Source organism: Plasmodium coatneyi, chromosome 5 (genome assembly GCF_001680005.1).
Source record: "Plasmodium coatneyi strain Hackeri chromosome 5, complete sequence".
NCBI classification, from domain to species: domain Eukaryota; phylum Apicomplexa; class Aconoidasida; order Haemosporida; family Plasmodiidae; genus Plasmodium; species Plasmodium coatneyi.
Window position 1 is genome coordinate 465,798 of NC_033560.1, and position 70,242 is coordinate 536,039.

General features: G+C 40.6%; 11 protein-coding genes across 11 annotated transcripts; 3 read left to right on the forward strand and 8 right to left on the reverse strand.

Moving 5' to 3' along the window:
- Positions 1-272: 272 nt before the first annotated feature.
- On the reverse strand, positions 273-1,224 carry PCOAH_00010860 (Uncharacterized protein; the record flags this gene model as incomplete). Its single annotated transcript, XM_020057895.1, has 2 exons — positions 273-557; positions 1,147-1,224. The coding sequence occupies 2 exons, from the start codon at positions 1,222-1,224 to the stop codon at positions 273-275; spliced, it is 363 nt and encodes a 120-aa protein (XP_019913508.1).
- Positions 1,225-5,337: 4,113 nt separating this feature from the next.
- On the forward strand, positions 5,338-8,124 carry PCOAH_00010870 (ATP-dependent RNA helicase prh1; the record flags this gene model as incomplete). The annotated part of the gene is made up of 3 exons (XM_020057896.1): positions 5,338-6,513; positions 6,774-7,067; positions 7,177-8,124. 3 exons carry the CDS (start codon positions 5,338-5,340, stop codon positions 8,122-8,124), a joined length of 2,418 nt encoding a protein of 805 aa, XP_019913472.1.
- A 225-nt stretch (positions 8,125-8,349) lies between these two features.
- PCOAH_00010880 (Uncharacterized protein) lies at positions 8,350-8,991 on the reverse strand (the record flags this gene model as incomplete). Its single annotated transcript, XM_020057897.1, has 1 exon — positions 8,350-8,991. One exon carries the CDS (start codon positions 8,989-8,991, stop codon positions 8,350-8,352), a length of 642 nt encoding a protein of 213 aa, XP_019913485.1.
- Positions 8,992-10,375: 1,384 nt separating this feature from the next.
- PCOAH_00010890 (CMGC/GSK protein kinase) lies at positions 10,376-12,944 on the reverse strand (the record flags this gene model as incomplete). The annotated part of the gene is made up of 2 exons (XM_020057898.1): positions 10,376-10,914; positions 11,105-12,944. 2 exons carry the CDS (start codon positions 12,942-12,944, stop codon positions 10,376-10,378), a joined length of 2,379 nt encoding a protein of 792 aa, XP_019913450.1.
- A 2,376-nt stretch (positions 12,945-15,320) lies between these two features.
- On the reverse strand, positions 15,321-17,409 carry PCOAH_00010900 (Uncharacterized protein; the record flags this gene model as incomplete). The annotated part of the gene is made up of 5 exons (XM_020057899.1): positions 15,321-15,401; positions 15,568-15,692; positions 15,820-15,890; positions 16,006-16,108; positions 16,248-17,409. 5 exons carry the CDS (start codon positions 17,407-17,409, stop codon positions 15,321-15,323), a joined length of 1,542 nt encoding a protein of 513 aa, XP_019913500.1.
- Positions 17,410-21,142: 3,733 nt separating this feature from the next.
- PCOAH_00010910 (Uncharacterized protein) lies at positions 21,143-25,720 on the forward strand (the record flags this gene model as incomplete). Its single annotated transcript, XM_020057900.1, has 3 exons — positions 21,143-21,851; positions 21,988-24,210; positions 24,339-25,720. 3 exons carry the CDS (start codon positions 21,143-21,145, stop codon positions 25,718-25,720), a joined length of 4,314 nt encoding a protein of 1,437 aa, XP_019913537.1.
- Positions 25,721-26,707: 987 nt separating this feature from the next.
- PCOAH_00010920 (Uncharacterized protein) lies at positions 26,708-28,915 on the forward strand (the record flags this gene model as incomplete). Its single annotated transcript, XM_020057901.1, has 1 exon — positions 26,708-28,915. One exon carries the CDS (start codon positions 26,708-26,710, stop codon positions 28,913-28,915), a length of 2,208 nt encoding a protein of 735 aa, XP_019913637.1.
- A 444-nt stretch (positions 28,916-29,359) lies between these two features.
- PCOAH_00010930 (2-oxoglutarate dehydrogenase E1 component mitochondrial) lies at positions 29,360-32,640 on the reverse strand (the record flags this gene model as incomplete). The annotated part of the gene is made up of 2 exons (XM_020057902.1): positions 29,360-32,339; positions 32,486-32,640. The coding sequence occupies 2 exons, from the start codon at positions 32,638-32,640 to the stop codon at positions 29,360-29,362; spliced, it is 3,135 nt and encodes a 1,044-aa protein (XP_019913387.1).
- Positions 32,641-34,244: 1,604 nt separating this feature from the next.
- On the reverse strand, positions 34,245-35,857 carry PCOAH_00010940 (Uncharacterized protein; the record flags this gene model as incomplete). Its single annotated transcript, XM_020057903.1, has 3 exons — positions 34,245-34,725; positions 34,832-35,246; positions 35,386-35,857. 3 exons carry the CDS (start codon positions 35,855-35,857, stop codon positions 34,245-34,247), a joined length of 1,368 nt encoding a protein of 455 aa, XP_019913362.1.
- Positions 35,858-44,728: 8,871 nt separating this feature from the next.
- On the reverse strand, positions 44,729-45,919 carry PCOAH_00010950 (KIR protein; the record flags this gene model as incomplete). The annotated part of the gene is made up of 2 exons (XM_020057904.1): positions 44,729-45,075; positions 45,280-45,919. 2 exons carry the CDS (start codon positions 45,917-45,919, stop codon positions 44,729-44,731), a joined length of 987 nt encoding a protein of 328 aa, XP_019913399.1.
- Positions 45,920-68,970: 23,051 nt separating this feature from the next.
- On the reverse strand, positions 68,971-69,204 carry PCOAH_00010960 (Uncharacterized protein; the record flags this gene model as incomplete). Its single annotated transcript, XM_020057905.1, has 1 exon — positions 68,971-69,204. One exon carries the CDS (start codon positions 69,202-69,204, stop codon positions 68,971-68,973), a length of 234 nt encoding a protein of 77 aa, XP_019913428.1.
- Positions 69,205-70,242: the final 1,038 nt, after the last annotated feature.

Below are 70,242 nucleotides of genomic sequence, written 5' to 3' on the forward strand. Positions count from 1 at the left end.
CCGCGTGCACAGTACTTCGCCGAAAAGGCACGCAACGTGGAGGGGATGAATAAATGCACGTTGGCGGGCACTGCCTTAACTGAATTTGTCCCGCTTTGTCAAACTGACGCAGCATTTTCTGCTGCTCATGCGGTCCCTACGGACGTGAATGTCTCGATTGGCGTGATTGTCTTGATTAATACGATTGTATCGATTTCCGCACTTCTTACAGTACAACGACTTCATCTTCATGTTCTACTTTTCCACCAATGGGGGCACAACCCCTTCCAAATTTAGGTCTTCTTTTTAGGAAAGTACCTCCATAACCAGGAGAAATACCCCACTTGCGCGCCTCCACTTCCCGCGGCATTTTTTTGTGAATTACTATCCGTGCCGCTTTTCCCCTTATTATCAGTTGTTCCAGATTTAGCCTTGGGGTCTGTGCTGCTTACTCCCGTTTTGGCTTTATCCGCACTTTCATTTTCGCTCTTTCTCGGAGATGCATTTATATCTTCAGGTTTTTTCACAATCTTTATGTTTTTGGCGATCACTGTTTTTTTTACCGGTTGCATGAAGTCCTGCGGGAAGGTACAAAAAAAAAAAAAAAAAAAAAAAAAAAATACGACGTTGTGTTGTAGTCCACGAATAACGACGCAGCAGAAGTATCTCACTCTCGATCTATCTATGTATCTCCTTTTTTTTATCTTTTCCTCCACGTAAGAGATTTATCTCCATTCGCCTCCCCACTTATTGTAGCAGTTGCCCCATTTAAGCTCGATAAAAATTGCATGCACAGGTCAGGCAAAAATGGAAATACAGCCAAAAAATTATGACTCACCAAACAGGAAAAAAAAAAAATAAATAAAATAAATGAAAGGTAAACAGACGGAAGAGAAATGAACGGTAGGTACATTTTGAGCACCCCCTGCTGCTTGCAGACGAAGGGGATCTGCCTTTTCACCATAACATGGTGGCACATAACGTCGCAGCGCAAAAGAGTACGCGTAAATCCACCTCCATCTGCTCGTATGCACAATTGTATACATGCATATAACGCCCACTTGCACACACATGCAGGCATAAACTGTATTAACGCAGCTGCGGGGGAGGCGAAGGGACACACTACTTTCTTTGCCTGATTTGATCTGTTTTCTTTTTTATCCTTACCTCTTCTTCTTTCGAATTGGGTTTCTTTAATTTAATATTGGGGTTGCTGGTCGTGGGTGGCTTATTAATTTTAGTCATTTTCGTTATTTATTAATGTTCTTTTTTGATTAAAAACAAAATTTATCTTCCTGGTTATGGCTGTTTTTTGTTTTGTTTCATGTATACACAATCCGGGAAAGGGCGGGGGATGGATTGCTGTACATGAAAACTTTTTACTCTTACTATCTGTGTTATGTATTATGCTAGGTTGCAACTTTCGGGGCATGTACAGGTATGCGCATGTACAAGTGCGAATGTGTACTGACGAATGTACAAGGCTTGCGAACGCGTTATGCAAGGGTGGGGGATGCAAAAGGTTACTCGCATTCAAGATTCGCATGTATATATATGTTTATATAAACAGTAGCATACATGCTTTAAGGGCATACATACGTACATACTTTACATGCATACATATATATGGTAAGGCAAGTAAAAAAAAAAAAAAAAATCAGAGAAATGCGATATTTCAAAGACAAAAAAATAAGTTTTAAAAAAAAATTATAGCAAATTAGGCACAATGCGTCATTCTTTTTACATATAATTTGACTAAATCATATTCAGAATGAACAAGGAGAGGGGAGCCGTTCAGCAAAATTCACGTAATAAATAAAAAAAAAAAAAAAAAACAAAAAACAAAAAAAAAAACTAGTTGCGATGGCATGACTTAGCGTACATTATATCATTGCAGCGTAACAATAAAGCGATAAAAAAGGTAAAGCAAAATAAAACGAGAAAAATAATAATAATTGCGCGTGCTTTTTGCTACTATAAATGGTACGCATATGCAATATTGACAAACGCGAATGAGTGAGCGCTTACTAACTTATGCTATGCTGTACTATATACGTTACGTAACGCAATGCATTGTTGCGCGAAGTTTATTATAATACCGAGTTTTAAAAAAAAGCTGATTGCTTTATTCGTATACTTAAAATGGTTAGGATTTATTACTTGTTCACGGTTTCTGTTAAAAATTATTTATTTTTTTTTTTTTTTATTGCTCCTTTTTTGCTTGCGCTTTATATTTTTGGCCAATTAAAAGAACGTAAATGGACGATGAACTGATAAACGGGCAAAAACAATGAACCATGAAGCGATGCAGTTAAAACTAACTGCAGTAGTAAGGTAAAAACAATGTAACAATATATGCAGCAAAAAGATGAGCCTTATATTACCGCAGCCAGCAATAAGAGAAGTTTACTAATCTGCTACCACGAATGGTACAACTCTCTACCGGTGCTGCTATTTATATACTGCGCTGAGGTAGTCTTAATTTTATATTGCTGCGAGCAGCTATAAACATAGAGTTAAGGCAAAAGTATGTATAATTATACTTCAATGCCACAGCGTTTTTTTATATACGTACAGGCGTGCACGTAATATATTATGAGAGGGTTATATAAGTACATATGTAATAACGCAAATGTAATATGTACAATTACTTTACGTGCCTTCGCATTGGTGCTATTCACAAGTATACTATACGTTGCTTTTTCAGCACGAAAGAGAAATCAAGCAAAAGTCAACCCATTCGTATATGTATACAATTGGTACAAAATATTTTTCCTTAACAATTACGTAAAAGTACCTTCTTTACCGAACGCTTGGCACGTACTTGATAGCGGTACTGAATTTGCAAAGGCGCAATTTTTACAGTATAATATGCATAGCCATGCAAGTATAAATTTTTTATGCTTAGGCGGCGCAGCGCATATATTTACTAACACTTTTAGCCCTAAAGGCGCGAACTATAAAAAGCGTAAACTATTACAACAGGTATATACCTTATAAATATGCGTATTGTACAGAACGTACATGTTATGTATACTTACATTTACAATAGAACACGCATTGGGGGAGAGAATGGCAGAGTACTAAACAGAAGCTTTGTAAAAGTACATGGTTGTATATATACGCCAAAAAAATTAGTACTTAAATTGTCGAAACGAAAGATTAGCGCTAAAAAAAAAAAAAAAAAAAAAAAGAGGCGTTTTTAATTAACCCGAGCAAAGCTAACTTGTTAAGCGCGCTAATTTGTTCAGCTTAGATTTGTTGGCATTGCTGAGTTGGGGTGTCCCTTTCGGTGAATTTTGGGCAACTGTTTTGGCAAGCGTTCTGGTAACCTTTTTTTGGTAACCTTTTTTTTGGTAACCTTTTTTTGGTAACCTTTTTTTTGGTAACCTTTTTTGGTAATCTTTTTTTTGGTAATTTTTTTTTTGATAACCTTTTTTTTGGCAGTTTTTTCTGGTTCTTGTTCTGCACTCTTTGGAGCAATTGGGTGGTGCATTTCTTTTTAGGCCAAATTGTTCACCCTGAGCCACCGCCTGTGGTGGGCGCTCTGTCAGTTCAGTTCAGTTCAGTTCAGCGCGCACACTGCGTTCAATTCACCTATTTTGCTTTCTTTACCCTGACCTTGCCCCCCTCGGCAATTATGTGCGAACACGTTTTCTTTGGGTTCCGCACCGTTAAACTACTTACATATGTGCTCAGGTGACCAGGTCATTTAGCGCGCACAGGGGGGTTTCATTCACCAGTAAATATATACCTTCGCGTATATATCATTTGTGTGTACATTACCGGCGTACATTTGCTGATTAACGCGGGTGGGGGATCTCACGGGATATTTGCCCCCTCTGTTCACATGTCCCCCACCAAAGGAACTTGGTTCTGTTCTTTCGCTTTATTTCGTATTACACATTTTTCTTTTTTATCATTATAATGTTTTATTATTTATTATTATTATTTTTTTTTTTTTTACCTGCATGTTCAGGCAATTTTCAACACCTTCAACATTTGGTTAGCTAAAAAAAAAAAGTTGCGTCAACACATTTTCAGATAAAAAGTTACCCGTAGTGGCGGTGGGAAAGCATTTTCTCGTTGGTTGTTACTGCCCAATGAAAGGGAATTTTCCAATTAATATGCAATTGGGCCCTTCAATAAATAAAGCGAAATTTTGCCCTTATTAAAAGTGTGTGCGTGCAGACACACCGCGGCTGCGTGTTCTTCCTCAAACGCGCGACTGACGATGACCAAGCTGTTCCTTCTTTTTCCCCATTTTGAGAAGTGCCAAGGTGTTAACTGTTATAGGCCCCCCCGTGGAGGGTAATTCTTTACTTGTTATGTTTCCCCTCCAGGTTAAACTTCTCCTTCGTGAACAACACAACAATGACTGGGTCACATTACAAGCATGAAAATTACCAAAAAATAGAGTTGCCTCTGCTTTACCCCCTCTCAATGGTATAGAATGAGAACAATTCATCGAATCTGTTTTTTTTTTTTTTTTTCTTCACAAGATTTATGCTGCGCGAATGACCGTGTGGTGCATTTTTGCGGCAAAACCAGTCAACATGTTTTGCCGCCCAAATGGGGTTGAGGCGACGTTCCCAGGAAGCGTTCCATATGCATACACACATACCTATGTATGTTCCTGTGAAGACCAACTTGCGCCCCTTTAAAGGCGAAAAATCCGAACGTAACAGATAACTTTTCAACTCGACGGTTACGTGCCTTTCGAAATGATCATTTAAAAAAAAAAAAAAAAAAATTAACAACCCCGTCGATATCACCCTCCCAACAACATTGCTTTTATTTGTTTTACCCCGCGTGAAGAATAATCGACGGCGCCGATCGGGAGGGGCAATTCTCCGACCGCGCCACCGCTGCGCAAGTGCATAAAAATTTCTACATATATATATAGTGGGTACCTCTGCAGGTGGATGGCATACGCTTTGCTTTGGCTAGCTTCTCCACAAATCAGAAGTGGGGCCCTTCCAATTCTTTTCCCGTTGATTCCTCTTTCTACGTTCTTTAACAAGAACGCTTAAGTACGTTCGCTCCGCGTACAGGTTGGAAGGAGTCCTTTCATCTGGGGTGGTCATTCTTTCATTTTGTTTTTAACCAAAGGGGGATATGTTGCTCCGCGGGGGAGTAGGGACGATCCGCTAGAGGAGTTAAGAAGAGGTCCAATTTGCGGAAAAAATAGCGGAGGCGCCACGTAAGAACGATCACAAAGGAACTAACCCACATGTTCAAGTGAGTACCACCTGAGTGGGTCACTTATGAACTTCTTCCCATTTGAAAAAGTGGAGAAAACAACACGGAGACTCTGCACCCGCTACGCCAACGCTACCCCCTTGATAGCTCTGCAAAATGAGCGATCTGCCCATATTGAAGCACAAGAAGGAAATTAAAAAATGCATAAAGAGGAATAGGCTAATAATTATTAAGGGGGAGACGGGATGCGGGAAGACAACCCAGGTGCCCCAAATAATAAACAGGTACTTTCTTGATAAAAGGAGGAGGAGTGCAGGTAGTAATGGCGGGGGTAATAATGAAGCAGTCTGCAAGGATGACCATTCAGCCGGGTCATCGAAGGAGAAGAAAGCTCCTATGCGGATGTTGATCTCCCTCCCCAGGAGAGTTGCAACCATTACCGTAGCGGAGAGAGTGGCCAAAGAAATGGATAGAGGACAGATAGGAACTTACGTCGGGTATGCTATCAGATTTAAAAATGTAACGTCCGACCAAACGAGAATAAAATTTGTAACCGATGGAATCCTCATAAGGGAAATCATGAATGACCCGTTGTTAAAAAAATATACTTTTTTAGTATTAGATGAAGTACACGAACGGTCCATTAGGACGGATGTCCTGTTGGGTTACGTCAGAACATTAATGGAGAAGAGGAAGAAACTGAGGATCATCCTCATGTCTGCCACATTAGATGTGGATACGTTTAAAAACTTCTTTTCCGACCCACCAATCATTTCCATCCCGCATAAGTTGCATCCCGTTAGCATTTTCTACCCGATAAAACCTGTTGAAGATTACCTCATTTCGGTTGTGTGCACCGTTTTGCAAATACACTTCGGGCAGGGCGATCAACAAAATGTGCGGGCGGATGACCAGCTGGGGGAACCCCTAACGGAGGTGCCAACCGAACTGACCAACAAAGGGACGACCAATCCTCAGACCGATGCTGCCCCCCCCATTGGAGACGTGCTTGTCTTTCTGCCCGGCCAGGAAGAAATCGAAGCAGTAAACTTAATGCTGAAAGAAAAGCTGAAGATCATTTACAAAGGCTCCCTGCTCAGGAAGCTCATTCAGAACGATCAGGGGGGCGAGGAAGAAGGGGAAGTGTTCGACAGAATTAATGTTGCCCTGAATGCAAATAACCCAATGGAGGATGGTATATGTTTCCACTTCGGCCACAGGGAAGTCGTTCCAGATAAGATATACGCCATGAAGATTCTGCAGCTCTACTCATCCCTCCCTAATAGGAAGCAGCGGGTCGTCTTCGAGCCCGCCCCACCCAACACGAGAAAGGTAAATGGAAAGAGGGAAAGTGCAATCGGGAAAGCGCTATCGGGAAAGCCCACCATGGGAGCAGTTCCCCCAATGCTAACCGTGGATGCTGGCGTCACCATTACCGTTTTCACTTCGTTTGTACCGAAGTGACGCCACAAAAAAGGGGAACGTAAATCCCCCCGATAAAGAAACCTTCTACGTGATAACCCCTTCTACGTAACCCCCACTGTAACGACCATATATGTCCTTCGTTTATACTTTCCCTTTTTTACCTTCAGGTCATCCTCAGCACGAATATCGCTGAGACGTCAGTTACCATCCCAAATATAAAATACGTGGTGGACAGCGGGCGTGTGAAAATAAAATTCTTCGATGCGAAAAAGGGGAGCAGCGTTTTGAAGGTCACGCAAATATCCAAGGATGCCGCTATTCAGAGAAGTGGAAGAGCTGGACGGGAGGCACCTGGACAGGTCTACAGGGTGTACTCCAAGGAGGAGTACGAAAACATGAACCCGTTTTTAATTCCCGAGATTTTTCGCTCTGATCTCACGCAGATATATTTGGAGTTGAAGGTGGGGACGACTGTGCGTTCGCAATGTAGTACGCAAAGGACCGTTTTGGCATTTCCCCCTCCGTTGCTACGCATCTAACACATCACATGTGATATCCTCCCCCCTGCAGGCGATGAACATCCCCAACCCGCTCCAGTTTAACTTCCCGGAGAACCCCAAAAAGGAGCTACTCCTCCACTCCGCCAAAGTCCTCTTCCGGATCAACGCAATCGACGTAGACAACAACCTGACGGAGGTTGGGAAAAAGATGTGTCTCCTTCCACTGAACCCAATCTATGCAAACATGATGCTCTGCTCCGTGGAGTTCCACTGCATGGACGAAGTGGCTACCATCGTGGCGTTCCTAAACTGTGAGAGCATATTCTTGAATTATAATTTTTACGAGGATTTCAAAGTTATGAATGAGGACTCGGCGGGAGGATCTGTTGCACGTTCGACCAGAGGAGAGGACAACAAGGATGACAAGAAGGACCAGGTTGACAAGGACGATCAGGTCGACGCCACCGAAGAGGACCCCCCCATGAACGACAAGAGCAAACTCATTAACATGGCGCGCAGGAAGCTGCTGCACCCGGATGGAGACCACCTAACCCTCCTGCACATCTTCTACCTGTGGGAGGAGGAAGCCACCCCGAACGAGCGAAAAGATTTTTGCAACTTATATGCCCTCAACAACGAAACATTACAACAAGTACAAAAAATAAAGGAACAAATTTTACAAATAATGACCAGCAAAATGGGGACCAAAATATCACCAAAGCTACATATGCATAAATGGGATCAAGTACTAATTTGTCTCTGCAAATCCTGTTTTTTTAATGTGGCCAGAGCGACCTCAAATGCTAATGAGTTTATGAATGTGGTAACAAAAAGCAAGTTGTATATTCACCCGTCGTCTACTCTTTTTAGTTCGCACATTAAGGCATCCTTCATTTTTTACTCGGACGTCGTGCAGACGAAGAGACTGTATGCACGCACTGTGACGAAGGTAGACGGAGATTGGCTGCTAAAGTACGCCTCGCAAAATTTCCAACTTGCGCAGGTCTCCACGGGGTAGCCCCCGCCGTGGTGTTTCACACTTGTTCGACAATCCTGCGTAGAAGTGTGTGTGTGCAGGCGTCACCCGCTTATGGCCCATTTGGGGGCCTCAAAGTTTGACACCCCTAAAGGTGCTTACCCTTTTTCGGGTTTGTTTTTCCGTTAGCGTTACTCTATTTGTTTGTTTGTTTGTTTTTCCTCCGAGGAGGTGCAAATGGAAGGGCACGTAATCATCCCACCTAACCTACCAGCAGAACTTATCTCGACCGCTTTTCACGCGCATGTCTAGCTTCTCCTCGTTGGTTAACTTTCCATCCACCTTTTTCTTCACAACTCTGTACGACCAGAGTCCCGTCTTTTCCCGCACCTCGACCTGATCTTGCTTGGGCGTCTGCTCAAAAACTTTGGCATACTGCACGCCGATATGTGCCCCCGATTGGCCAGTAGATTTCCCACCAGGCACAATGTAGAAGGTACACGTGGTACTTATATCCGTTGTAAAATCCTCATGAACAACCAACGTCTTGTTGCTCAAAATGGACGTCACAGTCCTTCGTTCGTTTCGAAAAGTTGAAGGATTTTCCAGAATGATGTCATAACCCTCTTTTATTTCGGTCATAAATTCTGTTCTCACTCCATGGACTGTATTCTTCTCTGTTGTTACTCGTCCTGTTCCTTTTAAGACTTTTTCTGATCCATCCGTCTTGCCATCCTGTTCCGATGGGTTGCTTCTCTTAACCTGAACTGCTTCGGAATTTTCCGCATCGCTATCCACATGACGGTTAGCTGCTTCGTGCCGCCCTACTTCCTGCTTGGTGGATTTTTTTTTTTTTTTTATTTTTAAATTTAGCTTCCCCCCAATGAAGCCGCTGCCCTTTTTGCGCATTTTGGGCATTACTCCGTGGAGGTGCTCTTCCAGCAGGGTGGTCAGGCTTCCTCAGCCGCACGGTTAAACAGACTTACATGGGGAGAGCATCGAAAAAGCGGTGACTCTCCTGCTTATACGAATGTCCACTCGTGCAAACGTCCAACCGCGTTGTTGCTTTCTCTATGTACTGCAACGAATTACCCCAGGCCGTGGCGCCATTTTCGCGTCAAACGGATGGCCCAGCAAATTTTACCCACTGCAAAGTGAGGGGAAAAAAAACGATTGTAGGGGTGAAAAAAAAAAAAAAATAAATAAATAAAATAAAATAAAATAAAATGTGAAAGGGCCCTAACTCGCACAGCCCCATTTGGGAATTAAAAAAAATATTTGTCGGGCACACGTGGGGAAGAGAAAATAAAGTCTGCCGGACGGCACTCGCCTCCACGGCAGATTGTATTCTCCTCGTGAAAATTGTTGCGGCATTTGGGGAGGGGGCTGATTCGCTTCATCAGCCATTTCGTTCGTCCAATTGGCATTTCCCCCCCTCGGACGCATTCATTCTGTTGAAACATCCTTTTGGTAAATCCTGTTGATGCATTTTGTTCCATTATACTTCGTTTCGTCTTTCTCTTTTTTTCCTCCCCCATTCTGGCACCGCCACCCAGATTATCCATCTAATGGGGAGAGCCTACCTCATCGTGCCGATTCGTAGGCCCAATACGTACACACGAGTCCAACTCCCCCCTGGATGGAATAGCACACGCCCCTTCCATTACGCAAGGTCTTGATGAAGAGGCTTTTCAAGTGAAGGGCTAACCGCTAATATGGCCGATCCCTGACTGCCCCGAACAAGGGACGCGTGACCCATGTCTGCACCTCTAACCAACACTGGAAGAGTGGCTATACACAAACGATCAAATGAGTTGCTTCTACCGGTTGAACAAATGCGTTTTAAATAAAAACTTCGGATGCACTTATGGCTGCTGGTGTGGAGCAGCAATTACGCAAAATAACAAAAAAAAGAATAAAAAAAAAAAAAAAAAAAAAAAAAAGAATTCACACACGTGTATGTGGGTGCCTGCACAGACAGGCAAATCGGTTACAAAAAAAAAGCAAAACGCTCGCTAATGACGTACTTGCAAGGGTCCCTGCTGAACAAATTTGACGCGGCTAATACAAAACTGGGGAGGCAAAAATGAGCCACATAAAAGTAACTACACAATGATGTGACGTGGTAAATACTCGGACGAGCAACCAACGTGGGTATGTGGAAAGCATACAAAACACTCATCAATCCTTTAAAATGGATTAAACGAACATTCTGTAGGATTATCGAATAGTCTAGTGGGAAGAAAGACCTACACAGCGATGCGGCTGTGTGGCTATTTTACCTGTCCCTCCGTCAGCACGCCAAGTGCACCTTATTCGGGTACATCTGGTCGAAGCTCTCCAGCGTCATATCTATGTATTGCATAACCTCGTCCAACTTCCTTCGGCGTACCTCCAACGGTACGAGGATTTTTCTTTCCTCGACGGTGAAGTGTAGGAGCTCCTCTTTCGTAAAATTAAAACAGTTTGTTATGTAAGGCAACTGGAAAGTACTGCCTCCATTCCGTTCATCCTTGAAAGCACTTAAATTACGTATGTCGTCAAAGTACGTGTGCAAAAGTGCGTTGCACAATTTTATTCTCTTCTGAGGATTGAACTGAAGTAACTTCCCTAGCAGGTCGATACTCTCCTGGGAGCTCTGATTTTTTATAAGCTTCTTCAACGTTATTGGTTTAACTTGAGGTAACTTTACATTCTTGTGGCCACTTTTAAACGAGAGGAAGTCTTCATCATTGGGTGTCCCCAATATTTTTATTATTTCGACCAGCTGGTCTGAAGCACAATTTCCTAGGAAGAGGGGCTTCCCCAGGATGAGTTCGCCCATGACGCAGCCTTCAGGGGGGGTGAACAGAGGTGTGCATAATATGTGTTAGTAAACATGTGTTAGTTAACATGTGTTAGTTAACATGTGAAGCGACCATACAGGGCGGAAAAACGCCGCCTGGGACGGACGCAGAGGGAGAGTCCCCCAATTGCTGCACAGTCCATGCAGCGCCTCTCACTCTGGTAAGATTTGCTTTACCTATCGACCAGGTGTCAATGGCCTGGCTGTAGTAATTCGATCCGAAGAGCAGCTCGGGGGCTCTGTAATACCTCGAACAGACATAACTGAAATATTTGTAATTTTCCTTCAACTTAATGGAGGTGTTAAAATCGCACAACTTTATGTACTTATACGTGATGGAGTTCATGTAGATTCTTTCCAAGCTGATCTCCTCTTCCGTGTGTGCTGAGTTGACTTCTAAACGGGACAATATATCCCCCTCGGTAGAGGAGATGGAGGAGGAACTCTCCTGGGGGGGTGGTACCCCCCCTTTCTCACTTGCATTACAGTTAACATTATCCTTCTCTGCATCTACTACAGCGCTTTTCTCCCTGCACCAATTGGGCGACCCTACCTGCTCATCCGATTTGTCCTCTCTCGATTCAGCCTTCAAATTATTTGCTGAGACGGAAGAGCAGTTCTCCTTCGAACTTTCCTTACACATATCATGGTTGTCCTTAAATAACTGGGTCATGCTGGCCGACCTTTTCAACCGCATGTCCTTTTTGCTCAAACTGTTCATTACGCACTTGATGGAAACCGGCGTGCCGCTCCTGCTGTAACGGCTGTGGCACCTTTGCGCTCTCCTTTTGGTAATCCCGCACGGGGTGGTCTCCATCCCATGGTGGCTGCCACCCGAATGGGTTTCCTCTCCTCCTCCCTGGTGGGAAGATCCTTCCTCATTTTGCGAACCTTCCTCCTTTGCGTTGTTAGCAGAATTGAGGCTACCACGAGGAGATGGATTCCTACTGGCTTGGTGGGTTATCCCATTCGGTGTAGGGTCACCCTCCTGCAAAGATTGATCAAGCGTTGCCTCACCTGCCCCCTGCGCTTCACTAAGGTTACTCCTACCACTCCTTGAGCTCCTACTACTGCGGACGCTGCCGCCACTACCGCCACTACCGCCACTTCTTCCCTTCCCCCTCCGTCGCCTATTCATTATATACTTCACCTTGAACGAATTTTGTATGCACACGAGGCACTTTTTCTTCTCCTCGTTCTTTACCCCCCCTACGCCATTGCTACTAGTTTGCTTGTTGACAAAAATGAGGACGTTCTGCGGTTTAATATCTCGGTGCGTTATACACAGGGTGTGCAGATACAGGGTCGCTCGGATCAACTGGTAGAGGTAAATTTTTATTTGGTTCTCATTCAGGAAGCTTTTTTTAATGTACTCACTTATGTTGTGACATGGACAGATATGACTGATGCTCTCCTGTAGTGCGTTTATATTAAAGTTACTCACAGCGTTTTTGAGGACGCCGCTTGCACCCCTGGGACAGTCCAATTGGGATGTTCCCAACCGGTTTTCCGTCCCACTTGCAAGGTTAGTATCGTCCAAGGAGTCATCCCGAAGGATAGAGGGATTACCGTTTTGTGCATACCCCTCCTGGTTTGCAGTCGGCTCATAAAACGTATTAACATGCTCAGCAGAATTTTCTATGCTAATATAGTAAAGGGAGGTAGCCAAATCTGTATTTCCATATTCCATAATCATATGCACATAGATTCCTCCATTTGAAGTGGTCGTGTAAAATGCATGCTTCAATTTTACAATATTTGGGTGTCTCAGTTTTTTCATTATTTCTACCTCCTTGAAAATGCGGGCGTTTTTTTGATACGTCTGTTTCAAGGCCACTACACACGAACTGTCCAAACAGTACGCTTTGTAAACCACCCCGTATACTCCATTTCCTATTATGTCTAAAATTTTATACTTGACGTTGTGTTGGAGAGTTGGTTCCTTCTCGTCATCAAAATATATGTTTACGTAATTCTCTAGAATTTCGTTCTGCTTGTATATCTTGATGAGGTCCATTTTGGACGTGAGGGCGGTGACACTTAAAGAGGAAGCACACTGCTAACGCAACACCCAACCGGTGGGACAACTACACGCTGCTACATTCCCGCACACCAGGGCAAATGATCATCACTTCGTATTGCCTGAATGGTACGATGGGCACCATTTAACGGTGACGCAGAGGGCAAAAATATGACCCTTCACGTGCTAGGAAGGACAAAAAAAAAAAAAAAAAAAATCCTGTCGGGCGTGTAGCCAGCGACCTGCCGAACTGCGCAACTAAAAAAAAAAAAAAAAAAAAAAAAAGAAAGGAAGGAAGGAACTCTCCCCTCGTCTGAAGGAATCCCCCCGGCACAGGATCATTGCCAGTTGATTACTGCCTCCCACTCGCCTATCTCCTGTGTCAAAATGCACGCACACACAAAAAAATAAAAAAAATAAAATAAAATTGTACGACGGACGTGCGTATTGCGCTGTGTCGTGTCGTGGCGTTTCGAATAATCCAGCGTCACTCCAACATCCTCATGAGGGGACAAATATCGCCTTCACGCATTCGTTTCGGGTTGCCTTTTTCACTTCCATCAGTTGGCTTGGTAAAATTTCTCACATGAATCAGTCACCCCGATGTATGCATACGTGTGTACCGGCACATACATAGGTGTATAAAATACACTGCGTGGAGCGCTTTTTATTTTTATTATATATATATATATTTTTCCCCTTCACCACTTTGCATTCATATAATGTTGTTCATCCTTATTTGGAGGGCAGCGAAAGGAGGCCGCACACAGCTGGAGAGGACAACTAAAATGTCATGTGAGAAAAATGCCGCACCAAATGGGAGAAATAAATTGGCGAACAGATAGTAAGCAAATGGTGTGTGAATGGTGTACAAGTGATGAAACAACTCCGGTCGCGCCTCACCTACTTACGGCCGACAGAGCGAACAGTTCGTCCCTTCTGCTGTCGTGGATGTAGAATATGCGCTATTTGTAACGTCGTATGTGTCATTCGCATGATTCGCGTTTTTCTTCCTGTGCGTCATCTGGGGGTCACCTTCGCAGTTGCCCGTCTGCACAGATTGTCGTTAGTTATATACGCATTTGGGGAGAGCAAATTATTTCTCCCTTATGTGTATTTGGTAAAAACGCATTGACTGCTGCTGCCGTTGTTTTCGCGTGGGACGCAATATCGCGCAAACAACGTATGCACCTTGGGGAGCGCCAATTTAACTGCGTTGTTGCTTTACCGCGGTGTGTTTTCCCCTTAAAAAATGGCGAAACTGAAGAACAAAAAAAGGAAAATGTGGACCAAATTATGATTAAAAAAAACGTTCCACAGTAATACAAAAAAATGTTTCGCAGCTGCAGGGGAGGATTACGATTACGACTGTGTGGAAAAAAAAAAAAAAAAAAAAATGTTGACACATGTGTGATAGTGAGGTGGACGTAACAGAAGACTTCGCGCAGACGAAGGAAAGGTGGGAAAGACATCAAATTTTAATTTGGCGAGAGAACATTTCGCTAAGATGTTTTTTTCTTTTTTTCCATTTTAGTTAAGCGACGACGGCTGGGTCAGCCAAAATGGGAAAAAAAAAAAAAAAAAAAAAAAAAACACCCACAGGGGGGAGCATCATCCAGGCCAGCGCTATGCGGGGAAGGTAACCCGCCGTTTGTTTACTTTACGCCATTACCTACATTTTGATGAGACAACGCCCTTGGATATTCCCTCGTCCGGTAGGTACGACGCGTGCGCACTTCTCCCACCCGCAGGGGAAAACTCATTGTAATCAACTGGACAACAAAATTTCACTTAAAATGGTTAGCACGACGGTCACACGTTTGGCTTCCCCCATGGGAGAACTGACTGTGCCGCGTAGTTCCTTTAAAAATGGGTGGGGAAAAAAGGGGAAATAAAATGCAACGCCATAGCAACACAGCAGAAACAATAGCAGTTGCAACACAGCTGCAATAGCGGTGCTAAATCATCCCGCAAGGCGGGCGATGTAACTTCGCAAAGCTGCCAACGTCAACGATGTATAGAGGGAGCCAAATGGAAAGGGTGTGGGGGGAAAACCACCACTACTGGTGCTCTCTTAACTGTGTACGAAAAAAGGGGGAAGATAATTTTTCTCCTTTTTTTTATTCACTGGTAAGGGAACGCGAGAATGACGTATATCTTCCAACGTAATCGCAACGGCGATTGGATAGGGAAGGAAAAAAAAAAAAAAAAATTCATCCATGTTGTTTTATTTCCTTCGTTAAGAACATGAAATGGTAGTGGAGCGCCAAGGGGAGGGAAAAAAAAGTCGTCACATTTGCCTAAGTTACCCTCAAGGGTACCTTATTGACTTTTTTCCCCCCTTTTTTTTTTCTCCATCATGGCACGCATGCCTCAAGTCTGCTTCAATTCGTAGAAGGTCTTTGCCAAGTACTTCCCCCTGTCTTTGGCAAACTTGGCAAAAGTGAGTTGTTCCTGCGTCGGGTGGGTGGGGCGAAAAAAAAAAAATGAAATAAATAAAACATGAAGGAGAAAGTGCAGAAAGGGAATGTTTTATCTGTATAAAAGCTACCTCACGCAGAGGATACAAAAAAGCGATGACCGCTTCACCACGCTGATGAGGCGCCTTTTTCCTGCTCACCCTGAGTATTTCCTTGCTGGACACGTGTAAAGTCTTTATGTTCTTCGTGAACTTCTTCTTCATGATCCCGCTCAGGAGGAAGAAGAAGACCAGGGCCATGTTTATCATGAGGTAGGAGTTTTCCCCTGCAGGTGGGAGAAATGAACACATTACATTTGGGGGGGCAATACGCGTCCTATTTGGAGGATAACACGACGCATTCCCAGGTTTTCTCCCCAAGGAGATGCTCATGGTGCACCCCATTGGACTTACAATTGTTCAGAATGGTTCCCGTGTTTATGACATAATTTTTGTAAAAGCGGTTGGTCGACATGTCCACGTAGCTGCGAGGGGGAGTGTATACATGTGCATGTGTGTAGGAGGGATATTTACAAGAAGAGGTGACCCCAGCAGAAGTGGCGTGTTTGCACGGGATGGTGTGCAAGAATTTGGACCCACCTGAGAAGGACGTCCTTGTAGTACGTATGCACGGAGAGCTGCGTCCAGAGGAAAAAGAGAAATGCGACCAGGGTGAACACCTGGATGACCGTGTGTTTTATGCCTGCGATGGGGGGTGAATGAGAAAAAAAGAACATGTGCAGGTGCAAATATGCGAAGGTACATATAGGTAAAAATATCTACATATTCTTCTCTGACAGGTTCATCTGATATGTTCATCTGAAAAGGTTGTTTGCACTCACGTTCCCGCCTGAGGGTCGACTTGTGGACGTGCCTCTCCCCGTCCGTCTTCAGAATGTCCAAAATTTTATTAATGATACAATCGCAGTCGCTGACGAGGCAATAGAGGTCCTTCTCCAACTTTTTAAAAAAAAGTTTCTTGATCTCATAAATGATATCGCTCATGCGGTTCACAATGCAAAGATCGTCATCCTTTCTGGCGCCCTCAAAGAGGTACCTGCCATTCTTAGCCCCATGAATATAAATGGGCACCAAGTCGATATTATACCGTATGTTAATTTTACTAGCCAGACACTGCGTCGTCTGACAGAGCAATTTTATCCTATCCTGTTCATGCTTTATTTCATCAATTTTGGAAAAAATAAAAATAATTTTCTCTATATGCTTTTCATAAATCTCCTTAATGATAAGGAGTAACCTATTACTTAGAGACTTCCCCGAGGAGTCAAAAAAAATTAAAATAATGTCCACATAATCGGAGAGGTCATAAATTATACTGTTTATGTCAAAGTCTATTTTGTTCATTATGTCCTTCAATCCTGGCGTGTCAATAAAGTCGATATTTTTCGTTTCGATATTTTTACTTATATACATTTTTGTGCATAAATTGTTTTTAAAGTTTCTGTTTCGTGACGCAATATGTTTAAGGAAGTCAAACGATTTTACCGTTACCTCTCCGTTGAATTCGGAGTAGTAGTTCCCACTTGTGATGAGCGTAAAATGGTTTGTTTCAAATTCGTAACCTGTCTTCTGAATGTTTTCTTGTAAAAACCAATTTATGAAAGTGCTTTTCCCTGATGAGGAATTTCCTATCACTAAAACACGCACCTTTTTTGAAATAGTTTTATTAATATTTAGAAATAATCCCTTGGCTACATTTTTTATGTTTAGCCTGTCTACCCCTTTATTGTTCATCACTATATTTCCATTGTATAGCTCCTTTATTTCGCTTACGATATTGTCATACAGGTTTAGCTTATCGTGCATGCTTCCGCACATTTTTTTGTCGAACTCCTCCTTATGGTCGATGTAGTCCTCTTTATTGTTCGACGCGTCTGAGTGGTCTGAAAATTCCGTGGACTTTTCGTTCCTTGCCATGTTCATGCTGTCCTTGCTTTTGTAGGGCTCCGAGTTGAGCGTCGTCTCGCTCGGCACGCTCTGCATGGTGGGGTCAAGGAGGCTACCAGGAAAGAGATTATCGTAGTAGTTAGCGTAGGAGTTGTCACCCTGTTACGGCGGTATGCAGGCCTGTTCCCAGTTTCCTCTATCTCACGCGTGTTGCTTTTCCCCTTCTCTTTTTTGCCAATCTTTGCCTATTCAGGGTTCTTTCTTCCCATGAGCATGGCACCTTGGGAGAGGATGCGCGGTTGTACACCACACGATAATTTTGCTTAACGCTGGAGGAATCGCCTTCGTGCGGTGATGTAACAGGTGCAAACACACACACGTTCTGTGTACGATTTGGGTGGCGAATCCTCGGGAAATTTTTCTGACACACACACACACACCCTTGCACGCGCGCAACTGGGGGTGCACAACAGAGCAACCGCCGAGAGTCACAGCGCGTCAGGATCCCTCATGCACAGGTGCGTGCACACCACTGGTGGGGGAAGGGATGGAAAATTTCCGCGAAAGGCAGAATAAAACAGATTGGGGGTGCTTCGAATAAGCCAAATGGAAAAAAGAAAAAAAAAACGCATTAACAAAACGCATTAACAAAACGTATTAACAAAACGCATTAACAAAACGCATTAACAAAACGTATTAACAAAACGCAGTAGCAAAACGCAGTAGCAGAAACGCAGAAAAACCTGCCAGGCGTAATATAACAGATCAGTCGCAAAGTGGAAACGAGTGCGTCAACTTGTGACACATTCCTTTTCAACTCTGACTTACATTTCCATAGTGCCTCTCATTTGCATGCGCTTGCGAAAAGGTCCTGAACAAAAAAAAGGGGGCGTTGCCAACTCGGGTGCACATGTGTGTAAACGGGCTATGCGAAAAACTCTACCCAGTGTGTGCGCCAAGAGCAAAGAATTAACCCCCTCGCTCACGAGAGAAACAGAAGATCGCCACGCACAAGTGTATCATACGAACTAACACGAGTGCTAGGTATGCCACCAAAAAAAAAAAAAAAAAAAAAGCCCTGTTTTACCCCTCAGAGCATACCATTTATTGAAAGACATATAAAAGGGCATACAAAAAAAAATGCACACTTGAGGGGTGCACTTATTTTCTGTTATCCGATGTAACATTCAGGGCTTAGGAATGTGCACGTGTAGCTGCTCTCTGGCCAATGAAAGGTGAACAAAAAAAAAGGAAAAAAACACAAACAAGGTATATGAAAACGAATAGCAACCACAATGATGAAAATGACGATGACAACAAAATAGTGGTGAGAATTGCACGGTGCGCACATGCGTATTCGTCAGAGCCATGCAATTCTGTTGCCCAAGAGGAACCTCAATGGCAACTTCGTTCTTCAACTGTTTGGTAGCATCGCCCTGCTGGATTATCACCCTTTTTCATCATTTTCTCACGTTATTTTTTGACCACTCAACGGACACGTTAGCCCCTCGAAATGACAAATTATCTTTTTTTTTTTTTTTTTTTTTTTTTCTTAAATTCTTAAAACCAAATGGAAATAGCTAACTGCGTTCGGATAAATGCTACCCACCGCGTATGCCAAAGGACGTAAATTGACAAGCCACGAATGGGCCAAAAAACGTCACGGAAAAAAGTATTCTCCGTCGAGGTAATTTGTCGCCTGCGCAGATTAGCAAGTTCACTCTGCTAGAGTATTTTTGCGCAGCTATTTTTGCGTAATTATTTTCCGCGCTTTATTTCCCTGACGGTATTCTTCACTTGGCAAACTGCGTAATTTCTCACTGATGGCGCATCCGAGCAACCCTGGGAAGAGCGTGAAATGCCTCTCCCCAAGGGGTACTCCAAAATGACCTGAACGTTCAGGTAAAAAAAAAAAAAAAAAATTCCAACGAAAGTTCTATCCCCTTTTGGTTAATAGCCATATGCACACAGAAAAATTGCCCAAAAATTATAAAAACTTGTTGTAAAAAAAATTAATAAAAAATAAACAAATAATGGTCCATTTGTATGTTTTCCCAAAGAAAGGACTGCATTACGCGTCATTAATGATGAAAAATAAAGACACAACAGATTGTGGCGCAAAGTGTGGTGGGGCATTTTTTTCCCCCCGTCAGCTCGCACCTTCGCTGCAGTGCGTCCATGTGCATTGGTACACATAAAGTATGCTTTTTTTTTTTGGCCCAAAAAGGTGAAACAAAATAAAACAACAAAGAAAAAGGGGAACTTCCAATTTTACCACAATTTGAAATCACGTTTCCGTTCTATCCGCAGCAGTCATTGTTCATTTTTTTTTTGAAAATGTTTTTCCCCCCGTGGTGGTCACATATACTTTTAAGGGCGACGAAGCTACTTCACTTCAGCTTCTCTCCCCATCGGCCATTTTAAGGGAAAAACCTCAAACAGGTTCTTTTGCCCGTCCGCATTAAGAAGAGGTTGTATTTGTTTCCCATGGGGACCATTCAACGTCGATGCACAACTCCCTTTTGGTGTGTGTTCACATGGAATGGTCCACTTGGATGGACACGGAAATGACAGGTTTGAACCGAACGAATGGGCGCTCGTGTCCGCTACGGATTTAGTTTTGCCCAGTTGACTTTCACAGGGGAGGTCCCTTTATTTTATTTTCCCTACTTGATACGCTCTCCACGGGGGTAATACAACAAAAAAGGATACGCGCAAAAGGGAAGCGTGCACAAAGACCGCGTATTATTGTCTACACGTGTGTGTGTGACCAGGACTTTACGAAGAATAGTCCTCTAGTCCGTTTTAAGCCTCAACTGCAGGCATCATTTCTCTCGTCAAAGAATCAATTTCACATTCGCCGCTAAGCAGCTGGGGAAGTTAATTAACCCCTAACCATTTTTCCTCAGACTTTTCTAAAGAGTTCGTCGTGATTCCCCATTCTGGCGCGCGTGGTTGAGTTGGGATAATTCCCCCACGCCAGCTAGGCACACATGTGAATGTCAGGTATAAGTATATATATGCATACCTAGGGGTGTACCTTTTACATAAAGTCAGGTGTCGCCTCGCCTCCCTTCCCCTTAGATTTATATACACCCCTTGTTTAAACACAACTGTTCAACGTCCAAAAGGGGGAAACATCCATATTCTGCAGCGGTTAATGTTGTGCCGCGTTTACCTTTTCTTTCCCCTTTAGTTCCTAGGGGAGAAATGCACAAAATGGGAAATAAAAAAAAAAAGCCAAAAATAATTTTGCACTTTTTAAGGTGTACATAAGAAAGGCAGTTCTTTATCTTTCGAAAAGTAGCAATTTATGAATTTTGCTTTTTTTTTTTTTTTTTTTTTTTTTTTTTCGCTTGTTCATTCTACCTCTTCCCATTGCGCTGCCTACTGAACCGTGTTGGGAAAAAATCCCAAACGAATGTGCAAATCGGATACTCCCTCCCTTCGGGTATTTCCTTAACTGCAAAGAGAGGTGTGCAAAGGTTAGCTAAAAGTAGAAGTTAACATCAGGATAAGATGAAGACCCCAGGTAGTTTTCACCCCTAATAAATATAAATCCAAACGGAGCTTACTTAACTGTCAACAACGCATGGAATTATGTGATAATGCAAAATGTTATTTTGGGAACGCTTTCGAAAAGTCACTTGGGGAAAAAATAATACCCTAAGCTAACAGGCAACAGGGAACGGAACATAACAGAAATCACTTTCTTTTCTTCCGCTTCTCAATCGGAACAACTGGCATATGTGTCGGGGTGAAGACAACCAAATGAGATAAAAAATAAATACAACAAGTAGAAGTAATCCCCCCCTGGCATGACACCCCAATGATGAAAACTAATCATTCAAACGTAAGAACCAGCTTTGTGTACAGTGAGAAAGTGAACGAACTGGTAGAGAAAGTTATTTTTTTGGCCAAGAGCTTATCACACTACAGGAAGAAATATGTGACGTTTTTGAAGGCGAGGAAGTACGAAGGGGGGCTAGAAAGTGGAAGCTACACCGGGCGGGGAGACATACGAAAAAGCAGCTTAAGTAGAAGCGGAAACAGCGAGACAGGTGGGGACATAAAAGGAAGACGGGAAAAAAAAGACTACGCAGTGAGGCGAACAAAATGCAACGAAGGAAGCCAAGCAGGATGCAGCTTTTTCCACGTCTTCACCAATTATGAAGAGTTCGTGAACGACCTACTGCACTTGTGCAGCCACGAAACGGACATATACATTGAATTGCTGTACACATTAATAATTAACAGTGAGCTCTTTAATCACTTCCTCTACATATGCACATTCACCTGTGGAGACAAGGATGACCCATTTTTGCTGCTAATTTACAATCACTTTTTAATCCTCGTTGAGTATTACTTCTACTTTAACAACTGTCACTATTTCAACGAGCTGTATCGTAATCTGAAGGAAATTTATGATAACAAGGATGTGTGTGAAGCGGGCCTGCGGGTACCTCCAAGGGGGGGTACCTTTCTTCGGGAAAATGAAAAAAACTGCCTGACCAGTCAGGCAAAATATGAACAAAAAGGTAAAAAAAAAAAAAAAAAAAAAAAAAAAAAATGCACTACAATATGGCTAGCTGGCTTAGCAAAATGGTCACTGCACACACATGTCCAAATGGGCACACATATAGGACCACCCCACTTACTTTACACAACACGTAGATTCGACCACTCGGAAGGAAGGAGAAAACAACTTTTTGTTCACCTACCCGAACGAAAGCAGCGATTTTGCAAATTATGAACACAGCGATGGAAGAAAGGAAAAATGTCAAATGAAAAACAGGAGCAGGAAGACAAATCACTGTACCTTTGAAGTGAACGAAAGTGGTAACACCCTTAAAGACACAGGGGAGCACCTTATTAGTCAGCACAACGCGTCCACTTTTACTAAGGGGGTAAAGGAGAGAGCAGCTAACGATACACGTGGGGAAAACAAATCCGATGGTAACAAAATTAAGATGGAGAAAATCACCCATTCAAGGGCAATTTTAAGTAAATTCTTTTCCCACGCTTCGGGCGATGCGGAAGGAGACAACCAAGGTGACTTCCATTGCAACTACAATTGTGATTTCGACTATGGGGGGAAGAAAAAGAAACATTCATTCCATGAAGAAATGGCACATCCATCGAATGCAAACTTCAATGTCAACAATTTTTATAAGTTAAAAAACATGTTTTTAATGTTTAACAAGTTAAATTATGAGCATCTATACATCCTGCTCTATTTTTCCCTGTCCATTTTGCCGACACTTTTTCACGTGTACCTCACGAGGGTGTTAACAACGCGCAGGGACGAATCCTGCATCAGCCCCTACCTCATGTACGTAGCGAAAAGGATAAAGGAGCGCTACATTCGTTTCTTTAAATTTGACTGTAACGGCACAGCGGGGGAGAGTAAATACCGTGAGGTTTCCTCTAGAGGAGACACCCACAACGGAGTGGACAGCACTGGCTCGATTAACAATAGGAATTTTTTTAAGGCGGATGTCCAAAAGGGCGTTCATGCGAGGGGGAATCAGCTGAAGGGTGCCCACACCGTTTGGGACGAACCGAATGACAAGCTGTGGGATCACATTAACCGCCTGGACGTGCAGGCAAAACTGGACACGCTAAGCAGCGGAGGGGACACCAGCAGGGACTACTCCACCGTATTTAGAAGAAACATAAGCTTGTTGCACGCGTTCGAAATTAGGGGCGACTTTGAGAGTTTGAATTATGAGATCCTCGATGAGCATGAGAGGAGTGACAACCGGAAGAAGCCCAATAGCGAGAACAAATCGGATGGAAACACACACAAGCATTCGCGGAAGCGCGCCACCAGGGAAGCCACTTCGAAAGAAGGGGGACCCAAGGAAGGACGGGATAATACAACACACACAGGACCGCAGCAACATCTGGACGACATAGAAGAAACAGGTTCCATCCAGAGCGTCCCTGTAATGCCAAGGCAACGCACCCCCACGTACGATGCGGAGAAAGAACTACAGGAGGTTTTAAAAAGGAATCTACAATGGAATCGAATCCACTCTTTTTACAAGAACGAACTAAATACCCCTGGCGGATTGGAAAACGCACGCGGATTGCAGGACTTTATAAAAAGCATAAGTATTATCTGCAGCGAACAGTTTTTCTCCTTTTATATGAACAGGATAGACATGAAAAAGTCAACCCAGGGAGATTACCACCTTTTACAAGTGGACAACTGCAGCAGCGCATCGATGAAGCAGAGGACAGAAGAGGAGGCACATTGGGCTGAACGGCAGACGAGTCATCCAGGCAACCACCTGCACATGCCAAGTCTACACAAGGATACCACGCTAATACATAACGATTATATAAAAAAAAAAATTAAAAGAAACAGATTATACACGTATAAAATTTTTAACAACCAAATTGAGACTCTCTTAAATTCGAAGGAGCTAGCTGAATATATTAAAAAGCAAAAGGAAAATAAAAAAAAAAAAAAAAAATATCAGGAAGAAAAAAAAAAGGAAAACTTCATTTACATGCAATCACAGGGTGGATGTCCACTACTAAATAAGAAGAATAAAAAAAAAATTTCCGACATACCTTTTACCTTTGCGCAAAATAAAAATGAGAACTTCATTGAATCGGATTGCAATTCCTACGAAAATAGTGACTCCAGTGATAACCTCTCTATGTACAACTATACGAAGGAATTCTACGCAGACAATGGGTTTAACATAAATGAGTTTGTTTTTTTTGTACTAAATTCTTTTTACCTATTCATGCATATTCACAACGTTTATTTTTCTTGCACCTACTTGAATGTGCTTCTTTCTTACTCCATCAAGTTGGTATTTAAGTATAGTGATCGGTGCGTTGGTTCTCGATTGTCGCGTCTTCTCCGTGGTCACCTACCAGGTGAGTATAATAAATTGCAGCAACGGTGGAAATGGAAAAGTGCGGCTTTCCCATATGTACTTCACACACACATTTGCGTGTACACACGAATATACCCTTCTTGTTGCCCCTAACTATTATCCTGTTAGACGTGCAAGCCAATCCAATCGATACACATGAGGATGATATTACGCCTTTCACGCCACACAACCGGATGAAGATTTTAAGAAAGGGATCCAGTGTGCGCGTGATGAGGTCACACAGTCAGGAAAGAGACTCAAGTAAAACATTTTACAACCTCCAGGAAGGAAGCGAATTCGAAAGGATAAAACAACTCACCGAAATTATCACAAGGAAGAAAAAATTTTTTAATAAAAAAAAAAAAAAAGAAAAAAACCTCCATTGTAGCTTCTCCCCCACGTCCAACAAATGTGGAAATAAAACTACCCTCCTTATGAACACATTTGACATTATTTTAAATTCTTTCCTAGACCTGTGCATTTCCCTGTGTAGTGTGGACTTCAACTTTGTGAGTGACAAGAGGAAGCGACTGAACCGAACTTATTTTTGCAATTGTATTTGTAGGTACCACTACATGTTAAATAGGCAATACAATGAATCCGCTTTGCAGAAATTTAATCGAACCAATTATAACAACTCGGTGGAAGCGTACCTTTTCTACTTTGACGAGTTGAAAAAACATGCGTTGTTTTCAAAACAGATTCTTGAGGGGGGCGACTCCCTCAGTGGACACAATCGTAGCGGCAGCAATCACAGTGATGGAAGTGCCTATAGTCTGTATTTCTCAAAGGAGAAGCGAAGAAGGGCTACCCCCCGTTTGGGGGTCAACAGAAGGGAAAGAACGCGAAACGAGAAAGAACATAAAAACGGTGGGTTAACCCAAGGGGTGAAAAAAAATGACGACAAGGGGAAAAAACTCCTTAAAAAGAAGACAAAAAAAAAAATGGACGACTCCATCTTTTCCTACATGATGATGGGGCAGGGAGGTACCAACACGAAATGTTACATGTCTTCCTCGAACGAAACGGAGGAAGATCAAAACGGGGAAGATCACAATGGGGAAGGTCACCACGGGGATGATGTTCCAATCGACTCACTCAAAACAAGCAGCGATGGAAGTTTTCTCTTTTTAAAAAAAATGAAAAAAAAAATAAAAAAAAGAATTTACCTGGACGAAAATAATATCATAAAAATGTTAACCAGTGTAGGCTGCATTTTCATGAACAACATAAAATACAGTGTAGGAATTACGATAAGTAATTTAAGGAGAGTACGCAAAAATGGTCCTTCAAGTGAAAACGACCACTTGCATAACCATCTCAATGGTGTGTTTTGTTGCCAAAAAAAAAATGCCCACTTGGCGAATATATATAATCAGTACTTCGTGTCTTTTTTGTTCTTCTTCAAAATACACTACCTTTTTTTTTTAATAAAATATAAGTGCGAAAATGAGATATTTTTGAAGGCCTACTGGTTCCTCTATGCTGTTTATTCCATCACGCAGGGGTGACCATACACCAACCAAGGGGGGTGTACCTACATGGGGAAAACCCCCCCATTGTTTGTCCAAATCGACCCATTTTGTAAAAGGAAGGAACCTGCTTTTTCGGGGGTTCTCCAGCGTGGATGTGTCGCGAAAGTGGCTAGCAGAGGGACTGTTTGTTTTACATTCTTTTTTTTTTTTTTTTTTTTTGTGACTTATACAACTGAGGCGGAGTTCACACGTGGGAACTCTTCCGCTTGTTTGCACCATTTTAAGGGAATCGATTCATTATGGGAGAGGTTTCCATTTTTGCGGTCCCGCCCGATTCGCATGTGTAGGCACAGCTGCCACTTCTGCGCTTTGAGTTGGCCTCTACAGTTGACGGGGGGTGAAAAAAAAAAACATACAATTCTCTTCTGTGGTGCAAAAATAGGAGGAAAGGATTGCAAATAAATGGGAATGACTTTCCTGATGCACGAGCTACATCACCAGAGCGCTGCAACCAGGAAGAGATAACTGTTAAGTGGTAGTCATTGTAGTGGTTTTTTTATTTTTATTATTATATTTTTTTTTTTTTGTGTGTCCCAAAGGGAGAACATTCCTTCTGCGCGGGAGGAGCAGCATGGCCATTTTATGATGCTGCGCCTGTAGGTGGGATTTTCTTCCCAAATAAAAGGAGCCTTTTCGAAAAGTGCTTTTCTTGAGGCTCCTACAAAAAATTAATTCGTATGCATGAAGAGTATGTGTGTGTTGGGATACATGTGCACAGTATGACCCGCGGGTGTAGGAGTAGGCCAGTGGGGATGTGCCCCCTGCGAGTAACTAACAGGAATAACAACAAATAAGCAGAAGTGTCGGAGAGCCCCTTTTATCAGATAAACTTCGAGGTGGAAGGAAAAGTCGAGAGGGAATCCACTCTGAAGTAGGACCACCTTTCGTGGTCCCCAGTTGAGGAGGAAAGAAGTAGGTCGAAAAGGGGGGGAAGGGCGCTGCACTTATTGTATTTATAGGCAAATGTGGTTCCTGAAGTTGGTCCTTTCTTTGCTGCTGTTCCTATTGGACGTGTGCGAAACGCGGGCGAAGGGGAGCAGGCAAGGCACCTTTTTCGTCAACCATTCCCGAATCCCGTTGCAACGAAGGAGATGCGCCTCTAGGGGAGGGAAGGCGAGGAAGGCGGCAAAGGGAAGTGGTTCAGGCATTGATGAAGAGCCAAATCAAACGGACCCCAATGAGCAAAGTCTTAAAATCAACAAATTCGAACCGGAAGAGGTGAAAATAAACTCCAACCTGAACGTGAACATATTTCGCACCACCAACGATACGACCTCTGCATACGATGAGGGCATCTGTATTTACAACCTTTTGAAAGACATAGAGGTGAAGGACGTAAAGAGGATGCCCTCATTTAGCCAGAAACTAGCCAACGTCCACTTGCAAAAGGAAAAGGACTACATAAAGCTCAACAGAGGGAAGGAAAAAGACGCCCATTTAGAGAACCCCCTTATTTACAGAGACACAAACTACCAGCTGCCCTACGTGCTAAATTACTACCCAGACGACATGTTCATTTTTAACTTCGATGGGGTGATAAATATGAATAAGCAGGAAAAAATTGTGGTGGCGTTTTTGACGTTTCTGCGTTTATTTCAGAGGCAAAGTGGACGTGGCGTCTCGAAGGGGTATCCCTGTCTGCTCTTCAACGGGAAGCCCATCGAGGGTCTACCTTTATGCAATTTTATCCAGTCGAGGAGTTATCTCTTCACGGATGGTGATCCAAATAGTAATGTACCCCCCCAGAGTGACGACCCGTTCATTCTGTTGAAACTCATTCCAAAGTTCCTTTATTCGAGATTTCTCTACTTGTACAAATTTTTAAAAACCACAGAAGATCTAGTCATTGCAGTTAAGTATGTGTATGACGAGGTCGATGAGATATGCACCAAGTACCGCTACGATATTAACGAGATGCTTCGCATTTGTAGGGAGAAGAACGTCATGCAGGCGAAGTTGGAAAAAGTGAGTGAATGTCTGCAAGGTAATTTGAAGCACCCCTCAGGGGTACTACCCCCAAATGGAACTTTACCCCCCTCCATTGACCAATCACCCCAAGGACACATTTACGACCTCGTGAAGGAACTCACCAAAGGAACATTTAACCCATCCATGATGAGCAAATACAAGAAGATTGAAAACTTTGCAAACGTCTTCCCTAGCTTCCACAACGACTTTGAAAATTTTTACAAAAAAAAAATAAACCTCAAGTTGTATCAGCGGTATAAAGTAGATCCTAAATGGGTTCGAACGGAATTTGAAAAAACGAGAAAATTACTCAAGCAGCATGAGGAAGATGCTTATATCCACCTGATGCAGTATCGTTACCCATGTGAAGCATTGACTGAACAGGAGAGAGAGAACCACAGGACGTTTAATTTGTGTGCAGTTGACCTGATCAATCACAACATAAATGTTTTTAAAAAACCCATGTATGTCGTTTCTACGATGGAGGATGGAGATTATATTGAATACACCCTCAAGCTGTTTGGCGTGAACATTGCTGATGAAAGGAACACCCACCTTTTGCGTATTTTTGGAAAAGACTACCTGCGGAAGGGGGAGGACAACCCATCCGATGGGGACGCCAACTCGGTGATGAACAACCTGAAGAAGCTTTTCAAGTCACCCTACTTTGCAAAAAGAGGGTCTCCCCCCAAGGAAGGACGCCAGGAAAATCAGGATGATTACCTGTATGACCCATACAACATCGACCTGGAATACCTGAAGCATCAGGAGAAGACAAAGAAAAAGGACTACCACTTACTTAACCACAGGTACTACCTCGACCTGCTAAAGGAAAAGTGCAACTTAATTAATTACGTCATCGAAAAGTACCACCAAGACGATGTGACCATCCACATAATCGACCACAAGTACGAAGACCTCAATGCCATGTGTAATGACAGCCGGTTTAGTCAAAAGGTTCGACTGTACCTCTGCGAATGGGGTTACAACTCCTATGCAGACCGAGTGAAGGCTTTACATAACGACAGAGTGAAATCCTTCTCCCAATCGTTTAAACTCGTAGTTTTGTGTTGCACGCCACAGGACACCCCACGCAGGGAGCACACCCACGGTAAGGGACTCCCCACCGACTTTTACACCAAGTTCATGCTCAAGTACTTCCTAAAAAAGGGGCTCCTCAACCGGACGGAGGAAGATACGTAGCAGGTCGGCAGGTGCTATACCGCTTCCAACCTTACTTTCCTCCTGGGTGCCGTTCGTACATTTCTTCTTTTTTTGTAACCCCAAAGCGAAAGCCGTTTTGCTTGCCTGAAAAGGTGGCCCATCCCCACAAAGTGGACCCCGCTGACGATACGAAGGGTCAACTAGCACGACCACCCTAAACATGCACCCCATTGGCACTCCTTCACTGTACACAGAGGGGAAGACCAACGTGGAAACTCTTTCAATGAAAGTGAAGATTCCCCACTGTGCAGTTATTTGCAGGTGTTCAAAGTGTAGAAAAATATATATAATAATTAGTGCACACTCGATGGGGGTGGTTGCCTCATCAACACGCACTTAGACGTGCAGGTGTAGCAAGACGGCACTGTTAACAGACACACAGCTTCTACCTCTGTGGCTGCTTCACGCCCTGCTCAGCATAACTCAGTTTGCCACCGCTGCATACTTATGTGCGTGCATGTGGTGCGTCTTCTCTAGGTTGAAGGCGTCTAGCAGAAACTCGTCCAGCTGATACAGGTGGAGGTTGAGGTCTCCTGCAGACTGTGCAGCGTAGACGTCCCTGCCCGAGTAGAAAACGTGGGGTACTTCAATATCCCAATCGGGGTTGTCCCTTTTCAGTTGCTGAATGGCTGCCTCGATACGCCGAGAAACGTAGAACCAGGGTCCCATATTCATGTGTTCTTCCTGAACCCAAATGACATCTCTCAGATTGGGGTAGGTCTGTAAATCCTGCATGAATTGTTTAAAAGGAAAAGGAGATAGCTGCTCAATGGTCGCTATGGCGATGTTTTTAATCTCATTGGCTTCTCTATAATTCAAGAGATCGTAGTAGACTTGTCCAGAGCAGAGGATAATCCGTTTGATGTCCTCCTTGGCGTTTAACTTGTGTCCTTGTTGTTCAGGTAAGTAAGGAAGAAACTCTGTAGATGAGAGAAAATTTTCTATCGTATCGAATGCCATTCTCATTTTTAACATTTTCTTGGGGGTGATTGCTATGAGAGGCTTCCTAAAGGATCTGTGCATTTGTCTCCTCAGAGCGTGAAACAGATTGGATGGCTTGGTGCAGTTAATAACCTGCATGTTGTGTTGTTGTATTATCGTTTTGTCCTTCTCAACAGAATACGTAGCGATATCTTCCCTGTCATCACAAAGTTGTAAGAACCGTTCGATCCTAGCAGAGGAATGTTCAGGACCTTGTCCATCATACCCATGAGGTAGAAACATAACTATACCTGATTGTTTGTTCCATTTTGTTTCCCCCGAAGCGATGTAATTATCTATCATCACTTGAGCCCCGTTGGCAAAGTCACCAAACTGGGCTTCCCATACGACCAGTGCATCTGGGTGTTCATAACTGTATCCTATTTCGAACCCTAAGGCGGCATATTCGGAAAGCAACGAGTTATTCACTTCTATAGTGTGTGGTGTTTTGAGCGAGTCGAAGATGTTATACGATTCGTAGGTAACCTGGTCGTGAAGTACAGCATGTCGGTGGGAGAAGGTTCCTCTTTGCGAATCCTGCCCAGACAGTCTAGCATGAAATCCGTCAGATAATAACGTTGCATAGGCCAACAGTTCAGCTGTCCCAAAGTCGATATTCTTTCCTGTGTTCAAGCTATCTATGCGTCCTTTAAACAACTTAGCAATAATGGGATGTGCATGGAAGTTTTCCCGTATGGTAAATATTTGTTTGCCCAAATCGAGAAGGACTTTCTTTTCCACTCCTGTTTTTCTAGAGGGAGAAAATTTCTGAGGAGTTACCATGTGTTCCCACTGTGGCAGGTACTTCTCCTTCGGTGTTGGGACAAACGATTTGGACTTTTCATACACCTCCTCATACAAATTGTAGATGTCCGTTTTGTTTTGCTCAAATTCGTCTAGAGTTATTACTCCTTCACGGATTAGCTTCTTACTGTACAGGTCCAAAACGGATTCATGTCTTGTAATTATATCGTAGAGCAACGGGTTGGTAAATTTAGGCATATCTAATTCGTTGTGTCCGAATCGTCTATACCCTACGATATCTATAATGGTGTCTATGTGGAACCTGTTCCTTATGTCTAGTGCTAACTCGAAGACGTATGTTACTGCTTCGGGATCATCTGCATTCACGTGAATAATTGGTATGTCTATACACTTTGCGATGTCGGTACAATATTTGCCTGACCTTGCATCTACTGGATATGTCGTGAACCCAATTTGGTTGTTCACCACAATGTGTATGGTCCCTCCGACGTTGTAACTTGGTAACTTGGACATCTGCAGCGTTTCGTATGCGATTCCTTGTCCTGCTATAGAAGCATCTCCATGGATGGTAATCGGGAGGACCTTTTCCTTTTCCTTATCATTGCAGTAGTATTGTTGTGCTCTGGCTTGTCCCATTAGAATTGGATCAACGGATTCTAGATGTGACGAATTATCTACAATACCCATGTGGATGTACCTATTGGATTCTTCATCGAAGTGATCAATTTCAACCCCCAAGTGGTACTTCACGTCACCAGTGTTTCCCCAAATATTATCTGTAAAGCCAGTTTTTCCCCTAAATTCGGACATCATATTTTCTAGCGGTTTATGCAGTACATTAAAAAGGACGTTTAGTCTACCCCGGTGAGACATACTCATGAGGACACTATCTATGTGTACCATTGCTGCTCTTGAGATGAGCGCCTTCATGCCCGTAATGAGCGTCTCACATCCATCTATTCCAAACCGCTTCGTCGTAGCGAATTTTGCTGCCATGTAATTTTCAAAAATAAAAGCTCTAGCAGTATTTTCTAGGATTTTCCTCTTTGCCTTCTTATCATATTGGAATTTACGATCCTTTTCGATCCTCTTCACGATGTAGTTGACCACATTCTCATCCGTTATGTGCATGTACTCGAACCCGATGGTCCCACAGTAGGTCTGTTCTAACCGCTCTATTAAACTTCGGAGCGTGCTAGTCTCTTTTTTGTCACTCGAAAAACCAGTAATGGATGGCAAGTCGAAGGAAAATTCTGCATCTAAGTCATCCTTTGTGAACCCAAAATCCGAGTAACTCATTTTTTTCTTGTCCGTTTCGTTTACCACGCTACTGTATGGAGGTGTATTCGGCAACGGTAACGGGTTTATGTTTGCATACAGGTGACCCTTCTTCTGGTACCATCTGATTAGCTGCACTATTCTCGCAATGTCGTAGATATTTCCCATCCGTCCTTTATCAAGCATCTCATTGTTCACATATGTGATCTTGATATTGCTATTCCCCCGGTTGGGGAGTAGATTCGTTCCCATTCTGCTTCGAAAGTTCCTTTCTGCTTCCTCTTTCGTGGTCATTACACTAGGGGAGGTACTTCCCAAAAATCCCGCTTCTTCCGACATCTCCGCGAAGTAGTGGTCCCACGACTTGTGCAGCGAGTTCCTGAAAAAGGTAGCAATTAAAGGGGTTAACATGGAATCTGAGGCTCTCACTTGGGGGTGCTACATAGCCGCGTTACGTAGCTGCGTCACTCTACACCCATGCGTAGATATAGCACCCCTTGGCGGCATCCATACTTTAGTACTTACCTGTCTTGCCGCCATATCCGGTAGGCGCCCTCAATGTAGGAAGCCATGCTGGGGTTGAAATTGTCGCTGCTCGCGTACCCACCCACGTGGAACCTGCGCCTCAGCATATCTCCATTTTCCTTCACCAACTTATTCGACTGCAGAATTTTCCTCATCTTGATGTCACCACGTGTGCATAAACCTTTGTACAGTCTGCTGGTAGACGTGTGACCCCTCTCGGCGCTGCCCTGGTCGTGCTACACGTTTCGGTATGCACGCATAGGGAAGATCCAGGCGGTCAATGCAAGCAACTCATTTGCGCAGAAACGGCTTGCATACAAATGTGGAAGCTGAGCGCTGAGGGGCCCCTACGTGTCCGTTCATTCGGGTGGCTCTGTGGGGTACGTAACAAACTGGAAGGGGCCAAAAAAAAAAAAAAGGAAGGGCACTCCCGGGGAAAAGGGGGCCTTCACGCAAGCGCGGACTCTCTACAAAAGGCCCATCCGCATAGGCTCATATATCTATCCTGATTTCGCTGAACAACCTGCTTTTGCGAAACCCTTCATCGACGCATCTCCCCAGAGAAGATGCACAAAACTGACAATCACAGCTTCACGTTCATCCTGCGCCTTCACAAAAAAAAAAAGGAAATCAAGCAAATTGCTATGCCGTGTGGGTTAAATGGCGAGCTGACCTGTTCAGGAAAAAAAGAAAAAAAAAAAACACCGAAGTACCAATCATTATACGAACCGAGTTTCCCACCGGAGCAAAGCGGAGCAGCCAAAAAGGGCGTAAATCCTCGGAGAGGGTGCTAAATATGTGTGCATGTTCCCATGAGGGGAGGGACGTACTGCCAAATGTACATACATATGTGAACGCTTCGAATGCATGCACCACTCTGCAAAAAAGGCGAATGTAATAACTGCGCTACGTAAAGTCATGCTATTCATTTTTCTTTTTTATCTTTTCGGTAGGGGGGAGGAGACCCTTCCGTGAAGTGCATGCGATTTTAATTGCTGTTGTTCCAACTAGGTGACTCCAAAAGATGGTGAAAAGAACAGGTGCTAATTCGACTTCACAGTTGGGGCGTCCAATTAGCCCTTTCTTCGTCCCCCCCCTGCGGAGGTCTACCAGAGGAAAAGTAACCTTTCACAAAGTTTTACCGCGAGGGAGTATAAAAAAAAGAAGAAAAAAATGGGAACCGCGTCAAATGCTACACAAGCAATAATATAGGGACCCCTTCCCAAATGGACGCAATTATAAAGGCAGGGTATGCATTAAGCGGAAGGTTGGTCCCCTACTCGTGCAGGTAAACATACAGAAGTGTCATACGCAGCGGCACGCCTGCTTTAACACGGCAGACACGCTCAGTTAATTCAAACGAAGGACATACAAATGAGCATTAACAAAATGGGGATTTAAAAAGAGTACATATAACGGAAGGGATAAAGACATGACGTGAAAAAAAATGCCACGTAGGTGAAACAGAGAGGTATCGTTAAAAAAGTTGCCTACCCATGGGTCAGCCCACCATTGGCGTAACCTCTTTCGTGAACACACAAATGCGAATTAGACACAGCGAAGGTATTTTGCTAACGAAAGGGCTGCTAATATGGGGGATATGCCAATAGCGATGTCGTTCCTTTCCGCTACTTCCCCCGTTTGTACAACAGTGCAGTGAGGAAAGCATGGGTATTAATGTCGTTCAGCAGACCAAACAACTTGCAGTGCATCTGATCTGCAGGGGATTGTTATATGCTGCCACCCGGAAGAAGAATGCTCAGCGCACATTGTCGCCGTCCCAAAAGACGATCTTATTCCACTGGGTGAGCAAAAGCATCTTCAATGCCAAGTGAAAAACAGACGAAGCATGGAAAAGCCGAATCGTATTGTAGTGAGGAATGAGCCTCAGTTTTTTGCACCTCACGGATGCTGCCTGTAATTGTGAACAGCGAACACACTGTGGATATAACCTCTGCTTGGTGTCATATAATTTAAAAAATTTTAGTATAGTTCGAAGGAGTTTTCTTTTTTTGTAGTAATGAACCATGTCCTTAATGACTTGTACAGGTGGCTGGTGGTCTCCTATGAACCGGTCGTGGCAACTGACTCCACATGTATGGCAGCCCGTTTCTTTGCAGAAGCTTCTCAGAACTTCTATTTCCCTTTTGGTGGCGTATTTCATGTCTTTGTTTAGGCTCTTCCTCGGGTTGGAGTAGACGCCCGGCATCTTCACGTCGCTGGGTGAAAATTTATTATACCTGCGGGGGTGGTGGTGATCACGTTGATGGTGAGGCGAGGTAGAAACTACAGTGTTGACCAGTTGGATGGTGTGCCTGCACTGACACATTCAGCGTGCCCACTTACGTGCCTCCCGATATTTTAAAGAACAAATTAGTCAGCACAAAGTAGCGCAAGTAATTGAAGGTGAATAGACTCAGCTTGTTGATTCGCGTCAAAACGAACTTCTTGGTGCACTGGTAGAGGAGCTGGTATTTATTTGTCAGCCTGGTGTTTATGTAGTAGTCGGAGCTGTTGTATATGATCGTCCTGATGAGGTGCCCTTCGTACTGATTGAAGAGAGCTCGTATGAGGATCGCCTGGACAAACTCGCATGCCACATTTAAGTAATAATTTACCAGGTTGAGTTGGAAAAAACCAATCACCCTGGAGACGTAGTTGGACCCACTCACTTCTAAAATGCAGGCCTGCGTCTTTTGCGAAACGATGTTCACGTAGTGGAACAGGAGGAAGGACGCGGCCAGCTGAACGAGGTACACAACTGCGGGGGGGGAATAAAAGCGGCAACGTTAAGGTAAAAGCGGTAACGCTAAAGTAAAAAACGGTAACGTTAAATTGTTGGTGTGCAATGAAATGGGTGCTGCGTAGCTAAACTGCTTCTCACACGCGGAGAAACTTACCTAAGAAACGCAACACGAGCGTGCCGAAAAAACCAACCAGGCCGCGCAAAATGTTATTCCTTATGTAGGTGCCCTCTAGCAGGTAAAACCAGTTGGTTACCACAGACGCTCTGTCCGAAAGGAACCTAGTCAATAAACGGACCGATAAAATGTCTGATATTTTTGACAGCGACCTCAAGCTAACATATCTCTTCAAAATTTTGGGAGACTCTTTTACAAAGAAAAAAAATTTTCTACGGTTAAGCTTATGATAGTTTACGCTCTCCAAAGCACGGCAGCTGTTGTATATCAGGTTTACTTCGTTTTTAAAAAAACATTCACTGCATAACCTCTTCCGAATGTTCTTCCCCTTACTGAATAGGACATTCAGCGGAACATTGTAGCTCTGCTCATTTTTATATATGGACTTTACGAAAAATAAATTGATAAAGAATAAAAGCAGCAGGGATAAGAGGATAGAAACGATTTTCATCTTTCCGTTCGAGTGGAAGGTCTGTGTTCGAGCATCATTTGTCTAGGGCCTGCGGGTTGTTCTTTCTCCGTGTCATTGCCGAAATAATTTTCTTCACTTCCGCTACGATTCGTTTCTACCCACCCGTCTCGGGAAATGCCTCAAAAATGTCCGAGGGGGAAAAAAAAAAATACAACAAAACCCATAGCGGGTGGGGGGGGCACACTCCCGAGAAGTTGAATGTTTTAAATTAAAACATAATGGCGGAGAAAGAGTCAGAATGACCATAGAGGAAAAAGTACACGCTTCCCATAGCCTCTCCAAGCGCGGGAGAATATGTATCGCGCGGCGGGAGGAAAATTCGCGGAAAAGTGAAACATCCGGAGAAGCACATTTTACTCAGGCAGTGTGCAGAAAATGCAGTACAAGGCGGCCTGGTGAAAAAAAAAGGCAAGAAAAACGAAAATAAAAAAAAAAAAAAAAAGAGAAAAAAATACGAACATATGGGCACATTTGAGGCGTCCATTTCGGCACACCAGTATAACCGAGCCCAAGGAGCCAGTACCCCCTGCACCCCCCAAAGGCACACATAAGACAAATGGCCGAACTCGGGTGTAATTTTCCAACCAGGTGCACATGACCATTTCTTCTTTGGGCAGAAGGGCTCGGGAAATTCGTTCGCGCTGACGAGCTGGCGAGTTTGCCAGGCCGCACCTTAGCAGAAGACAAAAAAAAAAAAAAAATAAATAAAAATAAAAGAGTGTTCATCAGAAAATACAAAGGCTAAGGGGGAAGGTGATTCACTCCGTGTAGGGTATAGCATGGCGTGAAAAGGAAAGGTCTGAAGCAGAAATATAACTGTCATAAAACTACTAATATTAAATAATTTTTTTCTTAGGATACATTTTTTCTTTTTCCTTTCATTCTCCTATATTATTCCTTCTTTGAATTATTTAGCATATTAATTTCTCCTTAGGACTTTCTTCTTTTGTCAACTATTTTAAAAGTTCGTAATGTTCCTTTCCTTCTCTTTTTATATAAATTTTATTTATGTTCTCCTTAAATATGTTCTATTTAATTTTATTGCCTTGTGCTTAATACTTCCTACTTATGTATTCCATTTATTTTATAGTAACAGTTTTTGTCTCAAACTATAATTCTTGCATAATTGTTGCGGAAGGATTCGTTTTTCATATTTTTTTCCCTTTTTTCCTCCTTTTCCTTTCTTAATTATATATTATTCATGTGCACAATGTACGTGGAATGACAGCATTCATTTTACATATGACATTCTGTAAATTATAATAATGTGGAAGGGCATTGTGTACTAATTATAATTTAAGAATGGGTACATTCCATACAATGTAAAATTCGGAATACGCTGTACGGTGTTTATAACTTTAAGGAGAACGTTACATACCTTGGTAACTTATATTTCTCTGTCTTCGCTGTTGTTCGTTCCTCCTATTATTATTCGTTCTTCTGCTGGTAGATGTTGTAGTAGTATATGAGATGGAACCCTCCGTTGACTCATCCTCCTCAGAATACTCTGTTGAATTGTCCGCTGAATCGAATGACGAGTCTTCTGTTAAATATTCGTTAGAATCGTCAGATCCAGGATTTATGTTCCGCTCATTGGATCTTCTTTCCCTTCTTCTGTTAGAAGAAGAGTTACTTCTCCGAGAAAACAATGGTGAGTACTGAATAAAAAAAAAAAAAAAAAGAATGAAAGGGACCATACATAGAAGTTATATATTACCGTACTCCCTAACATTAACTGCTCAGAAGAGGGAGGAAGGAAGGAAAATAGTGGTACAGCATATTATTATTTGTACTCCTATAATAATTATAATTGTAACCTTATATAGGAGAAATGTAACGGCACCAATTGCTATTGTTGGAAGTGTGGCAGATACGATTGGGATGGTAGGAATTGCTGTACTTCCAGGTGCACCTACACCTGCAGGACCTTCTAAATTCTTATGTTGCCCACTTCCTCCATGTATACCACCAAGCTGCTCAGATGCTTCTTCTTCCTGTCCTTTTACTTTAGTGGATGTTAATGAGAGATCTGTTCTAGGTTTCTGTGGATCAATTTGTACCGTGTCCTCAGCAGCAGTATGCTTCTGATCAGGTGATTCAGCAGCCTTTCGACCAGGTGGAGGAGAAGCATCTTGTCTGGAAGCACCTTCTGGAGCAGCTTCCTGACTACCTGTAGCAGGGAGAACAACGGCTTCACCCTCTTTAGGACCTTCTGAAACAGGAGATTGAAGGATAAAAGGAGGATTAGTTATGTACGATATGCAACAACTCGAACAACAATGGTGTGTTCACGCACGGGTGAAGCAGTTTCTTCCAGTATGTGTTTCACATTCCTTTTTCGGAGTAATAATAATAACAATAATACTTTTGGATTATACATATTTGCTACATTCCCTTACTTGCTTCACCCGTTCCACTAGCTACACTTCCCTTACCTGGTTCACCTGGTTCACCCTTTACACCTTGTGGACCCTGTGGACCTGCTTCCCCCTTTTCACCTGGTCGTGCTGGTTCGGGTGGTGGTGGGGGTTGTTGTCCTGGGCCAGGTACCTGATCGGTGAGACTGGAACTGGAGGAAGAACTACTACTAGAAGAGGAGCTGATGCTGGAGGAAGCAGCATCCGGGCTCTGACCTAAGAGGGGTGCAGGTTTGGTAAAGAGGGAGTTCACACAGGTGGAGGGGGGAGTTGAAATGTGTGTAAAGGCAGTAACTTCTACTGCTGAAGTTTTTTTATATAAGGTGTATAGTTTTTTTCACTCTATACTTAAGATGTGAATATAGTTTTACTCTATATATAGTGTGTAGTTTCACTCTACTTAAGATGTAGTTACTTCTACGTGAGGTGTATATAGTTTTTTCACTCGATAACATACTTACCTGGTATAGCTGCTTCAGGTCCTCGACGTCCATTTAAGACAGTTACTTCTTCTTGTGTAGAGTCACTTCTTGTACTTCCTAAAGTTGGTACTGGCCCAGCAGAGGCTAGAGGGCATGTTAGCTGATCCGGCTTTCTTATTGTCAGACCTACCCTATTACCGAACATTGCACTTAATTCTTTATAGCAATCTTCTCCCCCGCCTCTTTTACACCATTTATCAGAACTCGTGTATGTATCTTTAACTTGCCTTATGTATTCTTCACACCCCCTCTTGCACATATTCTTCGCATCCACTAGTTTAGTTTTTCCACTCTTAATATTAAGAGTGTAATCGTACAATACTTTTAATTTGTAGAATTGTTCTTTGGTTACTTTGGGACATGTGTAAGGGTAGTTCTCTTCCTTAAAGGTACCGAATATCTCCTTCCTAACAGTGCTCTTCACTTTATCACATATGTCTCCTATAATACTCGGGAATTCGTGGTCCTTCCCTTCACCCTCCAGTACATTGGATACTTCATTTCCTAACCAATAGTAGAAAGTAATACTGTCGAACGCTCTTGGTTTCGTTTTTCCACATTTACTGTTTACAACACACCAAGCGTCCCGAATTGTCTGTGCTATAGTTTCCCCATTGTTGTATTTATCCAGTATCTCCTCTAACTCTTGCTTTTTCTGCATGCACTCATGGTCACCATCGCAGTTAATCGACACTAATTCTTTATTCAGGGCGTCATAGTACGTATCATCGGCTATATTACGAGCACTGCAACTCATCTATAAATACAATAAATAATATACATGAGTTACTTCATATGTATATATACATATAGATTTCAATATATTACATATATAGTGTACTACATTTGTAATAGTTTCCAGTTTGTTTAGCACTTACCCTTGACATTTTTCTTCTTCCTCTCCTGTAATATTCTGAACTATATGAAATTCCCCTTTTACATGTTCATCCTTTGGTATATACACGTTCCCATCTCCTTTTGGTGCTTACCTTTAATTATTCCTCCTAGTGTTTTATTTATACTTATAGTTAGTACTGAATTCTTAGTTCCCCTTAATTATTAATTCTTCCCTTTATAAAATATTATTTATTATAAATCATGATTATATGAATGCACATATATTATTTATATGTTATTTTATATGTGTTATTCCATATGTAGGAAGTATATATGTGTGATGTATGTGGTTGAACTATATGTGTAAAATATATTAATTCGCTTCATATACAACAAGCTGAGGAAGGGGTAAATATAAATAGATGTATATGTGCCTCCCATACTTAGGCATTCTTCCTTTTTCCTTATTTTTCCTATTACAAAGTTCTATTGTACTGCCAATTTCTTCCTTTTTTCTTATTCTCCTTAAAATTTTTTTTTCCTTCAAAAGAAGTTTCAGAATTGAGCACTTCACCCTCTTCCAATATTTATAAGTTTAACAATATTTTGCACTGAATGTACATGTTCATATGGGAGAGAAATATGCGAAGGAGCAGAAAAATATATGTGGAATGTGCAAATGTAATTCGTTCAGAATTTTTATTATTTTTAAAATTTGTTCTTGTTCTTGTTGTTGCTGTCGTTGTTGTGCATTTGGTGTTTCGGTACTTTACATATATAACGGAGGCATATATATATGGATATATGTACTCATTCCATATGCATTAATGTTCAATGGTACCTGAACAACTCCATTCCTCCACATATATATTATAATTGCCCTATATTTAGCATATACAATTTCATCTATTCCCCCCCTTCCTGCATTATCCATAATAAAATTATTGTAATAAATATATCCTATGGAATAACTAAAAAGTAATAAGTGCTTAAATAATTCTAAAATTAATTATTTCCAAAGAAGTAGGAGGTGCTCACTCCATTTTTATTTCTGCTTTAGGGGATTGAAGATGTTAGGGGGGTTAAGGGGATTTCAGCAGTTCCCTTTCCCTTTATAACATAATATTTTCAGCATATCCACATAATTGTACATGCATAGTTATTGTACCTTACGGAAATATTTATTGTAAAATTCGGTAATGATAAGTAATGAAATAAAATGAATATACACCATACAGTGGTACAATCACATTTTTTTTTCCCCTCTTCCCTGGACTCACTGTATGTGATATAGGAACAATATGAAAAATATGTAAAGGATGTAAGGAACGCATATAGAAAGGCAAAGAATGAATTGAGTTGTCCTGCACATTATGATCTCAGTTTTATACTTTACATTGTTGAATTAATCAAATGCCCCATCCTTATTCACATAATACTCACAGTATTAAAGAATATTGTATACAATTGCAGTAAAAGCTTATTGTGGAGTATTTAATACAAAAGGAAAATGGTTATGTAGGTCCCTTCCTATGTATTCAGAATAAATTCCTTATATTTCTCTCTAACTTATTTATTCCGGGGACCATTTATCCGCTGCATTTTTCTATATACACTTTGCGAAATAATCCTGTACTTGTCCATATAAGTATACATGGGAGTTCAATTTCTACCATTAAATTCCTTAGTTGTCAAAATAATAGTGCCCGTACGAATGCATATATATGTGGTAATCACAGTATTCTCTTCTATTATAGGGTGGGTGCTGTTTACCACCCTTACTTTGGAAGTGTATACATATGTACAGGGAAGAATAATATGCGCGATATATGTATATCAGCTCTCCATAGGAACACCGTGTACGGAACATAAGATTGGAACATTTATATGTAGAACACTTAACTTTCTTCTTCTCCCTTATGTAAAACACTGTAGAACCGTACAAGTAGACCATCGTTGCATGGGGATACGAAGCTGGTAGGTTCCACTATAAAGGGGGGTTAGAATGGTAACGTCCCATGGACAAATCTTCAGTGTGGATGATCTCACACATGGGTAATATAAGTTCTTCCGCGGTTGTCCTCCCTGGGTTATAGTTTTCCCCTATAGGCTGTAGTCCCCCCTTCTTTCCATTATGTGGTCCCATATGAGCACTTATAGGAATTATACTCAGGGGCTCAGTTCTTTAAGGAATTCTCCCCTAAGAATACTTTTTTCTGTATATAACCATACAACTGTGTTAGGAGTGGCTTAGAATAAGTCTCCTTCACTTTAGAGATGTTACTCTTAACTTACGCATTCGTACCTTCATGGAGAAATAAGGCATAAGAAGTCCCATTGTTTATTATGATTCTTTAAATATAATTGATCCCTTCCATAATTTGAAAAACCTTTCCCTGTAACCTAACCTTGCTACTTTTTTGCCATATTCTCTGTAACAATTATTCTTGAACTTCATCTTTTCTTGTTCCTCCGCTTGAATACCTTATTCCAATCTGGAGAACTACAAGGAAAGTACACAATACCCAACAGAACATTTAGTTTACACCTTTAAACTTAAAGGATAAAAATACACCGTAATTTGTAGTGTAACATTCCCATATTCTATAATAAGTATTTACTTCATTGTATAAGAGCAGGGAAGAATACTATTACAAGTACTGTTGGAGCCACGATCATAACTCCCATGGTATTTGCGTCTAAATTACCATATACTGTTTATGAAGTATCCGGAACATGTGCAGTGGTGCATGCTTCGCACTTCCCGACTTATTGGAATTATATGATGATACCGTGTAAAGGAAAACTTCCACAGTTCGCTCGCTGCCTAAATTTTCCTTCCCCTCGGGGGAAGAGCATACCTCCCAGACCGGACAGTGTAAGAGCCTATTAATAAAATACTGTTGCTGATGTTGATAATTTTTCTTAAGAGAGCGTACTCCCTGGGTACGGCGGTGTGGGGATATAAACCCCTTTTCCGGCAGCTATACATGTGTAAGACTTTTCCATTGGGGTCCGCACACAGTTGCTTCCCTCGTTCCCAGTTGAAAATGAATTATTATTTTATTTATTTTTTTTCCATTAACCACACCCTTTGCAGATGATTCCCCCGTGTTTTCTTCTATTCACCAGAACGAATCTTCCAAGAGGTCGTAGAAAAAAAAAAAAAAAACATAGAAAAAGCCAAATGAAGATGCGAACCGAGCAGAACTAAGTCGGAGGAACGAGCTATGAGGCAACAGAATTGCTCACGTATGTATGCACAATACACATTTAAAATTTTTTGAACATTTAAAACCAGTCGTGATAGAAGGCTCTTTGTTGAAGTCACCCTACTATAGTGTAGTAGCTAGCTGTGCCGAGCCGCCATGTGCGCATTGCAGCTTCAGACTGAAGGGGCAAACATGTGAGCATCCAACTGTACAACCATTCAACCGTCAATACGTTATATCCATGTGAGTGTGTAACTGCGCAAAAGTATACACGAATGTCCTGTAACTGTGCTCATGTGTGCTAAAACCTAAAGCTTTCCCCCGTCATGCCCCTTTCCTTTTTTCCATTTTTTTTTTTTTTTCTTTTATTTTTTTGTTTCTCTTTCTTTCCTTTCTTATTTCTTTTTCTTTTAATCTTCTTTTTTCTCCTTTTTTTGTATGCACACTTTAAATGGATACCCCTCCTGAAACAGCTAAATATCAGATTACATTATTGTTCTTATACCATAGAAACAGTTAAACAACCAGTCCATATTCTTGTTCTTACACCCTAAAACAGCTAAAGAACAGGCCATAATTGTTGTTCTTACACCCTGAAAGAGCTAATTACCAGGTCACATAGCCGTTCATACACCCTAAAAAAGCAGAACACCAAGCCATATTCTTGTTCCTATACCCCGGAACCTTAAGCTTATGTGCGAAACTTTACACCCTAATTGCGAAATCCTATATCTTCAAGTGTAAAATCCTTATACCCGCAGTGCGAAATCCTACATACACACACCGTAAAACGCGAAATCCTACATACAGACCCTAAAATGTAAAATCCTATACACCCCTAAATGCGAAATCCTACACATGCACAACCTAAAATGCGAAATCCTGTACACAAACACCCCTAAAATGCGAAATCCTACACATACACCCTAAAGTGTGAAATCTTACACATACACACCCTAAAATGCGAAATCCTACACACACACTCCCTAAATTTGCGAAATCCTACACTCCTTTACTCATAAACTCATTTCTTTTTTCTTTTTTCTTTTTTTTTTTTCTTTTTTTTCCTTTTTCTTCCTTTTTCTTCTTTTTTTTCTCTTCTTGTTTTTTTTTTTTTTTTTTTTTTTTTGTATTAAATTGTTTAAGTGCATGTGTAATTAATATAAGTCTGAAAAGAAAATTTTTTTTTCAGTTTACACAGGTATTGCTAAAATAAGCGTCCCCCCCAAAAAAAAGCGGAAAGCAACGAAATAAGGAGCAACCAAATAAAGAGGAACAACCACAAAGAAAAAAGCAGGGGCTTGGCTCTTACTGCTTTTTCTTTTTTTTTTTGCACACAAAGTTGTCCATTTCTAGCGCCCAGCAAGCACATCACATCACAATGCACGTTTCTCCTCCTCCCCGCAAAAACAAAAAAGTGTCTTAAAAAAAGAAGTGTTCTTACAAAAAAAAAAAAAAGAAAGGAACTGTGTACACAATTACACAAATTTTTACACCATGTCACACATGTGTGCTTCTTCTCCTCCTCCGCAAAAAAAAATAGTGTGTTCTTACAAAAAAAAGAAAAAAAAAGAACTGTCTATAAAATTTTACCATGTCATACATGTGCCTGTATACGAAAGAGAATCAACATTTTAAGAACAAACATTTGCAGAACAAAAAAAAAAAAAAATTAAATTAAATTGAATGGAATGGATTCATAATATTAAAAAAATAAGAAAAAAAATAAAAAAAAAAAAAAGAAGAAAAGGAATGGAGGAAAGTAGTGCCATTCTACCCTTCTACATTTTATAAACTACATGATCCGTTATACTTTACGGGTGAAATATTCCGATTTAGGTGTTACATGCGATGATAAAATATATTCCGACGATTCGCTGTATTTGTTCATCTGGATGATGATCATCTTGAGGATGATGTATATGGAATTGAATATTCGGACGAATATGCCGTTGTTAAGGTGTCATCGTCTTCGTCGTCCTCTGATAGGGTGTTCAAATCATGTCTCAAAGTTGATCTTTTCTTCCTTCTTACACCAGAATGATTATTCTTTTTAAAGAAGAAAGGTTTGTACTTGTAAAAAAAGTATGCCAAGGTTGGTAATGCTATGGTGGCCAGTGCACCAGACACAGCAGCAGGTGCCACGACACCACCAACAGGACCTTGTTCACCTTCTTCGTCTTCTTGCCCTTTAGATTGCACCTCTGCTAAGTCTTCATCTTCCTCCTCTACTTCTTCCTCCTCCTTTCCTGAATACAAAGAAAAAAATAAGGACCGATGATTCTAGTGTAATGCTTTCTTTCTTTTCCTTTCTTTTTTTTTTCTTCCTTTTTTTTTTAGGACGGTTGTTCCCCGTTAAACGACACTTCCCACATAACGAAACCCTTTACTCCTTTTTACTCCTTCTTCCTTTTTATAGGTTCTAGGTTGAAAATATAGTTTGCGCTCCTTACTTATTTTTACATCCTCTTGAGGTTTTTCTGCACGTGTAGAGTCCTGAGGGCATGCCCATTTTGATTCTCCGTTATCAAAATATTTTCCATATTCTGCAGTAAGTTTTCCACAATATGTACTATGTTCAATCTCACCGGTACAAGCACTTTTTATACTCTGATATGCTTCCTCAGCTCCCTTTAGGGACTTGTTGCATCCTTCATACGTAAGTAGGCCCCTCCGCGTTAATTCATCTTTAGCAGTATCATAATTATAGAAAAAGTCGAACAATTCTTTACTCTTCTCGAAAAGGGATTCGCTAATACCAGGGTATTTATCAGTACATATACTCATACTTTTCTGATCCTTGGGGAAACTATCATAAATTGTACCTATTATTTCTGAAAAGTTTTCTTCCTTCCAATTCTGCTTTACCCTGGTACCTAACCAATAATAGAAGAAGTCCCAAGGCTTACCACCGAGTGGTTCTTTGTCTTGCTGAATTTTAAATGCATTGCACCATCCTCTTGCAATTCTACTCATCACAGGCCTAATGTCCATTCCGCTCCTCTTTATTCCTTTTCCTAACGTACTCGCCAACTTGTCTCCGTAATTCTGCATGCTTGCATATTTCCTACACGCATTCGCGGTTTCGAACATCCTGTATATGTCCCGTGAGGGCCATGAAGGTGTACTTGGACTAGCCTACAAAATATATAATTGGCACAATATATATGTACGTACCCCTCACTCCTTTGCATTATTATTTACCAAACATAAAATATTATATACATAAAGTATAAGTATTCATGTTAGAATAAAAAAGGGAATGGATCCCTTACTGCCATTTTTACCGTTTTTCCTTTCCTTACCATTTTTTTCACACATTCTTATTCATATAGTAGGCATGTTTTTAAAGTTGCATTCCTTCCTTCTTTATTTATTCATGCAACTATGAAGGAGTATATAAATATATGTAAGATTTTTCACATTATATATTTTTAGAAAGGAAGGATGGGGTCTCACCATTTGGAAGTTGTATGTATATATATATATATATATAAATTTTTATACTTCTCCTTCTTCTTTCTTAATAAAGATGCGTAATCCTTTTAACTTTCTTCAAAGGAATACGATATAATATACACTATATACACATATGCATCTGAAACAGCATATGCACATATAATTAAATCAAAAAATATTTACATATACTAGGAAATTACAAAGTAATAGTGAACAGAAAAGGAAGAAATCAAATTTATTATATATTCATGATATACACACCACCTCACCATTAAACAAAGCACCTAATTATTCGTGCCATTTTACTACTACACTATGTACACCTCCTTTTCTTCCCTTCCCTTCCATGTATTATTTTCTCCTTTATTGGCACAAATGTTGGGCTTAAAAGAAAAAAAAATTTCAATTAGGCATTATTAATGTTCCCCTCCCCCATTATTTCTTCATTCGTTCCCTTACATATTTCATAAATAGTTCATATACGTTAGATGTACATCTTCTCCCTAGGTGAATTATCATCCTTCCTTGATTAGCATTACAACTTACATACGAAATGCTCCTCCTTTCTTCCTTCACTTTTCCTTTTTTACTTCCTTCACTTCTCTTTTTTTAACATCCTTCGCTCCTTGTTTTTTTAACTTCATTCACCCCTTCCTTAAGCACCCTTACACCCTTCCCCTTGCACCTCCTCCACTCATTTTTTTAAAACATTCTTACACACTTCAGTTTACTTCCATTACTCCTTTTTCTTACTCTTTTCACCTCTCTTTTTTTTTTTCATTTGTACCACTTTTGATAGTTTAGACTTTATGGTTCAGGTTTATGGCTCAGGGTATATGGTTCAGGGTTTAGGGTTCAGGGTTTAGGGTTCAGGTTTTAGGGTTCAGAGTTTAGGGTTCAGAGTTTAGGGTTCAGGTTTTAGGGTTCAGGTTTTAGGGTTCAGGTTTTAGGGTTCAGTGTTTAGGGTTCAGGTTTTAGGGTTCAGAGTTTAGGGTTCAGTTTTTAGGGTTCAGGGTTTAGGGTTCAGGTTTTAGTGTTCATGGTTTAGGGTTTAGGTTTCAGGGTTTAAGTTTCAGGGTTCAATTTTTAGGGTTCAGGTTTTATGGTTTATGGTTTAGGGTTTAGGCTTCAGGTTTTAGCGTTTGGGGTTTATTTTTACGTTTTAGTGTTTATGGGTTTATGGTTCAAGTTTCAAGACTTCAAGTTTAGGTTTAAGGGTTTAGGTTTTAATTGTTCTGGTTTTAGGGTTTAATAGTTCTGGATTTCGGGTTTAATTGTTCTGGTTTTTTAATGTAGGGTTCTAGTTTCAGGGTTCTGAGCAGAGGGTTTAGTGATTACGTATTGTGGGATAGGTTTGCTCTTCCGAAGAAAACATAACTAGGAGACTTCTTTCGGGAAACCTAGAGCCTAAAGCCTAAATCCCAAAGCTTAAAATCTGACGTATAGACCGAAAATGCTGAATCCTAGAAATAGGAGTCTTAATCCCTAACCCGTGAACCCTCAAACTTAATCCCTGATCACTAAGCCCTAATGCCCAAAGCCTGAACCCTAAACACTAAAACATTAAACCGAAGCCTTGAAACTTGAACCCTAAAACCATAAACCTTAAAACGAAAAACTAAAACCCAAACCTTAAAACCTGAACCCTAAAACCTGAACTCTAAACCCTGGGACCTGAACACTGAATTCTAAAACCTGAACCCTAAAACCTGAACCCTAAACCCTGAGCCCTAAGCACTGAACCCTAAATCCTAAACCCTGAAGTCTGAATCCGTAAACATTCAACTGTTAATCCTGAACGCTAAACACTGATCCCTCAATCCTAAACCTTGAAGACCTCAAAAACCAAACCCTAAACCCTGTACTAGAATATGTATAAGTTAAAGGGAATTAATTGTTATCTGAAAACCTTTATTTTTAGTGAAAGGAATAGGATATGGCACCTTAATACATGGAAAGTATAGTAGAGACTAAAAAATGTAGGGAAAGGTGCTCCAATAACATAGTGTTATTTTGTATATAGGGAAGTTATTTGTAATGTGCTTATGATAGGGAAAAAAAGCTTAGCACCCTGTTATGTGAAGTATAATGTGTATTAAAAGGGAGAATGCTGGAGCGGAAATAATATAGTGTATGTTTTCTGTATGAGGGAGTTATTTGTATTGTACCTATTAGAAGGAAAGGGAGAAGAGGGAAATGAATGAAGAAAAGTGAAAAAGTTATTATTAGCGACTATAGGTGAAAAAGGTTGTACTACAATTTACTATTATTAGGACTCGTATGGTCTTTTTATTTGCAATATAATTAATTCAATTCTTGGTGCATTATATACTGTTCATGTATTCCATAAGTAATCCCCTGTCCATTACACGTAAATATGTGTGCATATATAGGAGGAATAAGTACTGCGTATGTATGAACTGTATACTACATATATGTGGTAACAGTTATTCTTAATAACAAGTCCTTCTTTTAGGAAGAACAATTAAGCATTAATTCATATATTAACATTCTTATTATAACGGAAAAAAAATTTTTGCTCCCCCTTATATCTATAATAAGGGGGAAGTTCATCAATAGGAATATATTATTCATAATACTCTCATTTATTTCCTTGTGCATGGAGGAATGAATAATTTCTGACATAAATTTATTATACATACATTATAAATAAAAAAATAACATTACTAAAAGAGGAAACAATAAAGGGGACTACTTTTCCTTTATTCAAGGTTGGTTGGGTGGTGCATACATATACATACGTACGCTGCACATATAATATTCTATATATGGCGCAGCAAGAATAAAAATGCATATATATATTACCTGAGTTACGATCATAAAATTCAATTTTGGGATAGTTCAATATTAAGAAATATACAGATGGATCATGGAAGGAGGGGACTCTATTGCAATAGTACGAAGGAAATTTTAGATGGGTACAAGGGTTTCCTGGGGGATTATTGCCAAAGCACGGGGAGGGGGATAATTCCGTGGATGATGCTATATGTGCCTGGTGTTGTGTGTCAGACATTCTTGAATGGGACCTTGGGGTACAGCCACGTTGTGATATGTTGTATTATTTAATGGGAAGCGCAGTATATGAAAAATTCCAGAATAAAGATGATTTTCAGCAGGTTGTGAAAGCATTATCCGTAAAATTAAAAATGTTCTTCAGTACACAAGAATGCAAAATAGAGGAGTTCATTAAGGGAGAAGAATTATTCGCTAAAATGCACCAACTGAAAAGATATTCTTTGGGACCTGAGGATGAAGAGGAAGGTTCAGGGGGGGTTAGTTGCGTGAGGTATGTTAAGTACTTAAAGGACATTGCTGACGCATATGGAAAAGTAAAAGTACATTGTGACGATACAGCACACAGTGAAGCGTGTACGGGAGTGAAGGAAGGGTATAAAGAAAATGATCCTCAAAAACTGTACGATGCAATGTATACTGCAATACAGCCACTGGAATCTGCAATAATTAGAGAGGAAAAACAGCAGGTACAGGAGGTTACTTCCTCTATAACTTAAATGCACCAATATACATATAGTTCTATGTGCATAGTGTACTAGAGGAATGTAGGAACACCTGGAAACATCCGTTCTGCATATTTTCCACTCTCCTTCCTTCTATTTTATTTTATAGAAAAAGGGATGTTTGGAACAATTACCTTCCTATAAAATGCATAAAGAATTAGGTGAAGCAACTGACCAATGTAATGGTGGAACCAACGTGACACAAGTAAGCGGGGGGCTCGAAAGTAAAATAGACGAGTACAGTAGTATGGGTAGTTATGCTGATGGCACAATTAATGCATATTGCCTTGCATCCCAAAAGAAGGGAGAACAGCCGTCCAGTGATAAGAACTATTGCACTTCCCTATATTATTGGATAGGGGACCAATTGTTCACCACAATGAGAACTCCTACAGAGTTCGCTACCGCCATGAAAGACGTCTACAACAAATTGAAGGAACTGAATGGAACAGGAATTACTACCCCATGTACTAATTTATATGATGGGAAGAACAACATTGACCTAACCACCTTTGGTTGGATGAAATCCTTATATGAATACATTCAAGACTACGCCACCATAAATACAACTGCAAATGCAGCAGAAACGGCAAAAAAGGACTGCGCAGGGGGACTTAAAACTGACGAATGTCACTGTAAATATGACTACATTGGTTACCTTACCACTGCAGCTGATGCATACAATCAAATGAAGCAACATTGTGCAATAAGTGCAAATTCTGGTTCAGCATGGTGTACTGAATTTGGGAAAATGTTCCACCAACAGCAGAGGGAAGGTGCTGCTCTTGGGAACCCCATTCTTGAACCATTACAATTAAAGTGCAAATTAAAATACACCTCAGATTGTACAAATATCCCTGCTGCTATATTCGGTACACTTGGCACGGTGGGATTACCAACATTGGCATACATTTTATATAAGGTAACTAATACACAATATACAATATACACACATACACATACAATACTTACATATATATATATACACATATACACAATATACACAATATACACACATATACATATATACATATACACGTATATACACAACACACGCATATACATACAATACACACATACATACAATACACACATACAATGCACATATATATATGTATATACCGATATATATGTATACACACATACATATCCGTTTTTAATATTTTTTAAAAGGAGGGTAAAAAAAAAAAAAATATATTCAAAATTTCTGTTGTTCAAAGTGCACACATATGTATTACATATATGCACAATAAATGTGCACATATATGTAATATATATGTGCGCTTGACCTTTTTTTTTCTTCCTCATGCCTTTATTTTTTTTCCTTTTCTCTCCTTTCCTTTATTTAGTATAATCTTTTACCTTCTTGGGTTGCTAATTCCTTTGGAAGAAGCAGCAACAACATCGGTAGAACTCGAAGAAAAAGATCAATTAAACAAAATTTTGACACTTTAACGAACGATTCTGCAGAAGTTTCGACAGTGGCCTCAACAGCTGATCCATCGGATTACTCTACGGTATATTCTGCTCCATATACTGTACCATCCAGCAGGAGAACCAACAGTAGGGGACAACAACAACAACAAAGGCAACAACGACCACAGGAACAGTCAAGGCAAAGGAACAGTAGCAGAAGACCAGGAAACAGGAATATTCGTTATCAACGTATGTAGCGTCCCCCCTGGGAATTACAGTGACCTCATGTTCTGAGTTTATTATTATAGTCATTATAAAATGCAGAGCAAGGCAAAAAAAGGAGTTCTAGAGAATTTAGGTAAGGGAACAATATTCCCTTATGGAATGGAACAGTCAAACAAAGGATTGGTTCAAGCATCCGTTGGAAAAAATGGAGGAAGTGCCAGATGTGAACGAGTTAGAACAGCAACAATTGTGTAAAGATTCGTATAAGGCGAACATTCCTTTAGCACTAAAGTTGTGGATGTTAATCCTTTGGCAACAATGGTGATGTGCTTATGAGGAATGTGTGAAAAAATGGAAGAAAAAACATGTGCGTGTGTGTTTGATAAAGGAATTGTATATTCAGAGCATTTATTACAAAAACTTTGAAAAGTAAAAAAAGGGACTTGTTCCCGCAAGTTTAGAGTAAAGCCCAACCTGCACGTCCGCCTAGAAATGAACTTAAATGTATAAATAAAGTTTTTTTGGGGAGTTCCTTTCCCCCGCACATGTAGATGCTCCTTCCTCATGTCTTTCAGCCATATACGTTCATGAGGGGTGTACCAATTGAACAGGTTCCTGGGGGGTTCAAAGATATGCGCGTCTTATATACATACAGACGAACGGTACAATCGACCACAAAGAGGGGAAGTAATAAAAAAATAAATAAATAAAAATAAATAATTGCAAACTGAAGAACAAACTGCGCGGGTAAAAAAAGAAAGAAAATGAAAAACCTTTGGAGAGACGTATTATATGTAGCATCGAAGGAATGACGAAAAAACTGCCAAGGGGAACGAAAAAAAAAAAAAGGTACATAAATGAGAATTCGTGGTCCGATTTAAAAAGGTACAATGAAGCGTTTGGATATGCCTATGTGAGTGATGGTACACTTATGCGTGTCATGTAGGCACATGCCCACGGTATTGACTTTTGCTTATAGGCAGGCAACACCGTTACGGTGAGAAAAAGAAAAAAAAAAAAAAAAACTACGTTTATGTGTATACACACATGCGTACGCTACAACGACGCTCCCCTCACCAGGTCGAATGGAAGAGCAAACCTTTTTTCAAACAAGTTGGTCATACACAAATCAGTTGGAATGAAAAGTGGCATAAAAAAATAAAAAAAAAGAAGGATGACGTGAGAAGGGATCAAAATGGCACACAAAAAAAAAAAAAGGCAATAAGTTAAAAAAAAAAGTAACAACTGCAGGGGCAGTATCCCCGGCGCGCCCTCATAATGGAACGCAAATTTACCTCCCGCCCCATCAGGCAAAATATGGCGTCAAAATCCAGCACAAAAAAATTTGGGAAAGAGAAAAAATGAGAATCAAAATGTTAATCCGCTTGACGTTCAAATGGTTTGACAAGCTGGAGTCATCGTGCACGTAGAGGTGAATGGACTTAAACAACTGCATCATCTGCACACTGACTGTCACGTAAAAGTGAATCTGCGTCAGGCGATACATGGTGCGGCTATTCAAGAAAAGTCAAACACCCGGAGATGAACATTTTACTCAGGCAGAATGTGTGCAGGAAATGCAGTGCAAGGTAGCTTGACAAAAAAAAATGCAAGGAAAACGGGAAAAAAAAATACGAATATATGCACAAACTTCAGGCGTCCATATGGGCACACCAGTAAAACCGAGCCCAAGGAGGCACTATCGCCTCCACCGCCAAAAGGCGTACATAAGACACATAACCGCGCTTGGGTGTAAATTTCCGACCAGGTGCACATGACCATTTCTTCCTTGGGTAGAAGGGCTCGGGAAATTAATTCGCGCTGACGAGCAGGCGAGATTACCAGGCCGCACCTTAGCAGAAGACAAAAAAAAAAAAAAAAAATAATAAAACAATAAAAAAGAGTGTTCATCAGGGGGAACAACTTCTAAGGGCAGGGAAGATGGCGATACTCTTCGTGTAGGGTACAGTGTGGCGTGAAAAGGGAAGGTCTGAAGCAGAAGAAATAACTGCTATGCAGCTCATAATATTTAATAATTTTTTTTTTAGGATACATTTTTTCCCTTTTCCTTTCATTCTCCTATACTATTCCTTTTCTGAATTCTTTAGCATATTAATTTATCCGTAGAACTTTCTTCTTTTGTCAATTATTCCAAATGTTCGTAATGTTCTTTCCTTCTCTTTTTATATACATTTTATTTATGCTCTGCTGAAATATACTCCATTTAATTCTATTACTCTGTGATTAGGACTCCCTAATTATGTATTCCATCTATTTTGTAGTAACAGTTTTTGTCATGACCGTAAATATTTCCTGCATAATTGTTGCGGAAGGATTTGTTTTTCCTATATTCCTGCCACTTGTTCCTTCCCTTAGCTTTCCCTAGGTAGCTTTATCTTTTTACATTCTACATGAAATATATTATTCATGTGCACAATGTGCGTGTAATGACAGCATTCATTTTACATATGAAATTCTGTAAATTATAATAATTTGGAAGGGCATTGTGTGTACTTATTATAATTTAAGAAGAGGTACATTCCATACAATGCATAATTCGGAATACGCTGTACGGTGTTCATAACTTTAAGGAGAACATTACATGCGATGGTAAGCTATATTTCTTTGTCTGCGTTGTTGTTCGTTCCTCCTATTATTTCCTCTTCTGCCAGAATGTGTTGTATATGATGAGTCAGAACCTTCTGTTAACTCATCCCCCGAATATTCTGTGGATATGTACATTGAGTGGTCAAATGTTAAGTCGTCCGTTGAATCGAATATGGAATCGGTTGTTGTGTATTCGGATGCTGAGTCGTATGTTGAATCGGCTGTTGAGTGGTCCAATATGGAGCCTTCTGATGTTGAGTTTCTTATTGAATATTCGGTGGAGTAGTCGATAGAATAGTCATCGTCGTCTAAAAACCTGTTAAAATGCCGTTCCACGGATCTTCTGTTCCTTCGCCCTTTAGAAGAATTATTCCTCTTAGAGAATAGGGAAGTATACTGAAGTGGGAGGGTGGGAATTTGTATTACATATTACTACATATATATATATCGGCATATAGAATGCACATTGTACTTCATTCCACATTTGTCTGTTTATATATATAAAAAGAATGATGTGTATAGTCGTTATATTATTTATATTTCGATTATAATTGCATTACTCACTTTATATAGAAGGAAAAACCCTAATGGAAGGCCTACTGTTGCCACTCCTGCTCCAATAGCAGGTGGGATAATAGTGGTGGGAGTGGAAAGGAGGGATGTTGAACTTTCAGTTGCCCCTGTTACAAGTTCTGGAGCCTTTACTGCAGCAGCGGCAGCTGTCGCTGGAGTACCAGCACCGCCCCCACCTGAAAAATGAATGAAGGGGGGAATGGAACGAAGGGGGATATGCGGGGCAGAAGTATTTGTTGTGGCAAAAGTATTTGTTCTGCAATAATCATTATGGACAATATAACCTTAATGAGATGAGGTTAGGTGAGTACCGAGGAGTGGAGTTAGCTGGGGTTGTATACTGCCCCCTCCTCTTCCGCTCCCTTAGCATGTGTTGTTGTAATAATACTTTTTGTCATATTTGTTACCTGCTCCTGCTCCCCCTCTTCTTGCTGGTGGTCCACCAGCGGGGAATGGTAATTGTGGAGGTTGAGGTTGCTGCTGCTGCTGCAAAGATTGTAGCGCCTGTGAATGACTATTCGATACTGTCGTTGTTTCCTGCAACTTTGTGCTTTCTGGTTCTACCGGTTTGTCCACTGCTCCTTCGGCTTCCTGCATGACCTCTGCTTTCTCCCTCGTCGATTGTGTTTTTTCTTCTGAGTCCCTTTTACATGCACCCATTTTTTTTATCTTTTGCATCCAAATTTTAATGTCATCTTTACCCTCGATCCAACGTGCGATCTCTTTTTCGACATATTTTTCAGCCGTTTTTGTTGAGTTCCACCTTTCCCTATTACATTGTACACATGGATCTATGGGGGTCTCTATGTCTATAATTCCCTTCATATTCCCTAATGCTTCATTCACTTTATTAAAGATGTTTTCTATGATTTTCTCCTTCGTACAATTATTATCCACCAATGTTGTTACAATAACATTTAGCATAGTACATTCCATAAAATGCGTCAATCCGTCATCCACTTGCTTGTGATGGGCATCCTCCCCTTCTTTTCTCTTTCGGTACATCTTATATAATGTCTGAACAATGATGTCACATATCCCTTTATAATCTGGCCACTCCTCCTTATTATCTATCATGTTCTCATCGCACATTTGCTGCAAGGAATTATTTGCACGTCTCTCTCTATCGCTCTTTGCATCCTCAAAATATGTAGCAAAATTATTAAATATCCTTTCTATGTCTTTCCAGAATCCTTTCTGGAAGGAAAAGGAAGTAAAAAAAAAGGAGGGGATGTTAGAAGGAAGGGGTTCGAAGGAAAGGGGAGGGGACATTACCTTGCTGAGGGAACATAGAAAGTAACCCTTCTTAAGAGAAGGAAGGGATCCTTTCTGAGAAGGAAGGAACGAACGTTCCTTCTGTTTCAGCGGAAAAGGAAAGAAAGGGGATCAACTGCTCCACCCTCTTCCTCCACTCTTGTACGTGCATCGTACTTTTTTCCCATTCCGCTTTGCACGTTATTTTTACCAGATCATCCTTCCCTCTCTTCTGCGCCCAGTAGCTTATTAAAGCAGAGAAACGTACATCCCATGATTCCTTAATCTTGGCACAATAAGTGCTGGTAGGCGGTTCTGGTGGGCAAGAATCCACTGTATCCTTCTCCCTTTCTTTCGGCTTGTCCTCAGGGAGAATAGGAAATACCCCATCACCAATTACCAGAAGTAAAGCATCCCTTGCATTTTTCCTAAAGGAAGGACGAGGAAAAAAAAAACAAAGATGAGAACAGATCAGAAGAAAATACTTTCTTTCCTACAACTATTTCAGAGCAAATACCATGTGTACTCCTACACATAAATAATCGTACCCGTCACCTGGAACACGCCTTGTTTTCATTCCCGGTTCTGCATTGATAGTAAATACATAATCATGCTCACTTTGAATATCATTGATAGTTTCACTGTTTGCTGCACGTCGTCCACGTCGTGCAGCCTCCTTCGAAGGATGTGTTTGTGGTTGACGTTGGTAATCATGTCCTGTTGTTGTTGACCCTGAAGTCCTTGTACTCAAGTTACCCCCGCTACCCGTAGAAAATACTCCTGGATCGAATTCCAGAATTAAATGAGGATTACCATCGTTACTTTGCCTAGAGGAAGGACGGAAAAAAAAAGAACAGAGAATGAGAGAGAGAGAAAATACTTTTTCTCTTTTTTTTTTTTTTTTTTTCACACAACTACTTTCTAAAGCATATATATATATATATATATATAAGTAACTCTAATTGTAATCATACCCTTCCTTTTGTTCATGCGTCACTCTTACTCCGGATATTCCTGGACCGATAGTCCACGTAGTGTATCTCTTTCGACGTCGAAGAACTTTGTTAGCTTCATTGTTTGTTGCTGCTTCTGCACTACGTGCACGACGGCTACGATGCACAGGAGGCGCATCATACTGCGCTTCCTTCGTATGTTGATTTGGTTGCTGTTCATTCCTCGTTGTTGTTGACTCAGCACCTACTATAGCAGTATTACCTGGAGGACCTAATGCTGATAGAACATTGATCTGTTCTTCCGTACATTTTTCCTTCGGTGTTGGTTTTTCCCTTATTAATTTCATAACAGCTCCCTTCTTTTTTATAGTGTCAAGAATATATTGTAACATCGGCTGATCCAGTACATTCATATGTTCCAATACAATGTTATAATCACATTCCTTATGTTCACCCCCTCCACTAAGTGTTGTGCCCAGTGTCCTCATTATACCGAATACATTGTCTATGAAACCCCTTTTATCACAATGATCAGATACATAAAAATATGACCATGCTTTCATCACTGCGCATTCAACATAATCCTTCATTTCTATATCAACTTTCTTCTTTTCGTTTCCTCTTTTGTCCTTTGTCCATATTTTCAATAAATTCTTTAAAAGATATTCACACACCTTTGATTCTTGTTCTGTTAATTGCGTCGTTCCATTATTCATTTGTGCGCACCCCATTTGAGCCATATCTTCAGTACCTTTATCATTCATTTTTCCCAGGAATTCATTCACCCATTGCATTATTTTGTAATATAGCTGCGTCTGTAAGATAGAATAATACATTCATATATGTGTTCCCCCTGTGTAGCATATACTCCCTATTAGTAGGGAAAAGTAAAATCACCTAGTACAATGGCACATTCATAAACTACTAATAGGTCGCACTATATTATACTACCTCCCCTGTTTTTCTGCTTTGTCCCTTAAACTCATTGATATCTAACCATCTCTCCTTCAATTGGCCAAATACTTTATCTGTCTCCATTTTTACCCACAACTTATTCACAATGCAATTGGTTTATTTATCAAATTGGGAGTAATACATTATTGAGCACTATGCACATATCACATCTTTCCTCATTTTTCTTATAATTTTCTGCTTCACACTTCTAATAGTGTAGAATCTTTCATTTTTTTACTTTCGCTACTTTTTACTCTTCTTTTTTCACTCCTTTTTCGCTCTTCTTCACTCCTTTTTACTACCTCATTTTTTCCCTTTCTTTTTACCTTTTTTCTTCCCCTTTTATTCATTATATTGATTGTATTTCTTCTTTTTTATAGATGCATCCCTCCTTTCCGAGAGGCGTGCACATACACTCCCAAACATACTAAACAACAGATGATATTACTGTTCAAATAACGTATAAAACGACCTATTCCTACATCTTTAACCCTACTCCCACAACATCAACCATATTCTCATATTCTTAAACCTACTCCCATACCCTGAATCCATCATTCTAATAACCGGAACCCTATTCTCACACCTTAAATCCCCACTCTAATACCCTGAACCCTATTATAACAACCTGCACCCTACTCTCACACCTTGAACACTACTTCCACACCCTCAACCTTTATTCTAATACCGGCAAACGTCACCCTAATACCCATACAACTCTCCCTCCTTTTCTTTCTTCTTTCCTTTCTTTCCTTCTTCCATCCTTTCTTTCCTTCTTCCTTCCTTCCTTTCGTTCTTCCTTCCTTCCTTTCGTTCTTCCTTCCTTTCCTTCGTTCTTCCTTCCTTTCTTTCGTTCTTCCTTCCTTTCTTTCGTTCTTCCTTCCTTTCTTTCTTTTCTTTCTTCTCTTTCTTTCCTTATCTCCCTCCTTTCTTTACCCTTACTCTTCTTCGCCTTTCACCCCATAAGCAGCAAAATACCAGTCCATATTGTTGTTCGATAACCTAGAAAAATCCTTAGCTCACACAACCTGAACACTATTCAAATACACTTAACAGCTCCTTTCCCATAAGTAAGTACCTTACGTCCTTCCATAATACCACCCTACAAAGTGCATTTCCATGCACACTTCCGTGAACATACTTTCCACTAAGTGCACCTTCCTGCACACTTCCATCAGCCCCCAATCTAAATGCACCTCCTTTCAAATATTCTCCTTTTATCTGGGTTCACCGTACAGCGTTCAGCGTATAGTGTTCAGGGTTCCGGGTTCAGGGTTTAGGGTTCGCGGTTTAGGGTTCGCGGTTTAGGGTTCGGGGTTTAGGGTTCGCGGTTTAGGGTTCAGGGTTTAGGGTTCGGGGCTTAGGGTTCGGGGTTTAGGGTTCGGGGTTTAGGGTTCAGGGTTTAGGGTTCGGGGCTTAGGGTTCGGGGTTTAGGGTTCGGGGTTTAGGGTTCTGGGTTTAGGGTTCGGGGTTTAGGGTTCTGGGTTTAGGGTTCGGGGTTTAGGGTTCGCGGTTTAGGGTTCAGGGTTTAGGGTTCGCGGTTTAGGGTTCAGGGTTTAGGGTTCGGGGTTTAGGGTTCGGGGTTTAGGGTTCGGGGTTTAGGGTTCGCGGTTTAGGGTTCAGGGTTTAGGGTTCGGGGTTTAGGGTTCGGGGTTTAGGGTTCGGGGTTTAGGGTTGGGGGTTTAGGGTTCGGGGTTTAGGGTTCGGGGTTTAGGGTTGGGGGTTTAGGGTTGGGGGTTTAGGGTTCGCGTTTAGGGTTCGCGATTTAGGGTGCGCGATTTAGGGTTCCTGTTTTAGGGTGCGCGATTTAAGGTTCCTGTTTTAGGGTGCGCGATTTAGGGTTCCTGCTTTAGGGTTCGTGGTTTAGGGTGCGCGATTTAGGGTTCCTGTTTTAGGGTTCCTGTTTTAGGGTTCGCGATTTAGGGTTCCTGGTTTAGGGTTCGCGATTTAGGGTTCCTGGTTTAGGGTTCGCGATTTAGGGTTCCTGGTTTAGGGTTCGCGATTTAGGGTTCCTGGTTTAGGGTTCGCGATTTAGGGTTCCTGGTTTAGGGTTCGTGATTTAGGGCTCGCGGTTTAGGGTTCGTGGTTTAGGGCTCGCTATTTAGGTTTCGTGGTTTAGGGTTCGCGATTTAGGGTTCGGGCTTTAGGGTTCTGGGTTCTGGGTTCAGGGTTCAGTGTTTAGGGTTTAGGGTTCAGGTTTTAGGGTTAGGGTTTCAGGTCCTAGGGTTCAGGTTTTAGGGTTGAGGATTCAGGTTTTAGCGTTAAGAGTTTAGTGTTTAGCGTTTAGAGTTTAGGGTTCGGGTTTGAGGTTTTAGGATTCAGGGTTGAGGTTTTTGGATTCAAGGTTGAGGTTTTAGGATTCAGGGTTGAGATTTTAGGATTCAGGTTTGAGGTTTTAGGATTCAGGTTTGAGGTTTTAGGATTCATGGTTGAGGTTTTAGGATTCAGGGTTCAGGTTTTGGGATTCAGGGTTCAGGTTTTGGGATTCAGGGTTCAGGTTTTGGGATTCAGGGTTGAGGTTTTAGGATTCAAGATTTAGGATTTAGGGCTCGCGTTTAATGTTTCGGGTGTTGTTTTAGGATTTAGGATTTCAGGGTGTAAGGAGAACAATGTGGCCTCCTCTTTAGATGTTTCAGGGTATAAGAACAGCAATTTTTTCTGGTGTCTAGCTGTTTTAGGGATGGTTATTTATCCAAGGTGAGAATAGGATGAAAAAAAAAGAAAAAGAAAAGAAAAAAAAGAGGAAAAAGAAAGAAAAAAGAAAAAAAAAAAACAAAACTAAAGGTGAATGAAGTAGTAGGGGGGGAGTGTAGGATTTCGCATTTTAGTGTGTGAATGTGTAGGCTTTTGTATTATAGGGGATGTGTGTACAAGATTTTGTATTATAGGGGATGTGTGTACAAGATTTTGCATTATAGGGGATGTGTTTTTAGGATTTCGCATTTTAGGGGTGTGTGTGTGTGTAGGATTTCGCATTTTAGGGGTGTGTGTTTGTAGGATTTCACATTTTAGGGGTGTGTGCTTAGGATTTCGTATTTTAGGGGAATGTGTAGGATTTTGCATTTTAGGGTGTGCTTTTGTAGGATTTCGCATTTTAGGGGTGTTTGTGTAGGATTTCGCATTTTAGGGATGTATGTGTGGGATTTCCCATTTTAGGGGTGTGTATGTGTAGGATTTCGCAATTTACGGATGTGTGTATGGTTAGGATTTCGCCTTTTAGGATATGTCTAGAGTGATGCATTGGGGGGAGTAGAATGGGAGTGTTAGGCGTGGTAGAATGAAGGATTAGCGGTATTAGAGTGAAGGGAATAAAGGTGGAAGAAGGGTTGTTAGCTGTGGTTGGTGGAAGAAAGGTTGTAGGGGTGGTAGGATGGATGGAAGTGTCTAAGGAGGGAGGGTACGAAAGGGTCTAAGAAGGAAGGGTCTAAGGAAGGAAAGGAAGGAATGTCTAAGGAGGAGGAAGGAAGAGTTTAAGGAAGGAAGGAATGGAGGGTCTAAGGACGGAAAGGAAGGGATGTAAGGAAGGAAGAAAAGGAAGAAAAAATGAAGGAAAAGGAAAAAAAAAAAGAACAAAAAAAATAAGAAAAATAAGCCCACCATTTGTGTTGTGTCCTAGATTGAAGTTCTTATGTTTGTGAAGCAATTTTATAAACAAGGTGTGATGTATGCAGCACTTTCGCGCAGAGCATCCCTGTTGCATACACACGCTCCACACACGTTCGCAAAAGTTTGGCATTTTTCTTTCCTTCCATTTTGCGCTTCGCGCAAACAAGAAAAAGGAAAATAGAAAAAAATCTGCGCTCATATGTGTATACACACATGCGTACGTGAAAACGCCGCTCGCCTCGCCATGTCGAATGGAAGCGAAACCTTTTTTCAAACAAGTTGGTCATACACAAATCACTTGGAATGAAAAGTGGCGTAAAAAATTAAAAAAAGAAGTATAACGTTGGAACGGATCAAAATGGCACATAAAAAAAAAAAGGCAATAAGTTAAAAAAAAAGTAACAAATGCAGGGGGAGTATCCCCGGCGCGTAGTCAGGAACGCAAATTTAACTCTCGCCCCATTAGGCGAAATATGGCGTCAAAATCCAGCACAAAAAAATTTAGGAAAGAGAAAAAATGAGAATCAGAATGTTAATCCGCTTGACGTTTAAGTGGTTGGACAAGCTGGAGTCATCGTGCACGTAGAGGTGGATAGACTTAAACAGCTGCATCATCTGCACATTGACTGTTACGTAAAAGTGAATCTGCGTCAGGCGATACATGGTGCGGCTATTCAAGAAAAGTCAAACACCCGGAGATGAACATTTTACTCAGGCAGAATGTGTGCAGGAAATGAAGTGCAAGGCGGCCTGGCAAAAAAAAAAAAAATGCAAGGAAAACGGGAAAAAAAAATACGAATATATGCACAAACTTCAGGCGTCCATATGGGCACACCAGTAAAACCGAGCCCAAGGAGGCACTATCGCCTCCACCGCCAAAAGGCGTACATAAGACACATAACCGCGCTTGGGTGTAATTTTCCAATCAGGTGCACATCAGCATTTCTTCTTTGCGTAGAAGGATACGCGAAATTCATTCGCGCTGACGAGCTGGCGAGTTTGCCAGGCCGCACCTTAGCAGAAGACAAAAAAAAAAAAAAAAATAGATAAATAATAAAAAAGAGTGTTCATCAGAAAATACAAATTCTAAGGGAGAAGGTGACGCCCTTCGTATAGGGTACAATATGGCGTGAAAAGGGAAGGTCTGAAGCAGAAGGAATAACTGCTATGCAGCTCATAATATTTAATAATTTTTTTTTAGGATACATTTTTTCCTTTTCCTTTCATTCTCTTATATTATCCCTTTTTTGAACTCTTCAGTATGTTGATTTTTTACCAATTTTTTTTCTTTTTCCGGTTAATTACTTCAGAATTTTGTAATGTTCTTTCTTTCTTTTTTTTTAAATTTCATTCATATTCCCCTTAAATATACTTTATTTGATTCTATTGCTTTGTGCTTAATACTCTCTACTTATGTTTTCCATTTATTTATAATAGCAGTGTTGTCATAAACGTAATTCCTGCATAATTGTTGTGTGAGGATTCGTTTTTCATATTTTTCTCTTTTGTTTCTCTCTTTTTCCTGTTTAATTTTTTTCTTTTTAATTTTCTCCTTATTTCTTTGACATCCTCCTTTATATAGTATCCTTATGTAACTTATAGAATTCTTTGTCCATATTTCATAGTCATGAAGGGTAATATACTTAAAATTGTAGGTCACTGTACTCCCTGGGACTGACATTACATACGTCCATAACCTATATTATTTCGGTGCCGATTTGGCGTATTTGTTCTTTTTCTGTGTTGTCTATGATAGATGGTAGATTCGTCTGTTGTATCTAGTGTTGAAGTGTCCGCTTCTGAATCATATGTTGCATCTTCCGAAGAGTCTTCTATTGAATCTTCAGTGGACTCGTATTTTGAGTCTGCTGCTGAATAATCCATAGAATCGTCGTCGTCCGTTTCCATATTCAAATTACGTTTAGCGGATCTTTTTTTCCTTCTTCCAGTAGAGGAGTTATTTTTGTGGGAGAACCATGGAGTATACTAATAGGAGATAGGAAAGGAAGGAAGGATGGGTGTAAGGGAAGAAGTGTGTGTGTGTATGTAGAATATATATGTAATGTAGCAGAGCTTACTCCTATTTTTACATTTATCCGTTCTCTTATTCGTTCATTCATTGTTAAATAAAGAAGTGATGATACTTATCAGTTGTCATATTACATGTATGTTTACACATTTTTACGGGATGTATGAGCACAATTTTAATATAACTGTGATAATTACGATTGTGGTGTTGGTAATATTTTGATGGTAATTACCATGATGATGTAATTACCTTGTAAATGAGGAAAGCAATTGTTGGTAATGCTACTGCTCCTCCAATAGCGGAAGGTATAATTGTGGTGATGGACAGTGGTGGTAAACCACCACCACCTTCCAAACGCCCTTCTTGTGAATCACCAGCTAGATCTACTGCTCTACCTGCTAAGCTTCCACTTAGTTCAACATCTCCCTGTGGAATGCCACTTCCTGAAACCTTCGCTTCAGCTGAGGCAGCTACAGCAGGTGCAGCAAGAACATCACCTGCTTCACCTCTTTCACCTACTGGACCTACGGGACCTGTGGAACCGGTTGGACCCTTTTCACCTGTTTGACCCCTATCACCCTTTACACCCCGTAGACCTAAAAAAAAAAGTAGCAATAAATGTGTAAAATATAATGAACAATATTTTCGATTCATGATGGTCTGCGTGCACTTAGGCGTGTAGCTGTGAGAAGAAGAGTGGTGTATGTACTAGGAAGTGGAACTTTCCCCTTTTTTCCATGCGCCCTATATATTTTATCATAATACTTTTTGGTTATAATATATTTGTTCCTCGTCATACCTGCTGCAGCATCCTCAACCCCGAATGCTTGTCCATATTCCGTTCCTCTAGTCTGTGTAACCTGTGCACCTGAGAAATAAAGAAGGGAAGAATGTTTTTAATATAGTCTCAACAGTCATTAGACGCACAGTGCTGTAGGGTGCATGGGGGGTGCAGGTGCTTCCCTACTCCTTCTACTTTCACCTCAGCCCCCTTAAAAATTACTTTACATAAGGTAATTTCACTCTACTCACCCATCCACCCCCCTCCGCTTAAAGGTTACTTTAAGGGGAGGGGTAAATGCAGTAACTTTAAGCAGGTTAAAGAGTAACTTTTAAGGCGGGTGTAAAGGCAGTAACTTTATAGGAGGTTTAAAGAGTTAAGGGGAGGGGTAAGGAGTAAACCTTTTAAGAAGAGGAGAGGAGGGAGTAAAGAGTAATTTCAGCAGTTACTTTATTTAAGGTGTAGTTCCTTCACTCTATACTTAAGGTGCAGTTTCCTCATTTGAGGTAGTTTTATTCCACACTTACCGGGTCTATCTGGTCTGCTCTCTGAAGGTACACTTAGGAGAGTTCCATCTGCTGAGGGATGGTCACTTCTTAGAAGACTATCTGCAGGTTGTTCTGTACGAGCGATTGCTTCAGGTGCTTCAGAGCACTTTAATAGCTGTGGTTGTTCCTCAGAGGTACACGGACTCATTGTTTTTCTTATAGTTCCGGGATCGATACTTAATGCTGTCATCAGTTGTTCCAGTTTCGACGTATTCCCGCCTGGGAATATTTCATTGAAATCTATACAACACTCACTCTCCGGGTTAGATGCACAATGATCTAATATTTTATTATAAGCATCGGCAGCACCCTGTACACATTGTTTGTATTTGTCCCTATTCTTGGATTTGCAAGTGTTATCCTTCATTCCGTTTTCTATGTTACTATAATTAAGATTATAATAAACTAATTTTCTCATTTGTTCATATTGCTCTTGATTAATATTCTCATATAGGCATTCACATTTCCCTATTGGAATGTACTTTTCGAGTTTTCCATAAATTAATTTCATAAGACTTGCGAATGAATTAATTCCTACTTTCCTTAATAATATATCCCCTAACCAATAATAGAATAAATAACAATAATTTTTCCCCATATTCCATCTTCCCTTCATTGTTTGTATGTAACACCAGTTATCTACAATATTATCTACATCTTCCCGAAGTTCCCCATTCTTCCTTAAATCAATCTCTAAATTTCTCTTTATTGTTTGATTTTTCCGGGGGCATCCACTTTTCGCCATTCTCAAATTAAATAAATTATATGTTCCCTCAGAAAATAGTCCCCACATACACCTTCCCTATAAATGGAACCATTAATACATATTCGTCAGACAATGTACACATACTTCAATATATTGCATATAATATATTCCATCTATATTATTTCTTTCCTATTTACCCTTAACTCCATTTTTCCTAAGCTCTGTTTATTTCTTATAGTTCATATATATGGTTCTATACAGTGTGCCTACAGTAATACCCGTCCCTATTCCTTCCACTGCTTCTGCATTTATGTATAAATATTTCTCATAAGTTATTTTAATTATTTCATAACGGTATATATGCAATTCCTACTTTTCCATGTAAATATTTATTAATTCCTCCTTACAGAGTAAAATTTATGGGAGGACTAGATTACATAAATGTACATGTTACTTTTATGTAAAATGTTAACTACGGAACACAGTGAGATGCTAAGTCAGGGAGAGTGCTATGGTACATTATATATTTATTTCCTCTGTATGCTATTATACTTCACGTAATCCTTTACACTTTTATACGGTTCCTTATTATTCTTATTTTTTCTCTTCCCATGAAATATGATACTTTTTCCCTCTCTAAAATTGAAAATTTTTAAATTATGTTACTTGGATTTAGAAGAAATATTTTACACGCACTGAGATTTACCATTGGGAATTTTACACATAGTATATATGTTTATTCTATATTGAGCACTTCACTTTCCCCCTGTACTTATGTGCTTATCAATGTTCCACAGTCCATATCCCACAACAAGGGGAATATGTAGAAATGTGGTTCGTTCAGAATTTTTATTACTTTAAAAATTTGTGTTCCTGCTACTGTTGGTGCTGTGTTCGCTTTGGTACACTTTATAGAAATGAATATATGAATATGCTCTTACATACTGGTGCTTCTTCTTCTTTCCTTTTACACCTGCTTAGTATATATTTATTCTTCCTTAGTAATATTTTTCTCTTTCACCCTTCTTTTCTTTTTTTTTTTTTTTTAGCCTTTAATATAGGTTTACGTTGAGCACTTCATCCTTTCCTTAGATTTATGATGTTATTAATATTCACCATTAAACTGAAATTTCATGAGAGAGGAATATATGAAATTGATTCAAATTTTACTCTAAAAACTGTTGTGTCCGGTATTTTATATAATAAAGGTGAATATATATAGATATATGTGCTTACTCCCTATAAATTAATACTCAACGGCATACGAACAATTCCATTCCTGCATATATGTACTACACTTTCCCCAGTATTTACCACATGTACAATTTTAACTTCTACTTCCCCCTCCCTCCCCACTGTGCATAATAGAACTGTTTAAAATCCTCTACAGAATAACAAAAAAGGAACAAGTGTTTAAATAATTTCAAAATTAATTACTTCGCAACAAAGTTGAAAAGTGCCCATGCGAAGAATATAAAATAAACAGGAACATAGTAAAGTGAACACTGAAAATAGAATTAACTCTATGCAACATACAAAGAGGTTATGTTCAAAATAATAGTATATATTTCAAATGTGCGCTATATGATTCGTGCATTCTACAATCTCATTCTACATCCTTTACTCTCTTCTATTTTCTACCCCTCCCATTTAATATGAACCAGTACTAATTAAGCTCCCTCTAATTTTAAAAAAATAAGAACATAACTACTTGTGGCACAAACACATCCTTCTTTCTCTCTTGACTGTTATACATGTTATTGAGTTAGATATTACATGTAACCGACTACAACGGTATTACTTTATTCCCATCAACATTCTCCTAATTATGCAAAATTGAAAGAAAACCCTGACCAAAAAAAATTAAAAAAAATACCCAGTAAAGGAGTCCACGTTTGTGCATTCAACTAATGTTACATTGTCCCCCCCACATGTGGGACAAAAAATGCGGACAAAATGTGGGACAAAAAAAGTAGGAAGGAACATTCATCTTCCTTCCACCCCTAACAACCCACCAACCACCCACCTAACAACCCACCAACCACCTAACAACTTTACTTCCTCCTACCATCCTAACAACCTTCATTCCACCGACAACCTCTAACAACCTTCCTCCTAAAACCCCTATCAATCTAACTTATACCCCTAACAACCTACCTATCACCCCTTCCACCCTTCCACGTTTAACAACCTTCCTTCCTTCTCCGTAGACCCCTTCCTTTCGTTCCCTCCTTAGACCTCTTCCTTCCTTGGATCTCCTTCCTTCCACCCCTAACAAACCTTCCTTCCACCAACCACCCACCTAACAACACTATTCTAACATCATCCTAATCGCCACCCCTAACAAACTTCCTTCCACCTATCACCCATAACATCATCTTCCTTCCACCCCTAACACCACCTTCATTTCACCTACCACCCACCTAACAACCCACCTACCACCCACCTAACAACCCACCTACCACCCACCTAACAACCCACCAACCACCAACCTAACAACCCACCTACGACCCACCTACGACCCCTAAGTGCACCCCCCCTGCACACTTCCAGCAACATGCTTACTTCTTTCTTTTTTATTTTTTGCTTCCTAAAGTAAGTGACCTTCTTTGCACCAACCACCCCTAAACCATCATTCTAACAGCTCTAACAACCTTCCCTTTCTACTTAGACCCTCCTTTCCTTCCTTTCTTCTTAGACCCTTCCTTTCCTTCCTCCTCCTTAGACCTCCCTTCCTTAGATCCTCCTCCCTTTCCTTCCATAGACACTCTTTCTTTTTCCTCCCTCCATAGACACTTCCTTTCCTACTCCTCCTAAGACCTCCCTACACAATTTAAATTATTCATGTTTACTCATATGTGGGAGAATTACCTATCTATGTACCCTATAGACATATGTGTGGTATTTTTCTCTTCTCTCCTCTCCCTATAATAAGTCCCTTCCGCTTTATTTTAAAATAGAAAAAGTTACATCTGGCCCCCTTTTACCAATTTCCCCCCTTAAATATACGTAGCACCATAGGGCCCCACAACGCTATTCCATTTATATTCACGTTCCAAATGTACTATAGTGCGCGTTCCTTTAATGTTCCGTATATGAACTTACCCTTATAGAACGTAATTATAAAGCCGTTATACCTATTGCATATGATGCCCCACATTGCACTTTTCCGAACTCCACAATTTGTTCAAATTCCCCTATCAAGAAAACATGAAAATGGTACATCCGTCAAGCCCTTTTTTTCCTGCTAATTTTATTCTTTGAATACAAAAAAATTATGGCACCTTCCCTTTTACTTTTAACTTAAAATGTGTTAAAAAAATTACAAAAAAATGAAAAAAAGAATAAGGAGTGGGGGGGAGACCATACGGGTACACTCTAAGAAAAGACGCTCTTCCTATAACCAGGATAGCACTCATCATATGTGTCCTTAAAAATGTTTCCCAGTTAGGCCATTCTTATTACTCTCATTTTCAGTTTCGCTCTTGTTTCCTTTAATAGGGAATTTTCCCAGAATAGAACAAGTTCATGTTACTGCTCTTATCCAGTTGTGTGTTTTTATTTTCGCCTTTTTCGTGTTGTTCCTCATTGTGTTGCTTCGTCCGCACATCACTGGCATTTGAGGTGCCACCATCATCATAATCATCATCGTCCTCATCACCACTTTCCTCCGTGTTGTCGTCCGCGCTGCTTCCCACGTGGTTGCCCCTAACATTCGCAGCATTCATTGCAGTGCCTGTGCTGTTCGCCTGCTTCGCTTCACCGCTAACCGCATCCCCATCGTTCTTAAAAAAATGACCATGTCATCTTCATCCTCTTGGACAAGCTCATAATTATTCTGTTCTTCCTGAAAAAAGGCTAGGCTGTTTTAGTGGTCTCTCTTTGGGCAATCTTTCATTTTTTCTTCTTTTTTTTCTTATTTCCCCCTTTTTTATTTTTTTTTTGCTCTTTTTTTTTTTTTTTTGCTCTTTTTTTTTTTTTACGGACTATTATACGTTACATATATAGTTCTACTGTTTATTGGTAAGACAGAAAAAAAAGGAAAAGAAAGGAAAACCAAAAAAGAAGAAGAGAAAGTTCAACTATTCTGGCTCAGCCTGCAGTGCAAGTATTATTTGTAAGGTTTTGAATATTTTTACGAAGCATTCTGCAATTGAGAAAACAATTCACATGCATAGCCAAAGTTCCTATACCATATGTGCGCTTCCTTTTTTTTTTTTTTTTTATCATTAAAAAATAGTATATTGCATTTTTCTGTTTTCTTCTTATTTTTATTTAGAAAAACATAAAAAATAAGAAGACAAAAGAAATATATCCACAACATAAAAAAGTGTTTTCTCAATATTTTTCCGGGTAAATTTTATTCTTAGGAGTAACATTTCTTTTAAATCTGTCTTATCGCTCTTTATATATACACTAGGCAAATGAAGAAAACGCAAATTGGGGAAATGAGGACATAGAAATATACCCCCCTTTTCTTGCATAAACATGTAAGATGCTTTTCTTTTTCTTAAGGTCGCGAACATCAGTTCACTGTCGAAGTATAACAAATATTATTGTAAACGGCGCGCGTAGTGTACATAAATTATTTTATATATACTTTACGGTGAAAAGAAGAGATCGAATTTTATTTATGCACTTCCTTCAAAAAAAGGGCTCCTTTCCTCTTTCATTTTACTTTTTACCTTTTCTGCGCCCTTTAACTTTTTGTCCTCTTTTTCTTTTGCACTCTGATGGGAGTATTTCTTTCCTTTCCCTCTTCCTTC